We start from the raw sequence: 60,948 nt of genomic DNA, 5'->3' as shown, positions 1-60,948 counted from the left end.
AGAGTCTGCTAATTCAATCCTTTTGTTTCATACTTGGGAGTCTTAAGCATTCTACCCTGAATACTGAAATGAGAACTTTGAGTGTTATTAGGGCTGACAGTACCAACTTTCTATCAAGATTCTGAAGTTTCCGAGATTGACAAAGCAAAAAGCTCAAATTGTTGCTCTGGTATACTTAACCTCCTTGACGATGGGGACAATGTTCTACCTTTCCTTTCTCCCATTATCTTGTACCTAGTAGTACTGAACATACACTTGGTGCTCAAGCATACTGTATAAATCCAACAGACCCTCCCTCTCATTATGTACATTAGCTGAGCAAGCAGGTAACATTGTAAAAAAAAAGTTACATCTGTGTCTAAATGTGACTATTTTTTTAAAGATTTTATTTATTTGAGAGAGAGAATGAGAGACAGAAAGCACCAGAGGGAAGAAGGTCAGAGGGAGAAGCAGACCCCCCGCTGAGCAGGGAGCCCGATGTGGGACTCGATCCCGGGACTCCAGTTTCATGACCTGAGCCGAAGGCAGTCGCTTAACCAACTGAGCCACCCAGGCGCCCGTGACTGGAGTATTTTAATACTGTATAAAGGAAGAGTAAGGAATGATAGTTAATAATAAAACAGTAATATATACGAAAAAGGAGGAATAAGGAAGAATGAATAAGAAGGCAAAGATTAAAGGACCCTTCCTTTATGATTTGAGGTTTTCCATGAACACACTAAATTTTGTAGGAAAAAAAACAAAGGGGATATACAGATACAAAGTACATGCTAGACACCTACCCTAAGAGCCTGATTTTTCTTGGGACTTTAAAACGCCATTATTCTTACTGCTGTACATGTACAGGTTCTCCAAATAGCAGCTGGACCCTCCTAAAACTTAAGTTGTATCACATTACTCACCTGCTAAAAACACTCACGTGGCTCCCCATCTTGCTTGCTAAAAGCCAAGTCCTTGCAATGGCCTACAACCCCCTACATGATCAGTGCACTTACCTGCCTCCCAGCCCCAATCCGTCTCACGCTTATGTCTCTGACTTTATTTCTTACCATTCTCCTTACTCATTTTACTCCAGCCCTACTGACCTTTTGACTGTTCTACCTTAGTGTCACGGCATGCTGCTCTGACCTTGGGGCCTTTGGACCTGCTGTCATCTCTGCCTGCAATGTTCTTCACAGATACCAACATGGCTTGGTCATTTAATTCTGTTATCTCAAATAACAACAGCCCCACAAACAGTCCCTAATACCCCAGACTGCTTTTTCTCCATGGCACTCATTAAACGGACATATTTATGGGTTTGTTGCCTGTCTCCCCTCTCCTAGAACATAAGCTCCACATGGGCAGGGACTTCGTTTTTTGTGCACTCTTGAAGCCCTGGCACCAAAAACAGTGTCTGGCACAGAAAAATCACTTAAACTTTTGTAAATTTTTTCACCAGGATTTAAAAAAAAAAAAATCCTTGTGGTACCTATATGGTGGAAAGCTAAAAGGACTTGAGGCTTCTAGAAATGTGTATCTCCCCAACCTTCAGGGATCAGAACTAGAGGCTCCCAACACCTAGTTCCCTGTTAGGTCTACACTCCAGTCTACTAGCATCTGAAGTTGGGAGGGGAATCCAGTCATTATAACCTCGTCCACTCCACTCAGGGAGCTGACTGTCAGCACTGAATCCCTTCCCTCCCCAACTCATCTCAAGGTTCTCCTTTCTCACAAAAAGGTCAGACAAGACATCCCTGGAATACTGTGCTGTTACCTGCACAGATCAAGTACCCAGACAGGCTACACTTCAGTCTTGGAACCAGCCTACACCAAATCTCTCCAGGGTGCAGGTGATAACCAGAATAGAAAGCCTTCTGAATCAGAGTTTAATTTTGTAGAAGCTTTTATTTCAGTGATCAAAAGAATGCAATAAATGGAGTCTACACTGATTAACATTAGGCATGCACCTCTACCTGAAACTGCTGTTAGTTTTTGACTGGCCTAAATCTTTATAACCTATTTAGGCACATCTTTGAATTTTTCGGACCCTGATATACAGGGTAAGTAAGCTTCTTCCTTATGGCAGTTTAGTAATGAGAATTATGCTCACTGACTAGATTCCTTTTTAACTAAAGGCCTCTAGACATTCAGGCTACCTGTACTACCTCAAGACCATACCTTATACATTTAAGAAAATCACAGCATAAGGGAGGGAGAGAATCTAGAAAGCTGAGTGTATTGTATGAACATACCATAGATTTTTTTCCAGCACTGATAGTCAAAACACTAGTTAAGGAGGCCTATAGTTAAGTACCAAATTACTCTTCTCCCACTGCTTCCCTTTCTGAGACACAACGATGTATATCCAATCTCCCCAGAAATCTGAAATGAATCCACACAAATGACAGACTTCTGTGGTCCCACAATCAAATTATAGAAAGCAGTTCCACTATCAAAATTATAGGGAGCAGTTAATGGGACTTTGAGAAAGCACAGTCCCACATACAGTAATATGCATCTAGTAGAGTTTTCCATTCATCTGTCAATTGTTTTCACATGATTAGCATTAAAAAACACAATCAAGTACACATATGACCCTCAAACCCCCCCACACACACACACACAAAATTGGTCTTTGTTCATTCTCAGATGACAGGATGTCCCAAGAGTGACAAAGGTGGGAGCCAATTCCCCCATAGCCTTTTCTTCAACTATCCCATCAACCGCTCTTCATTTCTTGAACTACCTTCCTTTTCCAAAGAGGTAATGCTGAGATCAGTCAGAAAGACTTTCTGAGAAAACTGGCTTGGATTTCTGGGTCTGTTCCAGTCGATTCAAGATGAATTGGCTTGTATCAATGAAGCGCTCAACACAGTTCACAAAACAGGCCTCAGCCCGACTGTCCAACTTTGGCCCAGGCTTGTCCATGCACTTCTCCTGCTCAGGAAAGGTACAGAAACACAAAGAGAACTTGAGAAAAAATTCGGGACCGGGGGGGAGGGAGGGAAAGCTAACTTGTTATTTATAGGAAAAACTTCACCTAAAAACAGTATCTGATATGTTACTATTTCACATTTGGCATGTGGCAAGCAGTTACATTAAATTCTCACAACAACCCTACAAAATAGATACTATCATTAATCCTCATTTTACAAAGAAGGAAATCGTGGCAGAGATATTTTGCCCAAAGTTATTGGAACAGAAAATGGTGGAGCTATTATAGAGCCAAAAAAAGGGGGGGGGGAGCAAAATACAAGTGGAGTAACCTTTCACTGAATCTGGTTTTAACTCCACAATGTTGCCAACATTAAATGCCTTTAGAGTAACTGCAGGGAAAAAAGGGTGAAAGAATAAATCGCGTGACACCCTAAAACCTACCGAAGAAAAAAAAAGGAATTTATTACCCAAGATTCTATAACCTTGTCTACTTAAGCCAGAAGTTCTTGAATACTCTCAAGATGAATGGAAAATTCTATGAATTTTCCTAAAGGACCCACAGCTTACAGATTCTTAAAGGAGTCCTTAACCACACCCGCTTCTGGCCAAAGAATCAGTTTTTTTTTAAGAATCAAAGCACCAAGGAGTACATAAAGTAAGCATCTGTTAGGGGTCAGAGTCCAGCAATACCATAGGTTTATGTGAAAGGGACTACGGAACTGATGACTGTATATAGTTCAAGTAAGTGGTTCAAATGAATTTTGTTCGTTATTCTCTGCTGTGTACACAAACCTCAGACTCTCCACTTCCAAGGAAAATTATCCTTAGCCTCTAAATCCTGAGATTTTTTCTTTCACAAGGCATGGCGGTTATGCTGTCCTTGGCAGCCAGAGAACACTTTGATCCCCAGCTGCAAATGCTTCCGTCCTTTCGACAAAGTCCCCTCACAGAGCATACTCAATTCCTCAACCTTCAGACCTGAAAGAGCTTGGTATTACACAACAACCCAACAAGAAAGCGAGTGTGTGTGTGTGTGTGTGTGTGTGTGTGTGTGTGTGTGTGTGTGTGTGGCGGGGGGGGGGATTACGCCACTTCTACAGTTAGTGGGCTAGAGCCACTCATTTCTCACGGGCAACAGCAACTGGGTAATCCAGGTAAACCCTGAGAAGTCCAGGAACAGGAGACTCACTCCCTGGGAATCGGGGCTCAAAAAAAAAAAACTCAGTATTGGTGGCTCTCATCAGTCTTGGTGACCAGCAATGGGCAGCTTCAACCTCAGGTGCCCAAAGTGCTGCTTGGGACAGGGGCAAAAGTCGGCTGTGATCCCCAGTCCTCGGCACCAACAAAGCCAAGGTCTGGGGTGAGAGTCCTCCGAGAAGCGGAGTCACCTTTTCTACCTTCCGGCTTGATCTGAGAAACCTGAAGAAACCAAGGCGATGCTAACCGGTCCTCCCCCTCCCCGAATCCCGGACGTTCTGGGGGGTCCCGCCGGGCAAGGGCAGGGGGAAAGTAGGTACAGTGGCCAGGTCCCAGCCCCAGGCTCCTTACCCAACAAAGTTCCGTCATCTGATGCACCAGTTGCTGGAAGCGTTGCTTCTGAGTCTCCACCTCGATGAAATGTTGCAGCTGTGGGTCCACCGAGCCCAAACCCGCCGCGGACGATGACGAGGAGGAATCCATCCCAGCGCCGCCACGCGTGCCGAGACGAACTCCGCACCAACTCACCGACCTTCACGTGTCTCCGCGACGGAACCGGAACCACAACCTGCCGTCTCTGGGCCCGCCCCCGTGAGCGCACCGCGCCGGCGCGCGGCCCCGGGCGCGGCCCTGCACCCCCCACTCCCCACCCCCACCCCACCCCCGCCCCCGCCGGCCGCTCCTCCCAGCCGTCGGTGCGCCCGGTTCCCGCCTGCGACCCCGCAGCAGCAACCCACGTGAGCCCTGAGGTCTCGGGGCATGCAGCCCAGTGCTGCGGTGCTGACAAGACGTTATTCCCAAAAAGAAAGGGGAAAAAAGTAAAAAAGGAAGTTACTTAACACCACGTGGCCGGTTTCCGGCCGGCCCAACAGCCCCGCCCCTGCCCGCTTCCAAATTGGCCCGCGCTTTTCCCGCTGCAGTGCTGGTGCTTTCTTGGCCCAGATAGCTTGGCCCGTCTCTTAGCCATCCAGTTTTCTTTGAGGGTGTTTTGCCTCCTGATGGAGGAGAAAGAGGCTCCGATAGAATTTGTCCCCAACTTTCAGATTCATTCCGGTAATATTACATGCCCGCTCTGTGCCAGGCACTGGTGCTTTGCTTGTGAGTTTGTCTCTGACTCAGAGCCAGAATTTTCCATGAGCCAGAGGGGTTAAATTGCTGAGGATCTTGAGTTCTCAAAGTAGGAATATGCCAAACCAATGCCACACAACAGTTTTCTGGAACACTGAGATAGGGCGCTCCAGGGAGGTTGCATGATTAATCGAGATAGCAAGAAAACTTAATGCTTTCCAGTAATTTTATTTTATCAAAACACCCTCCCCTCCCATTTTTATGACACCATTTTATTCTTGCCAAATTCTGCCTCCCTCCCCCAAGCTCTAATGCCTACCCAAAGAGCTGTTGGACCCCTTGTCAGGCTATTTACACCCCTCCCTCCCCCAAACTTTCCATCCCAAATTCAGTCTGTCTTAATACTCCTGGAAAATTTTCTCTCTGAGGACAATACCAGGCACAATAATTCCTTGGTTTTTGCTCAGAAGGTACTATCTCAGAGAATTAAAGAAGAGAGTCATTCCTAGATGTAGAGAGGGGCCTTTGTGTATTCATTGAGAGCACAAGGCTCCAGGGCCTGTAAGCCTGGGATTTCCTCCAAAGAAGTGAAATTGGGGCTTGTGGAGAAGAGGAATGGAACCAAGAAGCTTATTGGTGAGCTCAGGATTCTTCATCCATGACATCTAGGATGTTGCTCAGAAGAATTTTGAAAGTGGGACGTTCCTCTGCTTTCTAAAACCAAAGAAAAAGCAGGCTGTTACAGTGGGCTAGAATCCAGAATTCAAGGGAAATGCAGTGAGTAAGCAGAAATGTTTATTAAGTATATACTATATGCCCTGTAGCATACCCTGTCAATTACACACACACACACACACAAGAAAGAAAAAGGAAAAGAAACTGAAGTGCTCCATGAAGTCCTTGTTCACTTTTCATCTTTAGTAACCCAGGTTATTAATGTGATGAGGACAATTTGCAAATTAAACTGGCAAACACTGATTAAAAACTGAGGGCAAATTCATTACAGACTTGTACACCAGTACATCATTATTTTGGATCCTCAAATGAAAAATGGCTAACTAAACAAGTTTAAATGTTTGCCAGAACTGAAATCTTGTAAACTTTCAAACACTGTTTTATCATACCATAGCCAAAGTTTTACAGAGGAATTAACATCTCAAGACCATGGGCTACATCACTGAATAGGGATCCCGAGCACCTGGGACATTTTATTACCATTGTCTGGCCTCTAGACTAAGGCCCTTTGTGACAGCCATGATCCACAAACCCCTAGGGTTTTACTAAACATACTGTGAAAACTGGACCAAGACTATCCCTAAGGCCCCTGCCCATGAGTCTATGAATGAACATTAGGGATAACGGATACAAGGAAGTCAAGCAAGAACTTTGTATTTATTTATGGTAACAGATCTCTAGACGGAGTTTAGATTTAAAAATATAACAAGTCAGAGGACACCTGGGTGGTTCAGTTGGTTAAGCATCTACCTTCAGCTCAGGTCATGATCCCAGGGTCCTGGGCTTGAGCCCCATATCAGTCTTCGGGCTTAGTGGGAAGTCTGCTTCTCTCTCTCTCTCTCTCTCTTTCTCTCTGCCCCTCCCCACTGCTTGTTCTCTCTTTCTCTCAAATAAATAAATAAAATCTTTCAATTTCTTGTTCCTTTGAATCAGTGGTTCTTAAACTGCACTGAGTATCAGAATTTCCTGGGAAGTTTAAAAGGACATTTCTGGGTTCTGCTTCAGACATACCTAATTGGAATCTCTGAGGATAAGGCCCAGCCATTTGCAGTTTTAAGAGTTCCCCAGGGATTCTGATATGCACCCAGTTTCAAGAGTATTACTTTAAACAGGCTGTGGAGAAAGGGCCTGTCTGAAATAGTTAAACTAGCAGAGTGAGGATGTCCTAGTTGGGAGGGAGCACAGTCAGTCCCCCTTAATCCTGCATGGCACAGGTGAGAGAAGAGAAATGGTTGTCCCTTTCTCCACACTTCCCCTGTGACCTCAGTTACTTGTTGAAGGGAAAGGAGCCACGCTCTGATCCAAGTCCCCACTTTTCAGCCCCCCAAGAGGGCTCCAGCTTCACGTATGTGCTTGTTGGACACCGTCCTGCCCTGTTTCTAGCACTGCAGCATTCATTTCCTACTAGAGATTTCGGTTGCCGAATTAAGGTTGCCAAGGACCTACCAAAAAGTGGAGAAAGCACCTCTGAAAGAACCCAAGGTGAGAGCAATAAAACATTTTAGTAATAGTGGGACAGGCTCCCTGTTTTCAAAATACCACATCTACCCACATACCCCGCGATGCACCCCATTTAAAAATAAAAAAATGACCACGACCTATTTTAGTTCCCTTTCAGGAGGGTTTTTTTTTTTTTTTTTAATTCCAGTTAGGATCACAGCCAAAAAAGATTGGCAGTTAGTTAGTCTAATAGAAGAAAAGGCTAATGACTTCCAAAGGAATGAACATACATTTTAATGGCTTTTCTTTTGAAGTGTCCATATGTTTGGCCGAATGCCTTTAGCTGCCTGCTTATGCTAGGTGACACAGCCCCACAGCATCCCCTCCCCCTGAAGCTGAGTTGGTAATGGGGTCTGCTGAGGATACTCTAGTGGGAACTAGATGAGCCTGGGAAAGTCTTTGGCCATGAAAGGACTGGGGTACAGGTGGAGTCCCAGGATGTGTGTGGCTATCAGTGTGTGCCCAGCTGCCACAGAGCCGGGGAGAGTGGGGCCTGGGGGCCTGGCTGGCTAAATGGGAAGGGAGGCTCAAGGAAATAATTTGAGAGGTCCCCCCAAAACACTTACCTCATGCCAGCAGCTGTACATGATGGTATATACCCTCTCTGAAGCTAGATGAGGCCTATAGAGACGTAGGCCTTGGGCAATGTGCTCTGCGGTTTCACTGTTAGTAAATCTTTCATATGGCATCTTCCCCAGAGAGTAAATCTCCCACATCAAAACCCCTAGGAAATGAAGAAAATGCAGTAAGTCGATTTGCAGTCTCTTTGGGTAGTTGGGCTCCTCGTCTTCCTAGATCAACCTCAAATACTAGATTTCAGCTGATTCCCCACTCTGTGAATTTTACATTTTGTCCAAACTTCTGCTCTCATACTGACCACGCTGGAGGGTAGTCAGGGTTGGACTGGACAATTAGCTCCTCTGGAGTGAGACAGCCTCTTATTTGTCTTTGTAATTAGAGGGTCTGGCAGCGTCCCTTGGTACATAATCAGTATTCAGAAGCTGTGGAATACTGAACAAATTGTTTGTTCCTCTCAGTATATTCTAAGTCCTAAGAAGGCAGGGATCATGTCTAGGTTACTCTTTTTATCCTCAGGAACCCCTGTGGTGCCTGACAATAGCAAGCACTTCCTAAGGGTTAGGGGAAGGAAAACAACACATAATAATCTCTCTGTGCAGGTTGCAGTGTCAGTTTCCCCAATGCATTCCTCTTCCTTTGAGCTGTATAATCTGTATAATTCCCTCCACTTACCAAAAGCCCAGATGTCAGATTTGCTGCTGAACTTGCTATACATAAGGACTTCTGGTGGAGACCACCGGACTGGAAACTTGGAGCCTACTGAGCTTGTATATTCATCATCCAGGACATACCTGCGGGGGTCAGGACTTGTCACTGTTACGATTTTGGAGAGCTTGACATTTACTTACATTTTCTTGGCACAGTTCCAGGTGCCAAGGAAATACATGCTTGCAGGCCCCCCAGTGTCTTTTACAAATGTAACTTTTAGTGTATTCCTGTTTTTGTATCTGATTTAGCTTTCCTCATTGACGATATGGTTACGGCAAAGATGACGTAATAAGATCTATTAGGTACTCCCCTCCTCTTCTCTGTCCCCCTCTCTGTTTTATCCTTCCTTCTATGCTGCCCTTGCCAGTGGGAATTAGACTGATTAGGAAAGAAGGAGATACTGGGGGGGGGCAAAGACAACAGGATTAACAGATCAAGATAGGGTATCGGGGAATCTTAGCTTTAAAAAGACGGAGGGAGAAAGGCGAGGAGAGGGATATTACAATAAAACAAAAGGAGGAAGAATTCAGAGGAAAAAAAGGGATAGAAAGAGGGTGGAAAAGACTAGAATGAGGGGGAAAACAGAAAGGGAGAGGATTCAAAACAAAAATGCTGCCTCATGTTTGTACTGTGCTATTTTTACTTTTAGAGGGAAAGATGAAAAAGGCACACCCACCTGGAGAGGCCGAAGTCAGATACTTTAACAACTCCTTGATCATTTACCAAACAGTTTCGAGCCGCCTGTAATACAACAGTTACCAGTGACACTGTCACCAGCACACAGGTTAAAGGCACCAAGCTTCTGCCCACCAGGGGAATGAAGCCAGGGAAGCCTCATCTCTTTCAACTCAAGAGACACTTTCCCACCCAGCAGGAGTCAGGTGATGCCACTGAGAAACTCGGATGCATTTCTACTACATCTAAAGCGACCTGATGTATAGACAGAAGTAAAGCATCGGAGGGCATGCAGAATGATTTCATTCATACCGACGATTCCCTGACACCCTGTCCTCTGCTGAATTGCTGAGAGAATGAGGGAGAACCCAAGGCAAGTGTGTTTTGTTTTGTTGTGTTTGCTTTCCTGCCAGTGGGGCTAAGACAAATTGAACCTTGGCCTGGCTGCCATAGACAGGGGCACAAAACTCCGAGGCCTCTAGAGGCCAGGCAACCGAACTGATAGAGGGAAGGGGGGTGGGTGGATCGCAGGAAAATGCAGAGCACGCCCTTTGGTCCAAAGGAGGTGAGCTGCCCCTCGGCTCCAGGCGACTGTTAGCGTGGCCTGTGAGAATGAGCCTGATGTTTCAGGGTGGCCAAGATTGTCACGAGAGGCTGGAAATACAGTTTTTTCAGATGTGTTTTTCAGTGTTTGCTAGCTAATCTATAACATTGGAAAAAAACAACAATGAATGTTACCCACAGGCCCCCAGGATATGACTCTGTAACCAAATGATGACTCTGTGCCAGGAGCAGCCCCATTGGGAAGTGGGGTTGCCCTTCTGTTCTGGGTGGGGGACCCCACCATTTCCTTGTTGCCGTAGGGGGCTGGGCATGAGTCACGGCTCCAGCTCCCATCATGGCACGACTTGTAGTGTTGAGGCTGGAGATCCTCGACTGGCTGATCACTGGGGCACGGGCTCACCTAACTCTTAATGTTTTCTGGATAAAACTGAAATGATGGTTCCGGCCACCCTCCTCATCCAGGTATGATCTATCTTTCTTCCACTGCTGCTTCTACCCCCTCAGTCCTTGGTCCCAGGCCAATCCTTCTGAGGTCCTACCAGGTCCCGGTGAAGGAATTGCTTTGACTCCAGGTATTCCATGGCTTCGCAGACATCCTTGCACATCTCCAGCAGCTGCTGAGTCTGGAAGCGGTTGCGCATTTCCCTCAGGTAGTTCAGGAGGCAGCCATTGGCCATGTACTCGGTGATGATGAAGATGGGGCGCTGTTTGGTGCAGACGCCATACAGCTGTACCAGCTTCTCATGGGAAAGATTCCTACAGAGAGGCAACAAACCAGTCCTCCCTTTCTGGCTCTCCATACTAATGAGAAAGGGGCTGGAGAGGAAAGGGGTTGGTCTGGAAGTAGAGCATCAGATAAGGGCCCATGATAACAAGTTGAGCTTCCTCCTTCCCACCCTGAACCCCAAAAGTGCCTAATATGTGAGGGCAGGCAGGGATATGGAGCCCAAACAGAACAGAAAATAAGCCCAGGGCTGACTGAACACTAAGGCTAGTCAGAACCCATCTTCCCTTTGAAAGTCTCATTTTCCATGTTTATCCCCAAATACTACTGAGGTAGTACACACCCAAGACCAACACTGTTATCCACCAATATCTAAGGCAGAGAAATGGTTACCTTAGCAGTTAGTACTCCCGCCAATCAAAGATTGACCTCAGGCCCTGGTCCCAAATCTCTCTCACTCTAAGTCACCTTAAGCCACAATGGAAACTGTCCTGGTAATTCCTAGACTCAGCAACTGGGTTGAGGGTTGAGTTTGGGCTGTAACTCACATCATGACTTTGGCTTCTTCAATGAACTCATCCTCGGACATGGAGCCTTCTTTGATCATCTTGATGGCCACATCGTACTGGCCTCTCCATTTCCCATACTTCACTACCCCAAACTGTCCAGTCCCCAGCTCCTTCAAGAAGGTCAGGTCCTTTGGATCGATTTCCCATGATCCTATAACAACAAAGCCTTGATATGATTTTTTGGGGAATCATGTATGTGTAATTCCTACAATAGATAAGAATCCCTAGTGGGGGTAGAAATAGGCAAGCGGTAAAAGGGAAATGCTCCGGAGTGCTAATCTATCTTTGCTCAGGTAAATCTCAGGGACAGGATGGTTACTGGTTGGAGGAATTGGCATTTTAGGTGCCAGGCAGCCATAAAGAAAGGAGAAACTAGACAACCTCTTAAAATCCCTTTATGATTTTTTTTTTTTTTAATCACACAGTTAAAAAATAATTCCTTTCAGAATCTGTGTGTTTGCAATCCCAGTAGGAGCCACCAGAGGGAGAAAAAATATTAAATAACTTGTTTGGCCCTGACTTAATCTTCCTCAAGGCAGCTGGTGCGGGACAGTGTGCTGCAAGGTCTAGTTGGGTCTGCCAAAGGTGGTCCTTGTCACTGGCCCATCCACCCTACCCTAGAGAAATAAGTAGTTACCGTAGCCCAGGCCCGCAGTGGAAGGTGCATTCTTGTTTTGTTGAGACACTGGATATTTGAGCCTAGATATGAGCCCTGAAACATACAGAGAAGAGGGTCATGCTGCTGGTGCAGTGTGGGAAGTGGGACGCTGCACACAGCCTCACATAAAGCCTCACACTTCTGACAGTCATCTTTCTGACACATTTTGAATCCCAGGGGATCTCCACGAACACCAATGTTTCTGGAAGCTTCTCCTCTCACAAAAGAATTTTCAGAAGAAAAAAAGAGAGAGAAAATACACATTGAAATACACTCCCCAACTAAATATATCCCCACCTCCCAACCCAGGCTTAGCTCACATCCAACTTCTGCTTTTGACACTGCAAAGTGTTACTGGGACCCCCTAAAATGACGGCCTTGAGACTGCCTTGCGTGGAGGTAGCAGATAGTAGCAAGTCTTCTGAGTGAAGCTTATCCCATGTCTTCATGCCCTCACCAATCTCCAGGTTTTCAAATGTCCACCCTGCTTAGAAACTGTCTTCGGGTATTGTCCAACCTGTATGTTCTTTGAGGGCAAGGACCTTGACTGATAATTTCACTGTGTTCTCCTCCAGTACCAAGAAAATTGCTGCGTTTACAGTAGGACCTCAATGAGTACTTGCTCATTTGTTAATTACCAGACTCTTCTATGTCTTTCCTTAGCACTGAGCATCAGTCACCCGATAAGAAGTCACTCCCTGCTGGCTGTAAAGTGGGCCTTTGACCGCCTCTTTACTTGATCTCGCCCTGACATCATTGGGGTTTTCTTTCACCAAATTTGCCCTGCCCTATGAGGCTTTTTCTTCCCCTCACCACCTTGTCCCAAATTGCCTCTCCTGGCTCTTGTCACATCATTTTTCTCTGGTGCCCCTGATTCTCACCGGCAGAGTTATGCTGATGGTAGTTGATGAGCTCGGGGATGGTGCTGAAAAGGTGCTTCTCTGCCAGGTAATACTGGCTCTGAGGTGTGGAACACACAACGTAATGGCGGATCACCCCTTGAGGATCCCTGAAGAAGTGGAGGCTGAGTCAGTGACTTGGGAACAAGGGTCAGCAGGACCCAAGAAGTAAAGTGAGATGAATTTTGAGTGTTAAGGGGCAGAGACAGTAGGAGGGGCCCACCATGAAAATACCTCTGTCCGTTGTCCCCAGGGCCTTGAAACAGTAACACTCACCCTGTTGATTTAGCAAACACAGACACAGTGTATTTTCCAGCTTTGCTGGAGTCTCTGACAATGAAACCTCCTTCTTTCCCCTGAAATGACGAAAAAGAAGCCGACTTTAAGGAGGAAGTGGCACTCACACCTGCATTCCGCCTGCCCAAACTTGAGAGAAAAATTGAAGCCCTAATTTTACTGCCCTTCCATAAAATGGCAGTCTTGACACCTCCTTGCCTTGAGGTGACAGAGAGCAGCAAGCCCTCGCTTGTGCAAGGAGAATGCTGTTTGCCTGTGGTCACACCCTTACCTCTTGCTTTAGCAGTTGCTCAGCTTGACTCCGGGTCATGTGTTTGGAATACCACCTGTAAAGGGAGAATGCTTCAGTGGCTCTTAGGCCATGGTGTTAGCAGCTTAGAGGTTAGAGTGCCTTCCACAGTTCATCTATGCCAGTGGTTCAGTCAGTTCACTCAACTCCTTATTGAGTACCTATAGTGTGCATAGCACTCTGCATCCCTTTCCCAGAGCCTGGTTGGAAATGAAGAGTAGAGGACAAAAGGCAGGTGGCAGAGGGGTGCTGGGACAGGATCAGGGACAGGGCAGCCAAGGACAATCCATTTCCACAATTAAGGAGAAAGGACAGTGACAGAAGTGTGACATTTTCACCCTTGCAAATGTTTCCTATCCAGTTGTCAAATCCTTTTCTTGGAGTGGCTCTTCTGGATTTGGGGGGAGGGCATGGTGACCTCTCCAGCTCTCATAAGCAAAGGGTGTTTGGTGTGAGGGTAAGACATAGCTACTGACTTAGGGTGGTGGCATCATTTGACCCCATTGGCACTGACTTTAGTAAATATCTTGAAATAAATGTATTGAAAGTATAAACATGTATACCCTATCTTCGGTTCCTCTGGGAAGACTGTGTGCTGGGCACATAAGCATACTCACTCATACATTTCTATGGAGTCTTCTGCTTCGGTGACATAGTTACTAGGGATGTAGCCTTCCTGTCTGTAGAGGAGATAATTTGTTAGATCATCCAGCACTTCTCATCCTTGGGGGTGGAGACAGATTCATATGCCCATATCTCTGAGCTCAGAACCAGTCTCAAATGGAGATATAAAAGCCACGCCCCTCCCTCAAAGAGGACCATGTCACTGATGCATGGCTAGGCCAGTGAAGTGTGTAGCTTCTGCACATGTGGCACTGATTATATGTGCATGACAACATATGGGCCAGACCCTACAGGCTCAGAGATGTGGCCACGAGTAGAGCACTCTGGGAAGTATTTGGCGGGACAGCATATTCCCTTTGGGGTGGGAAAAACAATTGCTGATTGGGATACTGAGTAGGGGAATTATGCTGCATGTTTCTGCACACGTGTGGAGAGGGTGGGCAGAAAGTTCCAGAAGAGCTGGAGTGGACTCACCCATTTTTATCCCGCGCTCTCCACCAGGGTAAGTTGCTCTCCTCCAGGATAAAATACTCGTCACCCTTTCGTAGCTGCAGATCATTTGCATTCATTGGCATGTAATCATAAAGGGCTACAACCTTTTTCAGCTCACTCACAGAGACAGGTGCTGCTGTTGGCTCAGGGGGCAGTGGCTTTTTTAAGATCTGTGTTGTTGGGGGAAAAAGTAGGGGTGTTTGACTAGATATCAAGCACCCTCCTCTTCTCCCCCAACTCTCTGGCTTACTAGAGACACCAGTCTAACCTAAATCAGGCATAAAAAAAAAAAAGGTTTATTCAGCATTCATTCAACAATTCTCAAGTATTTATGCTGGGCTCTCAGCCTGGAGTGCACATCAGAATCATCTAGAGAGCAGTTAACAATCCCAGGCAGTTTCCTATACCAATTATGTCAAAATCTCTGGGGGTGGGGCCCAGGCATCAATATTTTTAAAGCTTTCTGGACAAAAACCATGAACAGCCATGATCAAGAAACCTTGGCACTAAACTAGTACATGGATCTACTAAGTGGCTCTGAATCTTGGTTTCCTTGTTTTAAAATGAGCATAATAACGCCTGCTTTCTTACAAAATATGAGAAAGTGCTCTTTAGACTTCAAAAAGTAACCAAAAAAATCAACTTTTAAAATAATATATTAGTGGTAGAATCCAGTATTGGGTATATGGGTGTTTACTGTGAAATTCTTACAACTTTATGTTTGAAAATATTTTTCATTTAAAAAAAACCCAGTCTTTGTTTCATTTTAAACAGGTGATTGGATTAAATTGTTGCCAAGAACTTCCTAATAGCCCTCTGTCTTATCGCTGAAGAGTGGTAAGATTTGTCCTCTTTAGGACAAATCCCATTTCTCCACAAGAACACCAATGAACACTGCCAAGTCCCATGGGAGTTCTAAGACTGGTGTGTTTTCAGGGTGTGACTGGAAGTTTCTTTCTTTTTTTTTTTTTAAATTTAAATTTTTTTTTAAGATTTTATTTATTTGATAGAGAGAGACACAGCAAGAGAGGGGAGCATAAGCAGGGGGAGTGTGAGAGGGAGAAGCAGGCTTCCCGCAGAGCAGGGAGCCCGATGCAGGGCTCAATCCCAGGACCCTGGGATCATGACCTGAGCCGAAGGCAGACTCTTAACAACTGAGCCACCCAGGCACCCCTCTTTTTTTTAAATTTAAATTTTATTTTTAAAGTAATCTCTATGCCCAACATGGGGCTCTAACTCACAACCCCAAGATCAAGAGTCACACGCTCTACTAACTGAGCCAGCCAGGCACCCGTGTAAGTTTCTATTTAAGTAGTATCTGCGCCAATTTTCCTGTATACCTGGTCCTCCTCAGGCGTGGGAGGAAGGGGCTTTTTTGTCTTTCTGTGCGAACTCCCAGGTTTTAAGCCTGCAAAGTAAGAAACCAGTGTTGATATAGAATGCATCTTAGGAAAGGGCCCAGGGACAGGTTTGATCAGGGACTTAGCTTTTGTATACAGTGCCTTTAGGAAAGTTAGGAAAAGTCTGAGTGGATACAGGCCTGTGCCAAGTCACATGGTTTGGAGAGCAGAGCGCCAGTGGGATGTCAGCCCCAACCTATCCCCTCCCCCAGGCCCCTTTGTGCATTGGCCGACCCTCTAAAGAGTGACAGATAGAATCAACAGAGGGAGGAATTATATTGATCAGATCTCTTACTTCCATTCCTGTTCTCCAAAATTTGGCAGCCCATCGCATTTTTGGCTGTCTGAGAACAGCAGAGATACTGCCCATCGATCCAGAAGCAAGGGTGGTATTTCTGTACCAGATCACTGTTGTACCGGATTACTATAGCAGGGAGAAAAGAGAGAAAGAGATCACATCTGACATTCTGAAGAATCCACCATTTGCATGTTTTCCTCTTTGACTAAGGTTAGTGGTGAGCTTCGAACAACTGCCCCTTCCTCTCCCACCCTGAAGAAAGCAGGCAACAGAACCAGTTAGCTCACATCCCTGGCCCTGGGAAGTTCTTGTGCAGTTCTCTGCAGTGGGCTGTCATGATGACTATCTCCTGACTACCAAGATAAGCATATCTGATGTCTCCAGAGCCCAAGAGGAAAAAAAAAAAATACACACACACACACACACACACACACACACACACATACATATATAGTCTGTTTTCCCAGTAACCATTTCAATCTTGTAAGGCAAAGTGTTGATTATGGTGTTCTTTCCCAGTTACAGGAAACATTGTGCCCAAGCCAAACTCTCACTCCAGTTCTCAGCACACCAATGTCCCATCTATCTGAGTGATCTTTTAGAGAGATTTGCTTTCGTGAGAAAGCAATGAGACTATTTCGTGAGACTATTCTCTCAGGCTTTCAGTGTTGAGAGAATAGTCAACAGAATGGTGCTCAGGAGCAAATGAAGTGATTCTGCTTCTAGCATAAACATGGTTCCATTCTTCCTAGGGCCTCTGAGGTGGGTTGAGCTCATTGTGAGGGAGATGAACACAGCACCTCCATTTCCTTCACAGAGTCGTGAGGCTCAAACGGTCTCCCAGAAGCCAAAGTACTTTGTAAAGAATAGAGTGGTTTGCAGATAGGAGGGATTGGTATCACTTGTTTTAATACTGTGGCATCTCAAGAATCTTAGCATGAACTCAATTAGACAAGTCATCCTGGGATCGTGTTGTCAGAAACAGAGAAGCAAAGACAACTGAAATAACTGACAACAGCTAGCATTGGGGCAAAAAGACCTCAACTAGTCTAAGAATATGTACATTTGAGTGGTGGCTGGGTGGCTCGATCCGTTACGCATCTGCCTTTCGGCTCAGATCATGATCCCAGGGTCCTGAGGTCAGGCTCCTTGCTCAGTGGGAAGTCTGCTTCACCCTCTCTCTCTGCCCCTCCCCCTGCTCATGCTTTCTCTCTCTCTCATAAATAAATAAAAAATCTTTTAAAAAAAGAAATGTACCTACACATTTCAGTGTTTACTGCTAAGAGGAAACCCACATAACTTTTTTGAAAGATAAAAACAAGGCACAGCTTTCCTCTATAGAAACCAACTCAAGTTCTTAAGAGCTTGCTAGTCACACTCCATTCACTTAAGACTTTGGGGGAAGCCTAGAAGCTTCTGGTGGCCAGGTGCATTTTACAGGCAAATGAACAAAAGTGCTGTTTTTTTTTAAGTGCTATTTTGATGCTTTTCTAAACATGGATTTGAAGACTTCTAGCCACTAGTCCCCTGCCCACCCTCACCCCTTACTTTCTCAGCACTCCCCTTCACCATCATACCAAGCACAGGGTGGTGGGAGCTCTTCAGATGGAGGTACAAGCTATAAGGGGCTGTACTGTCTGTAGAGAATTTTATTTTATTTTATTATTTTATTTTATTTTATTTTAAAGACTTTAAAGATTTTTATTTATTTGAGAGAGAGAGAGAGAGAAAAAGAGCATGGGGGGAGGGGCAGGGGGAGAGGGAGAAGCAGACTCTCTCCTGAGCACGGAGCCCAATGACAAGGGGCTCCACATGGGGCTCGATCCGAGATCCCAGGACCCTGAGATCATGACCTGAGCTGAAGGCAGACACTTAACCGACTGAGCCACCTATAGAGGCGCCCATCTATAGAGGATTTTAAAACAATAATAAAACCAACCAAAAGTCTGTCTTTTATTTTTTTTTAAAGATTTTACCCATTTATTTGAGAGAGAGTGAGAGAGAGAGAGAGCGTGCACGTGAGAGGGGGGAGGGTCAGAGGGAGAAGCAGACTCCCCGCCGAGCAGGGAGCCCGATGCGGGACTGGATCCCGGGACTCCAGGATCATGACCTGAGCCGAAGGCAGTCGCTTAACCGACTGAGCCACCCAGGCACCCAAGTCTGTCTTTTATTATTACCAGGCACTGGCAATTCTGAACAATGTTCCAGATACCAGCCAGGACTAATTGCTCTCCCTACCTCCACTCTCTGCCCCTCCCTCCCCTCACCATTATTCTTCACCCAGGGAATTTGAAGACCCTCTGGTGCAGGCCTAGACCCTGGTAGACCTGCCAAGAATCTTTAATCAACATCTGACTGCTCTGCTAAACTAAGCTATGCTAATATGCTAATGGGGGTGCAGAATGTTTTCTGCCCTCTCTACCTCCAGTGGATCCTAAGGAGCTCACCCTATGTTCCCAAATACTGCCTGCCTCTTAAAAGACCCCGTGAAGATGACCCCCTTTCTTTTGTTGGCCAACTTGGTATTTCCAGAGCTGGTATTTCCAGCTACTTAGGAGAGAATCGCAGAGGTAGTGTCTGTTATGGATTAGATGTTTGTGTGTCCCCCCCCCCGCCCCAAAATGCATATGATAATGCCCTCAAAGTAATGGTATTAGGAGATGGAGACTTAGGGAGGTGCTTAGGTCACAAGAGCAGAGTCCTCATGATGGGAGTAGTGCCCTTATAAGAAGAGACTTGAGAGAGATTCTCTCTCTCTCTCTGCCATATGAGAAAGGAGCCATTCTGCAAGCCAGGCGGATAGTTCTCACCAGATACCAAATCCACTGGCACATTCATCTTGAACGCCTCAGCTTCCAGAACTGTGATAAATCAATAGTTGCTGTTTAAGCCACCTACTCTATGGTATTTTTTTTATTATTATTACAGCCCGAGCTGACCCACACAGTGTCCAAGGGAGAGGACCAGGAAAGACTACTGCACCAATGCATAGGGCCGGTCCTGTCTGGGAGGCACTAATGGTTGGTGCACATTCTCCAAGTCCTGGATGGGCTGCTCTCTCATATTCATATTTATCAGGATAATATCTAAAACTCTGTTTCAGGCACGCATGAACTATTCCTCCCTATATTGGTTGTTGGAGTTTTGCCAATGCCCCCTCTTTCTTTCATCGTTGGTGAGCTCAGGCCTTTTGCTTATTTTTGACATTGCAATTAGGAGATGATCTATTGAGCTCAACCAAACAAAGATTCTAAAGCGAATGCAGACACGTATCTGTGGTGCTATACCATTAAAGTGTGCACTGCCGTGTTCAGGGAAATGGAAGAAGAGAGCCCACGGCTAAGTCCTCAGGGGTGCAACCTTTGCATAGAAAGTGCCACTGAAAAAAGATGGTGGCTGGATATGAGGTGCCTGAGGCCCTACTTTTATTTATTTTTATTTTAAAAAAAATTTAAAGATTTTATTTATTTAATTGGACAGAGACAGAGAGAGCACAAGCAGGGGGAGCGGCAGGCAGAGGGAAAGGGAGAAGCAGACTCCCCGTGGAGCAGGGAGCCCAATGCCGGACTCGATCCCAGGACGCTGGGATCATGACCTGAGCTGAAAGCAGCTGCTTCACCGACTGAGCCACCCAGGTGTCCTGGGGCCTTGCTTTTAAATTGAGTTATCACTTACATATAATAAAGTGCGCAATCTGAGGCATATTTGAGGCAAACTGGCCACATTGTCTACAACCGTTTAACCACCACTCAGATCCAGCACCAGAGAAGGCTCCCTGATGTACTTTCATAGCCAGTACCCCCGCAGAGATAGCCAGGACCCTGATGAAGTCCCCTTCTCATGCATTTCATCCTACAGCAGGATAACTTATCGCTGAAGTAGGATTCTGTGCCTGTTAGATTATTTCACAATTCGCATTGCCAGCACCTGGGGCTGTTCTGGGATTGTTAGGACTTGCCCCTAAATCTCCTAGCAACTGTGGGTATTTGTTGCAAGGTGCTTCCTTTCTGGGTCATGTGTGAGCCCAAGCAGGTTCAACAAGACATACACCCAGGTCTAGAACAACTGGAAATGAAATGCCTTCAGTAAAATGCAAGAGAAGAGAAGGCAAAATTGCACCTTAACCCACACTATCCATCTGCACTAATAACCCACTTGAAGTGGTGGTGTTTTCTATTTGTTTTGGCTTTATTTTTACTGTTGTAATTTTACTTGCCCAGTGAACTTTAATACTAGTGCATAACCAGCATTATAAGTTTGCCATTTGAGTCAGTAAACCAAATTTACAAGCTGGATATTCTTATCCTCTGTCATTGCTCATCCCTTGAATGTAGTGGGCACTCTAGAAGTATTTGCTAGGCTAATCTATGACTGGTTTTGAAATCAGTCGTTTAAGTGTAAAGGAGTTACTAACTTGCACATGTCACATTTTTTTTTCCTTTTCTGGTTCTCCCTCAGTATGTCCCACCTTCCCCTATTTCCAAACTAAATCCTAGCTGTCCATCAACATGGAGCCCAACCACCCTTGGTGGTTGTTTACCCTTACAGAAAAATCTGTTAACACAACTATTGGTCTCTTTCTGTGTGCAAGGCACTGCATGAGGCACTGTGGAGAGAACCAAGGAAGTGCAAATATACATGCCCTCTGTGTGCTCATTTTGTCCCCCTAGGGCTAAAGCAGGCCTCTTACCTCAAAACATGCCAAGAACTGGACTTTGTGGTACAAGATATCACCAATTTGCAATCTCAACATGGCCTTACTCTAGAATAGCTTGCAGCCAACTACAGGTGTAATTTCTGGACTTGAGAACAAAGTAGCATGACACTATGCAATAAGCTTAGGCTCTGGAGTCCTACAGACATAGGGATCTGGCAAAGATCCAGGCTTCACCTCTCAGCGTGCCCATGAGTGTGACCATGAGCAGGTTACTGAAGTTACTGAACCTCTTTGAACCTCAGTTCCCTCATCTCTAAACAGGGGAATGATACATACTTCAAAGCTTATCATGAAGATTAAAAGCTGGTACATTCAAAACACTTGGCACAGAGCCTGGAAGATACCAAGCGCTCATTAAGTGTTAGCTATTACTATTGTTTTTACCCCAAGGTTGCTGTGAGAATTAAATGAGATAATAAACATAAGGTATCTAGCTCATTGTCTGGCACATAGCAAGAATTCAATAAATGACCCCTTTCTTCCTCTCTCCTCTCCTCTTTCAGCTTGAAAGATTTGGTGATTTTTATTTTGGCCCATCAGACTTGCACTCAAGGGAGTGAATAAGGGTGGTACAGTGAGCCACCAAATATCAGAATCTAAGACAAAGGGCTGTCATGCAATAACCCAACCATGCTGTTATCAGTCTGCCATCCTTCCTGTTTCTCTAGGCAGCCTTTCCTGATGTCAACTCAACCAGTTAATCTCTCAGTCACTTGACATGTGGCTATATATACACACAAATATGTCTGCATGCATCCTGTGCTGCAAGCCTTTAGAGTCAAGTTTATCTCAGCACATTGTATGGTCTATGTCAAATGCTGAAACTGTGTTCAAGTTTAAGTCCTCACAAAACAAGGAACATGAACTAGTTCCTTAGAAAATATTTACCCATAATGAAAAGATGTACAGTGCTTTCCTGTACGGTGTTTCACAGTTTTCTACGTGCTTTCACATACATTACCTCATTGGATCGTTAGGACAACCCTGGAGGTAGGTGTGGCAGGCATCATTGTTATTTCTATTTCAGAAGAAAGTGCTAAACCTCAGAAGAAGCTTGTTAGCCTACTTGCCAGAGGTTACCCAGCTTATGTGTGGTAGAAGAGGGCTTGGAAGAAGCTTCTCTACACTGACCTCAAGCACTCTCATGATCATCTAATTTTTGGAACTAGGTATTTTATACTTAGGATTTGAAATATTGCAATGACCATTGAATAACACAACACACCACCCTTGTAATTGGTGTAAAGAGTGGGACTATTTTATAGATAGGGAAATAGAGGTGCCTACAACTGCAGAATTGCACCAGAGAGATCGTGGTGGAACTGGGTTGAAACTCAGTCTAGCACGTTATCTCTTATTCATATAATGGAATATGAAACTCGATCATATCACTAACATTAGAGAAAAAGCCATCTATCATCCTTCCTCCTTGTCAACCTCCAAATTATTTTCCAAATAATTCTCACCATTTTTGAGCTGGTGAATCCAACGCTTTCTCAGTTCTTCAGTTGGGGAGAAGACATAAAGAGGTCCTTCATCATACACAACCTGAAGCAATGGACACACAGACTTCAGCAGTTAGGATTTGGAAAAAAGAAGAAAGTCTTCGAAGGAACTAATCTTCAGCTACAACTTTGTATATTCATAGTGGAAAACAAAGAAAGGTAGGGTCTTCCGTTGGCGGTGGAGCTGGGGTCATGTGAACTATCTGAAAAATTCCTGAACAATTAACATCCAGGGTTGTAGGACTTAGAAGTGCTTAGCTTTTTAAAGAGTCCTAGATCCTCTTGACTTGTGTTTCAGTTTGTGTGTAAACTTAGTTCATAATATTTCCCCCAGCCTTGGTGGAGACAGGATTTGTGTTTATTCAACAAAGAATATTTTATGATCTTATTAAACCTTGAGTTTGTATAGAAGAGAAACTGAAGTAATGATTTGTATAACTTAAGTCTTGTTTAGTACATATGGATTATTCACTTGGATAATATGAAGCAAAATTTTAACTCATGGCTAATTTTTCTCCTACTGCCTAGTGGCCTCCCCTCACCAAAATTAACCAAGTTTGGAACCACAAAAGAGTAAAGTATATATTTACTTCAAAAAAAGTAAAGTCTATTTTAAGCATTGTCATCAGATCATACAGGCAGTATTTTTTGAACACTTTACATGTACAAGGCATTGTGTTAGGTGTTCTGGAGATGCATGAGACATGTGGTTCCAATCCTCACAGACTTAACAGACATTACATAGTGGATTCTGAAATCAAATGTAAATTAATTTGAATTATCTGTTATTTAGCATTACCCACTAGTCCAGCCAAACAGCATCATCTTGTTGAAAGACAATAGTAAAAACTATGTCTAAAACACTCCTCCTTCACAGGTTTTATGAATTTTGATACAGTCAGGGACATGAGCAAGATCCTTGCACATTTTTCTTTTTTCTTGTTAGTTTTGCTGTGCTCATAAATCCATGACAGAAAGCCCCCTCCCCTGAGACTTTCCACTTCCTTTTCTGGCTTTCACTGTTTGCAGAGGCTGCTATATTCACAACATGTGACCTACAGAGTTTTCAGGACACAAGCAAACCACGTTGAAGACTGAATCTGAAGCTCTTGCTCTCCTTCATGGATTACAATGCATCTTTGAAACAGATGTCTATGTGGTTCTTCAGTTATTTCAGACTAGAATAGAATTTAGGTTTATGTGTAAGTCTAATAAGCCTTCCCCATACCGAACTTCCTAATAACTACTCCTTCCCTCCCCTTTTCTGTCTTTTCAACCCACATGACCACCATTAGACAGATAGGCAGAACCAGAAGGAAGTGAAATGGTCACTCAACAGAGCATCTTTCTCAATGCAGTTACTATAGACAAGACACACCATAATAGAGTTACTGCCATTATGGATTTGCTTTGAGGTGTAGGGACTAAAAGGTACTATGCTAAATTGGGAAAACAGAAAAGCTAACACTCTTAGCCCATGTCAGTCTCATTTCTCACTTCAGCTTCATTGTCCACCTCATATTCTGTTCACTGGGACCAAGTATTCTTCACTGTGCCCTGCACCCCAACGCTAATTACATTACAGGGACCTTTGAGAGCTGGTGAGAGAAAATACCTTACCTGGAAGGGGTAAGGGAACCTTTCAATGATTGAAATCTGCTCCATTTCACTGGACTCTTCACCCCTTCTCTGCAATGAAAGATGAAAGCATATGCCGCTGTAGAAAACAGTGTGGAGGTTCCTCAAAAGGTTACAAATAGAGCTACCTTACGACCCAGCAATCTCACTACTGGGTATTTACCCCAAAGAATACAAAAACACTAATTTGAAGGAATATGTGCACTCCAATGTTTACAGGAACATTACTTACAATAGCCAAGATATGGAAGCAGCCCAAGTGTCCATCAATTAATGAATGGATAAAGAAGATGTGGTATATGTATACAATGGAATGTTATTCAGCCATTAAAAAGAATGAAATCTTGCCATTTGCGACGACATGGATGGAGCTAGAGAGTATCATGCTAAGCGAAATAAGTCAGACAAGAAAGACAAATACCATATGATTTCACTCACATGTGGAATTTAAGAAACAAAACAAACAAGCAAAGGAAAAAAATGAGAGAGTCAAAGCAAGAATCAGATTTTTGAGTATAGAGAACAAGCTGATGGTTACCAGAGGGGAGGTGGGTGGGGGGTTGGGTGATGGGAATTAAGGAGGGCACTTGTGATGAGCACTGGGTGATGTATGGAAGTGTTGAATTACTATATTGTACACCTGAAACTAATATAACACTGCATGTTAACAAACTAGAATTAAAATAAAAACTTAAAAAAAGAAAGCATAGTTATTGGTTGATGCATTGTTCTTTTTTTGGATTTCCTTAAGTACTGGGAGTCTTTTGCACTCGCTCCAGAAGAATTTCCCACATAGACAATGCTACTGATTACAGATTGCTTCCTTTAACCCAGCAGGGACACATATCCATAGGATCCAGCACATACATGTTCAAAAACACCTCAGGCATTTCAAACCATCGAGGAAAGGGAGGTTACTCAATCAGTGGTGGGACAAATATTTAACCACTAATTTGGGTGTGTGGGGGGGGGGCAGTTAGGTGGCTATTTCACGCCATACATCAAGGTAAATTCTGGATGGATTCAAAAGCTTAAAAAAATGGAACTATGAGTTGACAAAGAAAAAACAAGTGACTATATATATAATCTTATGGGAGACAAGACTTCCCACTCATAACGCTAAAAGTTACACTCATTAAGAAAAAGATGAACTAATTTGATGACATAGATTTTAAAACCCAGAATGGTAAAAATAAGCAAGTAAAAAAACACCATAAACAAAGTTCAAAGATAAACAAAAAACTGGGGAAAATATTTTCAACATGTATTACAGCTAAGGATTGATACTCGTAATATATCAAGATCTCTTAAAAAGTACTAGCAATAAAGTAAACATTTCAATGGAAAAATGGGCAAAAAAATGAACAGGCAATTCAAAAACAGAAAAATGTAAATGAACCGTAAGACATATAAACGTTCAACCTTATGAGTAACAAAAAATTGAAAAATAAGTCAGCAATGAAATACCACTTTTCTTGACTGTCAAATTAATAAACATTTAAAGTATCTGGTATTGGAAAGAATGTAGAGAAATAGAGATACTCTCATACATAGCTTGTAGGAGTGTATGAAATTTAAATTACACTGCTAGAAAATAAAATAGAATAAAAAGATAAACATAATAAAATTGTGCAGATTTAATAAAGAGAAGAACAACATTTTACTTCTAGGAAGTTAATATAAGGAAAAGAATAGCAAAAGTTCATAAAGATGTATGCAAGGACGTTCTCAACAGTTATAATATCAAGTTGGAAACAAATGTGTAGTAATAGGAGATTGGTTAAACAAATTGGAATATATTCATAATAGAGAATACCACACAGCCATTAAAATCACGTTATTAAAGAGTATCTGTTGTCATGGGAAAAGTTTCCATATATTGTTAAATTGAAAAATTAGATTACAAAGCAAGATGTGTAGTATGATTCTATGTTTTATTTTTTATTTTTTAAAGATTTTATTTATTTATCTGACAGAGAGATAGAGAGCACAAGCAGGCAGAGTGGCAGGCAGAGGGAGAGGGAGAAGCAGACTCCCTGCCAAGCAGGGAGCCTGATGTGGGGCTCGATCCCAGGACCCTGGGACCATGACCTGAGCCGAAGGCAGCTGCTTAACTGACTGAGCCACCCAGGCACCCCTGATTCTATGTTTTAAATATATAACATAGGGGTGCCTGACACAGTCAGAAGAGTACGTGACTCTTGATCTCAGGGTCCTGAGTTTGAGTCCTACACTGGGTGTAGATATACTTAAATAAATAACATTTTTAAAGATTTATTTCTTTATTTTAGAGAGAGAGAGGAAGAGAGTGTGAGTGGGGGGAGGGGCAGAGGGAGAGAATCTTCAAGCAGACTCCCCGCTGGGCACACAGGGCTGGATCCCAGGACCCATGAGATCATGACCAGAGCTGAAACCAAGAGTTGGATACTTAACCAACTGAGCCACCTAGGTGCCCCTTAAATAAATAAACTTTACAAAAATAAATATATAATATACATATTAGTGTGAATATATGTGTTACTAGTGGAGAAAAATATCTGTAAGTCTGTGTACCAACATATAATAGTTATTTTAGCTGAATAATGGAATTCTGCATGATTTTATCTTCTTTATTGTGCTTTTTTGTATTTTCTAGAGTTTCTATAATAAGTACACACTACTTTTGTAATAGGAAAAAAATAATAAATGATATTAAAAAAAACCTCAACTCAGAAATCCATAGGCGTTACACCTTGGAGAGGCTCTGAGAAATGAGAGGAGAGAATAAAGAGTGAGTTGTTAAAGAATCTCATGACTCAGAGCCCTAAGATTCTGGCTTTCAGACTAACTCAAGCCTATAAATCTGATCCTGGTATCTGAGAGAGTAAAACCAATTATCTCTGATCAGTTTGAAAAGTTCATATATTGGGGCTCCTGGCTGGCTAAGGCAGGGGAGCATGCGACTCTTGAGCTCAGGGTTGTGAGGTTGAGCTCCACGTTGGTTGTAGAGATTCCTTTAAAAAAATAATAAAATCCTTAAAAAAAAAAAAAGAAAATTTGATACGTCATCGTAAAACTCGTGGTAGACGTTTTCAAGGTGAGGTGAGTTGTTCTGCATCTGGGGGAAGCATGCTGAGACTCAGTATAACCAATAACAGAGTGAAAAATTTTGTAAGGGAGCTCTAACACATTGCACAGCATTACCGATTTACAGAGAGTTGAAGTGTTCCAAGTTTCTTAACCGCCCCATCCCTGCTCTGACAATGGTCTCTACTTACTGGAATCTGTCTTTCAGGGGGAGGATTTTTTTCAGGAACCACTGTTTCAACACAGGTGATCTTCTCAACATCTATCGAACCCTTCTTACTGCCCCTTCTCTGAGAAAGAGAATGAGGAAGAAAATGGAGAAAGATTAGGAGTGATTAAGCAACCAGATGATTAGATTTTGTTATCTAATCATTCAACATAGTGAGGTGACACCCACACTCTATCCATCAGGACCTGTCATTTTGAAAAACAAACAAAACAAACAACAACTTCCAGATCTATTAATTTAAACTTTTTTGGCTACCAGATAGAGGGCAAATACTATAGAAGAGTGGATGACTGTGTGTGCCTGTACCATAAAAAATAAAGAATAATTTTGAAGACTTGGATTTCCTTCTCAACAACATCTAATGAATGATCACCAACTGCAAGATTCCATGGTAAGACTACCCCCATGGTTTCTTAGCACCTTTGAATTTTTGCACCAGCATGGTTGCAGTTAGTTCTAGGCTAGGAAACATCTTCCTGAATTTGCAACATACCTAGGTCCCTACCACCTCCCTCCTCTGACCAAAAAAGTATCTACCTCCTCAAGGAAGATCTAAGGACAAGTCCTTGATAGTCAGGTTTCACAGCAGAGAAACTTACCCCACGTTCAAAGTCATACTCATAGTAGGAAAGTTTGTGCGCAGTCAAGAGAAAGAGGCGCTTCTTGAAGTTTAAAGGTGATGTCTTCTTTTTCTGTTGGGATCGCTTCAGAAAGATGCTCTCCAGTATCACTGTAGCCATGGCTTCTTCTTTCCGGAGCTCACTTGTGTGCTGTTGATAACGAGAGTTCTTGAGGACCCAGCACATTAATCCTCAACCCTCCTGGTTTCCCCTCAGCCTGGCCACCTAGTTTCAAATGGAACAGAATCGTGCAAAGCTAATGAAGAGCCTTCTTCCTACCTTGACATCCTCCTTCCACAGCCTCCATCTTCTGCCAGTTTTCAGGTGTAATGGATGCGCATTGAATAGGGAGGACGGGTTCAGCGTGAGTTCACATACACTGGCTTTTTGTATAAGGCCATGGAATGCTCTTGATGTCAAGTGACATGTACCTGTGTGCTTGGTAATGTCTGGAGGCCGCTTTATACTAACCACCCTTTTATGATACGTGCAGGATCTGTGAACAGCAAAAGTCTCTGTGCAGCTGTTGACTCTGATATCCCCTGAAGGGATAATGCAGGTGTCAGAACTCCACTGAGGCAGATACTGGACTTTCAGTTCCCAGTTTCCTAGACAGTGAGTGCAATTTTTTCAAACATTGTCCCTCTGGGGTCTGCTAACCAAGGGGTCTAATAAGGATATGGAGGCTGCACCTGCATATGGGGTGCACTATAGACGTGTACTAACTGCCGCCCAACTGATTTGGCCCATCAACCGCTGGCTGAGCTACAAAGGATAGATGCTTTGTTCTAAAATTGCAAAAATAATTTTGGGGGAGGGAGTTGTTGTTGTTGTTGTTGTTTTTGGTTTTTCCCCTCCTTTTTTTCTTACGTTGGTTCTTTTAGACATTGTCATACAAAAGTGATACAACTGTCTTATTCATGGATGCCATCTCTGATTATTTACGAAAAGTCACTTGTTTACCCTCTCCAAATTTACAATACTCTAGAAAGATTCAGTTTAGGTGACTGAAGTACAGAAATGCAAAGAGAGTTTCAAAAAATCACCGTTGGTTTTTTTTATTCACACAAAACACACTTCATATTAGTTATTCACTGAAAGTTTATGCACAATTACATATTACTAATTCCAAACCTTCCTTAGAAAGATAAAGTGAAAATATAAATACTGTCACAAAATGGGGAGCTAAATAAGTACTGAAACAAAATCACCAGCTCCCCTCAAATTTTGTTACAGGTGGCTTTTTCTTAAGGGGGGATTGATGACATTTTGTAAAACTAAACTCCTTATGCTTTTGGTGGCACTGTTGGATACAGAATAAATAAAGCCAGCATCATTTATCTACCTGCCAAGCACAGATTATTGCTCACACCAGGGAAGCAAGGGAGCAGATTTTATCACAGTCTGAGGCTATCCGCACCGTTATTTTGCTCTTTCCTGTGGTGTAGAAAATTCTATTATCATACCGGGGAGACATTAAAAATAGGTTAAAGGAACACCAGGGATGTTCAGAATGATCACTTTGCCACTTATTCACCATGTCAATGCTACTGTCTTCTGGTGGTGGATTCATTCAATGGTTTATAAACGATCTTTTGAGAAAAATTAGGCCAAGGAGCAAACATTTTCCCACACCTTGCCACACAGTTCCCTGGCTCCCTGGTTTAAATGGTCTCTCACGGGAATGACAAACTGATAAGACTTTACAACCAGGGTACTTTCTAATGCTCAAACCCCACTGAGATTTCTGTCAACATTGAAATTATTCGATTATTCCGAAGTAGTGGCAACCAAGTAATAATACTATAGTCTCAAGAACTGTCAACTCATCAAGATCCTAGTAATAATATCACATTTTTTCCACAGTGAATTCCAATTAAGTACCTCTTCACAATCAAAAAGACTCAAATTACAGAGGATAAAGTAAAGCCCTAATGAAAGTGAGTAGCATGAGCAGTAAATTGGATCAGAAGCCTCCCAACAAACTACATCCAGTTTTGCTTCTGTTAGCTGAATAAAGCATACCCATCATTTTACCTTTAGTTTTGTTGTAAGCTCTTGATGGACACATTCCCTGCTCTGATCCAGCATCCGCTTCAGTCTTGGCCTCTGCTCTTACTTCCTATAAGATAGGTCCTTCTGGAAGCTGCCTCTGCTCTTTTTCTCTTTTAGAACAAATCCAGTTTGTACAAGAGGAAGCCTTCCTCCCTTTCAAGTGTCTGTTGGGTTAGGGTTCAGTGCTGGTCTAAGTATGAGGAAGTAAGCAAGCCTCTCACTAGCCATCACCCCTCTGAGGAAAGGGTGAAATGGCCTCTATTGCTAGATCATTGAGTTGGAGGATTACCAGGATTTCCAAGGTCTGGTTGCCCCTTCTTTGACTGCTTTCCCCTTAATTCCTCGTGATCCAGTCCAGACACACACAGCCTGAAAATGTGGTAGTTCTTCCTTAATCATCACTGATCCATCCACCAATAATGTGAAAGGAGGTGCATCTGTCTTTATGTCTTCCTGAAGGTTGGCATGTGATGGACAGTCTGCGTTAGAGGGCAGTTGCAACTTCTTTGTGAAAGGTTCTAAATTTTTTTCTAACCATATCAGCAACTGACAGTCAATTTGACCACAAAAGATGCACTGTGAGGGCTGACCCTCCACTTCACTCAGAGAGTGGGGGTGGGGGTGGAAACCGGAAGTGACATGAATGTTACACACACACACACACACACACACACACACACACACACACACACACTGTTGTTCATATAAAGAAAGAGGAGGAAAAATAATGGAAAAACACAGAGGTCTTCATTTAAAATACAGAATTCCAGCACTATAATGTGCTCTTTATTAAACTACAAATGCAAGGATTTTCATGTGGCCACCTTGTGCAGCCTCCCAGCTCCCTGTGGAGCAGCAGAATTCATAAAGAGGATGCTTGTGAGTAAGAGTTCAGCCATCTTACAAACTGCACTATGCCAACGAATTGATACGAAAAGCACTTGCAGGATCAGTAAACTAAACCACCTTTGACCCTATCATTGCTCAAGCTAAGAGAAACACCATTAGGGACAACACCAGAGCAAAACTCAGAAGACTACACAGCCTGCCTATGATTGGGAAGAGTCCCGGAGATGCTAGTTAGAAATAACCAGTCAGTCATAGTTCAAATAGCTACTTAGCCAGACTATCCAAGAAACATCATTCTCTCTTTATTTCTCCTTTAAAGCATTACTTAATTGCCCAGAAAGAGTCTGTCTATTCCCTTTTCTCCCCAGGGGAATGGAAGGAAACTCTTGTTTCTCTCAGTACAGTCTACCCATCAGGCATTTTACACTCATTATTTCATTTATTTCTCTCAACACAGCTGAGGAAAGTGAGACTCATGGAAGTTGTGTGACTTGCCCAACCTCATCCATCTGTGACTCCATAGCCCTTGCTTTTTCTGTGATACCTACCTCATTGCCTCCCAGATATATATATATGTATGTGTGTGTGTATATATATATATATATATATATATATATATATATATATATACCCATCATTTTACCTTTAGTCATCCCCAATGGCTATCATCAAAGAGCAGTTGGGACAGACCCCTCTGCATCTTCTAGGAACATTTGGCGAAAGAGGAAATGGTGGTAAGTTCAGGGGATAAGAGAGAGTACAGGATCCTGGAGCATTTTCCTCTGCAATCACCCTCCAAGCAAAAAAGGATGATTTAGCTCTGTTAATTGTCAACTGTACTTTTTCCCACATGTGGACTCTTCCTAGTCCTGCCAGATTTTCTTACATTTTCCTTGAAGTTTCCACAAGGAGATCCTAACTGGTGTTACTTGCTGTTTTCTTTTCAGGATTTGTTTCATTGTTGATGGGATAAAAGCACAAGATTAGATGGAATACCCACCCACTCTTATCCCTAGGGTTGTTATTGCATACTGTGAATACAATGTTTTGATCGAAGGTACTTTCTTTTACATTATGAAATGTTGAAAATAGTACAGAGAATAACACTACACTCAAAAACTCACCGAGCTCTGTAAAATCCTAGCATTGTGCCATAATTGCTTCCGGTGTTTTTCAGAAATAAAATACTACCCATAGAGTCAAAACCTCCTTGTATACTCCTCTATAACTAATCCCCTCCTTCCTCAGAGGTTAACAATATCTTGAATTTGGAGTTTATCATTCCTAGACATGTTTTTATATTATTCCTGGATACGTAAATATCCATAAAAGGTATTTAGTATTGGTTTGCATGTTTTACATTTTTATATAAGTGGTACATATTCCTCAGCAACTTGCTTTTCTTCTCAGTATAATTTTTTTAAAAGATTTATTTATTTATTTGAGAGAGAGAGAGAGAACTCGCCCCAGCACGAATGGGGGGAGGGGCAGAGGGAGAGAGAGAATCCCAAGCCGACTCCCTGCTGAGCTCAGAGCCCCACATGGGGCTTGATCTCACCACCCATGAGATCATGACCTAAGCCGAAATCACAAGATGGACGCTTACCCGACTGAGCCATCCAGGTGCCCCTCCCAGTATAATGGTTCATGATTTATTTATCTTGGTAGCTCTAGTTCATACATTTTGATCTATTTCTATATGCATAAACTATTCTGTATGATGAATTCATCACACTTTATTTGTCCACTCTCCTATTGATGGATATTTAGATAACTTGTTTTCAATTATAAACAATGCTGCCATGCACATCCTTGTACACGTGATCATATATTTTCACTCTCAGAATGAATTCTCAGTTACTCAGACAAAGTGGCAAACCCAGGTCTGGCTTATCTGTTGGCCTATGTGCTTTGTGTTATCCCTTGTTCCTGTTTTAGTCCTGTCTTCCTGAAGTTTTACTATGGAATCTGGTAGAATTATCAACTGTCTGAAATTAGAGTACAGTATGATGGGCTAAATTTATATTCCCAAAAATCTCTTTTCAGTTCCAAGAAGCATCTCTCAGGTTCTGATTGAGATTTTCACTGAGAATTCCCTGGCCTTGGAACCAGAAGAGAAGTCTTCTTTAGAATATAACCATAACAACACAGAAACCTAATTACTCTTGCTAAGTTCCCAAAAAGCTCTATTCAGGCACCAGGGAAACCTAATTACTTGATAAACTTCATGGTCAACGTGACAGGTGACCAAATTTGTGGTGAAGCCCTCCAGCCAAAATCGGTTTTCTGGCTGCATGTTAACCAGGGAAATTCTCATCTCCTGCAGTCCTCTCCAAGAGGTCTCGGGTCTCTGGTTCTTCTTCAGCCTTTCATCATGCTAACATTGGACCTGAGAGCCAGAAGTTTGCACTCAGCATCAGATTGGTGGTAATACATTCAGCACTGTCCCTCTTCTCCGAGGGTGACTCCTGGGGTGTCCGTCTTTCACTCTGGACTTGAGTGGCCCTTTGGCTTTCTTTTTCAGTTTAGTTTTTGTTTTCCCTGGTTTAAATATTTGCTGTATTTTCTCTTTCGATATTAAAATAACACATGTTCATTATAAAACATGTTTCAAGTACAGGAATATTAAAAAGAAAACATCAATTACAAGCTCATCATCCAAGGGCATTAATATTGGGGCATATTACCTTTCATTTTTTTTCTGTGCATTTCTCTTAGGTTTGAGATCACATTGCACATAGTATTTGCAGTTTACTTGTATTTCTTAACATTATCTATCCATCCATCCACCCAACACACCTTTTCCCCAAAATATCTAAAGGTCTTGTTTAACGGTATTCCTGATTATTTTTCCATGATATTAGGATCTCTATATAAGCATCATTTACCAAGTCAGAAAGTGTGTGCATTTTGCATTTTGAAATATATTGACAAAGTAGTCTCCAGAAGCACTTTACCAATTTCCACTCCAGATAGCAGTTTTTGAGAGCCTGCTTTTCCCATTCCTTTATCTTCTGCTCCATTTCTAGTCAGTTTTTTTACTCTGCTTTTATTGCCGACTAGTCTGTTTTTTTTCATTGAGCCAGTGAATTTCAGAAGAATTTCATTCTTCTAGGGATGAGCTAATTGACTAGAGTTTATTTTTTTTAGGGAAGCAAGGCAGTGAGATGAGCTTCTCCTTGAGGTTCAGATAAGCAACATTAACTCTCAGGGCATCTGGTGATGCTTCTCAGAGTAAGAAGGAAAGCCCGGGATTAAGGCTTTTGTGTTTCAAACACCCTCTGTCAGTGCACATGAACCTCTATAGAAACTGAAAGTCACACGTGGCTCATTTGTTTCAGGGTCCTCAGAGAAGTTCTCTCTCCCCCTCCCCTGATGGCTTCATTTGCATAACCAAGCAGCTTTGGAGTGAATTAGGTCAGTGTCTTGTCTCTAGCTTCTTGTTGAGCACTGACTCACTGAAAATTCTAGCTCTCCCTTCTTCCCAGGAGTTAGCAATCAGATCTCAGTATAGCATCTTTGGGCAAAAAGCAGCAGGTATCTGCTTTGGATGACTCTTTGGAGAACATCCGAACTGGTTTTCAAAAGGCATATCTTCCCCTTATACCTAAGTCACTTCCTGGTATGGGTCTAGTCCACTGAAAGGAAAGTCTCTGTAGGAAATTTGCTCAAATGGAAATAGTAAATCATAGTGATGATAACTTAAAATTGCACCAAGACCCTCGAAGTGGATGGAAAATTGCACTGGTTCTCACCATACAGGGTTTACAAAGGGCTCCAGACGAACACATCACTAGCCATAAGCAACGGAATTTGGACTTTAACATAAACAGCTTAAACAGTTTGACTATAAAGGGGGGGTCAGAATAGAACAAACAGGGCTAGCCTTAAGGGATCCTGTTTTGGTTGAATGCTTTAGGTTCCACGAGTATTTGCATTTTGTGGCTTATCAGGAGGATGACATTGTTTTATCAAATAACTGAGGCTCCCGAGAGGCTATAGCACCCTTGTTTCAGGGGCTTGGCATGCAAAACAAAGGCAGACGCAGAACAAACACACAGCTAAGGGCACAGAGGACAGTCCCTCAGCTTTATAGACCCCTGCCTCTGGGCTCTGCGGCTGTCCTGCCTCTGGAAACACACAACATGCCATAGAGATTTTGAGTGTGGAGAACTGGATGATCAGGACTGGGCCAGGCCTGGGGACGCCTGGGTGGCTCAGTCAGTTAAGCGTCTGCCTTTGGCTCAGGTCGTGATCTCAGGGTCCTGGGATCCAGGCCTGCATCGAGCCACACATAGAGCCCCACATCGAGCCCTGAGCCCCACATCGAGCCCTGCATAGGGCTCCCTGCTCAGCTGGGAGCCTGCTTCTCCCTCTCCTGCTCCCCCTGCTTGTGCTCTCTCTCTCTCTGTCAAACAAAAAATAAAATCTTAAAAAAAAAAAAAAAAAAGGAAACTGGACCAGGATTCCATTTGGAGGTCTAATAGCTCATCCAAGGATGTTTTGAGCAGGGCCACCAATCCCTTTTATTCTAAATGCCACACCATTTGCTCTAGGCAGACCCACTCAGGCAGAATAAAAATAATAGCAAACATGGAGATATTAGCACTTACTATTGCCAGGCTTTAAGTGTTTTATATATATTAACACAGTTACTACTCACAACATTCCTATGGGGAAGGTACTAGAAAAGTAGGGGGGAAGGAAAAAGGGAAAAGAACAGGGGAAGGAAAGGGCAAGAATAATCCAGTGCAATTCAACAATTGTTTATTAAGCTCTGACTCTGTTCCAGGGGATGCGGTAATGAACAAGATAAAGGGGGGGGGGCGTATAAGAAGAGGGAATACAGGAAAAGGAGGAAGGGGATGGAGAGGAGGAGGGAACGGAGAGGAGGAGAGGAGAAAAAAGGAGATGAGAAATGATGAAGACAAAAGAAAGCCGTGCACATGGTAGGCAACGGTAATAGGAAAAACCTTCCCCATGACCTCAAGGGTTGGCCACACTGTCTGGGCTGAGGCTGAGGCTATTTTCTTCTGGCCCAGTCTTTTACCCACATTACCACGAGGTTGGCGCACACACAATCTTTCCAATAAGCCAGCTCCGCTCCTGGCAACATCAGCCCGATGCAGCCCCAGGCAGGTAGCTTACACCCAGGGTTACTTAGCCTGGGCTCTTCCCCAGTTTACAAAGGCTGAGGGCCTCTGGTGGCATGTGAGCTTTTACTGTCTTCTCCATCTGCCCCTTAGATTTTCTTCTTCTAAGGGCCTCTGGACACAAGTCAACCTTTTGGGTCTTCAGGCAGTATTCGACCAAATGGCCTATTTGTATCTTACTGCCATCAACGAGATTCCTGTGCTGCCAAGTTTTGCAGGGGTGCCCCCTTCCAACATTTGCTACCTGTTCAGATGGTCACCTCATGTCCCACTTTGCTCTTCTTGTCTCCTCCCCTCCACAACCCGACTCGGAAGGAACCCTTACAGCCCCTTCTGATCATTGCGAAGGACTGCCAGGGCCTTGCACTGAATGACACTCCCACCCTCTGTCAGTCTCCTTAGCCAGCAGACTACTACATGGCACGAGCCATGCTTTCTCTCCGGCCTTCAGTGGGGGTGGGGAGGTGTCCCATGAAAAGTATTTGTGGCGGCTGCCCAGCCCCCGCCATGCCCCAGACCCACCTCAGTCCTGACTTAATGCAGGTAGCTTCCCAGATGCATTGAGATGCCAGGACTTTGAAGGTGTGACTCGATCTCAGAAGACACTGGCCCTGGAGACATATTCTTACAGTCCAGAGAGGAAGGACAGTCTGAGCAAACCCCACCCTTTCACAGCCACTCAGTTCCCTTTTTTTGTTTCCTGACTTAAACCAATGCCTTTTTTTTTCTTCTTCTCAGCAGCATGGTATCTGGTTCCCTGCTGCTGCCCCTATTCCCCCCCAACCCCCAGCTGTCCCCGCCCTTCATTTGCTTGGGACCTCTGACACTGCTATCTTGAATGTGCTCTGAGAGAGCCCTGCTCAACATTACTGGGGCCACTGAGACTCTGGATGGGGCTGGGTTGAGCAGACAGGTCATCATGCCGACCTCCCCGAGGTAAAGGGACCACGTACCTAAAGAACTGTGGGGATAAACAGCAGAGAGTGGAGACTTACAGGAAGGATGGGAATTGCAGACCTGCAAAGACAAAACAAAGGGTCTAATGAGGAAGAGTGCCTTTAGAGCCTCCTGTCCTTGAAGGCACAGGAGATTGGGGGGGGGGGTTGTCACACTATTTAAGCTTGATAACAAAAGATGGAGAGTGCTCATAAAAGGGACCCCAAAGTGCAGAGCCTGTGAGAGGTAGAGTCAAGACTTCCCCCTGCTGAGTCATTTTCTAAGAAAGCATTTTTTTCCTACAGATAAAAATGTCTGAATGTAAGCCCACACAAAGACTTGTGCCCTTCCCCATTTTCTGTGGATGTTGATTTTCTCCCTTTCAGATTCTGCCTGAGGGAGTAACTCTTTGTGTATACCTTTCTCTTTAATTCTGTAAATCTGTGAACCCGACTAAACGTGTCACTCAAAGCCTGAATGTGTCCTCAACTACTTCCTCGCCTATGTTCTAAGCCCCAGTCGTCTCTTGGAGGCTTCCCCTGGGACATGCAGCCAATAGTGTCCGCAGACCAGGATTGCCGTGGAGTGCCGGCTGACTGGGCTGCATGCCCACCTTGACACATCAGGCACGGCCATATTTGCCCCCCCCCCCCCCCCCCCCCGCCTCCGTGCTGGATCGAAATGTAGGAGCAGAGCACGGACCTCACTAGAAGTCTGTCAGAGTTTTTAAGGCAACAAGATTTTGTTAAAAAGCATTTTGTAGGAATGTCAGAGTGGGTAATCCTCACATCTGCACAAGAGAGACGGGCAGTAAGTGTTGCACGATCTCCCTATTTCACTGACAACATATATCGTTTTACTAGTCACCTCTGAACAGCTGCTCTAGTCGCCTGTCTGAGAGTCGGTCACAGACATTCTCCTTCCCTCTCCTTTTCTTCAGTCAGACACTACCTGTTGTCACATGGCCTGTCCCTTCTCAAGATCCATCGGGGGGTGGAGACTGGAAATTAACAGGCGTACATTGGGGTTCTGGACAAGGGAGAGTGGGACAGGGGATAGGGTAAAATAAACCTAGGCACATTTTTTTTTTAACCATCTGCCCATGAGCACTTCCCTAACACACTTGTCTAGATGATTGAAGGGCTGCACTCAAATAGTGCAAATAAATGGCCTGGTGTCACCTCAAAAGACTCCCAGGGTAATATAAGGTTCTGTTTTCGGTGGTATCCTGTTCAACATTTTTACTAATGAACTTTGAGGAAGATACAGAAAGTAGCCTAGCTAATCTGCGAATGGTGCAAGGCCGTTGGGTGAGCTAGATTGGATGACGGAACCGGAGCAATCGGTTTGCAAAAAGATCTTGATCACCTGGTGTGATAAGCCAACTTCACCCAAGGGTATTTTACCAGAGCTAAGGGTCACGTCCCATAATGGGGCACCGAGTTGAACCTCAAAAGACTCCAGGTGAAAGTGGGATAGCCGGAGCATTTGTGAAAATGGTTCAGAGGTTTTTGCTGATAGTAATAAAGAGAAATGTCATATCAGTAACATAGCTGCCAGAAAATCCAAGGTGATATGAGGCTTGCTTGTAGAAGGCCACCTACTCTGCAAGGTCAGGCCAGATCTAGACTCCTGTGCTCAGTTCTGAGTGCCTCATGTTAGGGAAAAACAATGAGCTGGAGCATGTCCAAAACAGAGACCAGGATTAGTGAAGGGAATCAAAACCAAAGGCACATCACACAAGGTGTAATAGAAAGAACTGAGATTGATTACACTAAGAGGGGCCATGTTCACCGTCTTCATATTCGCATGCTACTAACATTAAAAACCTCTAGAAACTCCTCAAAGGCCAGTAAGACTGCCTAAGAGCCCAAAGAGAAGAAGAAAATGCTGAAACTATGGGCTGGCTGTTTGGCAAAGAAACTTTAGGAAATGTAGCAGCAGGTAGGGGTACTGTTTTCATTAACTCCTTCCCAGAGACTATCCAACAAAAAGGAGATGATCAGAGAGTCAGCTCTGGACCCATGGGTATTTCTGGAGAGTTATGCAAGCAGGAGACCCCAGGCTCTCACAGTTCCATAGCCCCTAATCACTGGTACCCCCTCCTGAGTCCCTGCTCAGTTGTCTCTCTTCATTAGCCTCTACCGTGCAGATACCCCTGCTTGCCCTGTGTGATGTCACGGTTAGGTGCAAGGCTGTGGTGCTAGACCTGGGATGAAATTCCAGCTCCACAAAATAACCACCTGTGTTGTGCTGCAGTTTCCTCACCCGTTAAATATTAATAATGGTACACACTGCTTTGGGTTGTTCGGATTACAAGAGGTAGTAGATGAGGTGTTTAGGAAAATGCCTGGTATATATTAAGTGCTCTGTAATTGTTAGCTATTATAATTTCCAGGCCACAACAGGCATATTGTATAATGGTAAAGAAACCCAGGCTCTGGAGTCAGATCACCTGTGTTTGTATCCTGGCTCCACTAAATACCATGAACATTGGGCAAAATGTTGACTAGCCTAAGGCCTCAATTTTCTCATCTGTAAAATGGGAATAATAGTACCACCTACCTCCTAGAATTACTGTGAGAATTTTATGAGACAATCCATTTTATTTATTTATTTATATTTTTTTAAAGATTTTATTTATTTATTTGAGAGAGAGAGAATGAGACAGAGAGAGAGAGCATGAGAGGGGGTAGGGTCAGAGGGAGAAGCAGACTCCCTGCTGAGCAGGGAGCCCCATGCGGAACTCGATCCCGGGACTCCAGGATCATGACCTGAGGGGAAGGCAGTCGCTTAACCAACTGAGCCACCCAGGCGCCCTGAGACAACCCATTTTAAATACTCAGTACCCGGCAGTCTTTCTCTGCTAGACTCTTGAAACCTAGCACATGACTTTTGCCAGGTATGCAGGGAAGGGAAGAGCTGCTGGATACTGTCTATCTCTTGGCCTGTTGATTGCTATTGTACGAACTGGACAGTTTGTCACTTTTCAGAACCCAGGGCAGCCAACTTGCTCCTTCAATGAAAGGGGGCTGCTTGAATGCCGACCGTTGGTACTATTTTACAGAGTACTTTGTAATTATACATTTATGAGATTATTTGATCATCGTGTCCCTCCCCTAGAACAGTGCCCAACACAGAATGGGAATTCAATTAACATTTGTTGAATGGACCAGCCAGCCATGTGATAAACGAATTAGAGCACTGGCTCCCTCCAAGCCTTCAGTTAACCAGCAGTTCACGGTCTAAGATATTCCCAGTGTCCTTGATGGGAAACAGTAACGGAACCTGGGTGTGTAGGGCCCCTCCCTTTGATCCTAGTCCTCCCTTCTCTCGGAGATAGGGACAGGGACGCCCGAGGGTCTAGAACGAGCACGGCTTCCCTCCTTTAACGCTGCTACCTAGCGGCGTCCGCCAGAAGTGAAGTGAGGAAAAGCTGCAAAGCTGGAGGATCGGAGCAAGCCGAAGATAGGATCCACCTCAGGCCGAGCCCTTCCTTAAGCTCCCACCCACGGCTCCGAAGCGAGTCCCCTCAGCCGCCAGAGGGCGGTGCTCACAGAGTCTTAGACTCTATGATCCTCCTCGCCGACTCCCATGAGCAAGAGCGACCAGAAACCGCCTATATACTTCCGTTTCCGGCCCAGCCTCTTTCTTTCCGTGCCGATAGCGCTCTCGCAAACATGGTAGGACCCGGGGCGGTGGGCCCGGTAACATCCAGTTTAATCTTTTCGCCCACTTTGATCGAGGCCATCCCAGGCTGGCTCTAGGCCCATGTGTGGACTCGTACCAAAGAAACCCATTGTTGCCGGGATCGACCCCGAAGGCACTGGGCTTCGGGGCCAGGAAATGAAGTGATGGGATCAAAGAGGTAGACTTAGCCGGGGGTGGAGGGAACGTGCACGCTCTCCACTTCTGGGCCCAGCGGAGGCCGCTGGACCTGAAGCACGTGCGGCCGTACCACCTTGTGGTCGAGTGTTGTGTGCTAGCGAGGGGTCTGAGAGTCAAGCCCTCGTGGGATGTCAGCTGGGTCGGTTAGGGCGTTGTGCAATTGGTATCTGATAATGCCGCTCGTTCTGAACTCTCTCTCCTAGGTGAACGTTCCTAAAACCCGCCGGACTTTCTGCAAGAAGTGTGGCAAGCACCAGCCCCACAAAGTGACACAGTACAAGAAGGGCAAAGATTCTCTTTATGCCCAGGGTAAGACGGTCTATACGTAATGCGGTTTTAATCATTCGGGAACTCTCATAATACATGAGCAGCCCCGTGCCCCCCCCCCCCACCTGGGTATTGTTATTTCTGCTGGAAAACCCAAGATAAACCATGTAAGAAGACTTTTCCGTGTGGCGGGTGTGATTATACCTAACAAAGAACTTGGTTCTCCCAGGAAAGCGGCGTTATGACAGGAAGCAGAGTGGCTATGGCGGGCAGACTAAGCCGATTTTCCGGAAAAAGGTTAGTTGTAATTACTATTTGACATGCTTCCCACTTACTGTGGTAAGACCTTGCATTTTTCTCCAGCCCACACTTGCACAGTACAGGTGTGTGGTTTCAGTGAAGTGCTCTACCGTGACCTGTCTACTCTAGTAGGCAGTGGAGCTGGAGTGCAACCCGGATCTGACTCTAGTCTACAGTCCTGCACTGTCTCAGTGTTCCCTTTTTTTGGTCCTTCCCTTTTTGAAGAGGCAAACATCAAGTAAAGGAAATGTGCCCTGACTTCCTAAGGACTGAAGTTTGAGTACAGCAGTGAATCCTTTCTTTGCCCTGTTCCCTGTCATACCCTAGTGAATCCTCAGCCCTTACTTGCAGTGAGAATTGCTCTTACTTTGCTTCTCAGTTCAGAAGCCTGCAGTCTGCTACCTATCTCATGAAGTTTTAAAGCTCTTTAACATCCTTATCTAGGCCTTCCGCTGCCCTCCTGAATTCTCTCGTCATTCAATCATCCAGGCCAAATGAGTTCCTGTTCTGCCCTAGGTGATTGGCTACCCCTTAAAGTACACAGTGCCTGGAATAGCATTCCTATGAACACAGCATTTCTTGTTTGGCGCTTTGCTCATTCAGCCTTGTTCCAGAAAGTACTAAGGAATAATGTTAGTGTTCGTTTAGGTGCCAGAAATGGTTTGATCTCAAGGTGGTACAAGGAATGCCAGATCACCTTTTCACATTCAGCTAACTTGTTGAGAAGGTGGGAAGATTCTGCCTAGGCTTTGGCTTTTCTGAGAACTGTGAACGGGCAGAAGTAGAATTCTGATTATAGGAGTAGACTTAAAAAGTTCATTAGTGTATGCTGAGTTAAATAAATACAGTTGAATGCACATAAATTGTAGACATAATTTTAGGTAGTCTCCAGAGAACTGATAGATTTAAGTAACAATTATTAACCCTAGTGAGAAAGTTATGTTTAGTTCACAGTGTCGTACACTTGGTTGACCCATTTTTGGTTGTGGGGAGTACCAACTATGAGCTGGTGAAAGGCCACAAGCTCAAGGTGGTGTGATGAATCCTATTTGATAAGCTCTTTGGGATGTTTGATGGGAATGGAGAATTTGATGGCAATTAGATAACCACCTACTTGCTATTAAATTTCCTCTTAAATGCACTGATTTTTATATTTCTATTTTCTCCCTATAGCTAAAGACAAATTGCCACAACTCGGTCATTTGTAGAGCTTCTCTTTAAGTAGTACTTAACCCAACAGTCCTATTTCGAAGAAAGATTTTCTGCAGTGATTTATGAAGGGGTTGACTTCATTTTTTTCCAGGCTAAAACTACAAAGAAGATTGTGCTGAGGCTTGAATGTGTTGAGCCCAATTGCAGATCTAAGAGAATGCTGGCTATTAAGAGATGCAAGCATTTTGAACTGGGAGGAGATAAGAAGAGAAAGGTATATAATTATGGGTGGAAAGTGCAATCTTTTCTATTGGGAGAGGTGAACATTTCTGCCCACTTAATGATGGTGGAATCAGGAATGGGGCAATCCTCTTAAAATAACTAGACCCATAGCTGAAGGTATGAAGTTTTTGGTGGGTTTTGGCATGAGTAGTAGAGGGATAAGGAGGAGACTTGACTTAATTAAAAGGTGGTGATCCCTTTAGGGGGATAGACCGTGTACTTGAGAGAATAGAAGTTCTTTGCAAAATAAAAAAACTCACTTTTTTTTTTTTCTGTTCTATTACAGGGCCAAGTGATCCAGTTCTAAGCTTCATATTTTGTTAATATTACGAAGACAATAAAATCATGAGGTTATGTTCACTTCATTTGGTTGCAGTTGGTCTTTTAAGAGGGAAATAAACTAGTGCCATCAATAAAACTCCCCTTGTGGGGCAGTTTATGTTTGAGGATTCTTCTGGGTACTTTGCTAATTTTGGATTTATTTGATCTGGTTGAACTCATATCAAACATGGTGATTTTCCAATTTGGCACTTTCAGTTAACATGGGGGTTTCATGGGATTCCTTTCGCTGTTACACAAGGGTTATTAGTTATCATGGGACATAGAGTCCCATGAAAACTAACAGTTATATCCACAGTGAATGTAAAGTTTACCAAGAGTGAAATACTTACTCTCCTATACCCTTGCTACTTCAGTCATCTAATGAGGAATTTAGGCCCAGTTTTCTATGCAGAGCATTCTATATGTATTCTAAGTGCTCAGACCTAACTCTCCTCTAACATTTCTCAGACCTTTTGCTGTACCCCCTCAGACTTCAAAGTAGACATAAATTCTCAGGTTGAAATAACTGCAGAGGATATAATGTCTAGGGAATTAAGCTGCCCAGCAGAATTTAACGGATATCTGTCGATCTTTAAAGATGTCTAATCGTTGCAAATTTTACATCCTTTTCCTCTTTGTATACTTGATTCTTACTGATGTTCAGCTTTTCATACTTGTACAGCAAAACGGGAGGCGAAATATATAAGCGATACATTTTGGTAACGAAGTACATCTCTGAGATGGAGCAGTTTTCTTCCAGATTGCCTTGTTTCCGTGGGTGATAAGTCTGGGTTTGCCAGTTGTAGCAACTGATGATTACTCCTCCAATTTTATTGAAAATAATTGATAATCACCTAACAGGCAAAGGAATTGTTAAACATGCACTTTGTATTTTGAGGGTCTTTGTCCCTTGCTAATTTTGTGCTGTTGTGCATTCAGCCTGGGTGAGCTGCTGCCGTTGGTCATGTGGGAGAAGGGTGATTGTGAAAGGGGAGAGGTGATGAGCAGGCTTGAAGCTTTGACTACAGATTGGTCCTCAGGCAAATCAATGGTAGGAAAATGGAATTCTAATGTCTGGAAATGCCTTTGAAATGATCCATTCCCTGGGGCGCCTGGGTGGCTCAGTCACTTAAGTGTCTGACTCTAGATTATGGCTCAGGTCATGATCTCAGGGTTGTGAGATGGAACCCTGCATCAGGCTCTGCGCTGGGCGTGGAGCCTGCTTGGCATTCTCCACCACCTCCTTAAAAAAAAAAATGATCCATTCCCACATACCGCAGTCTGAAGATCATTGCCTCATCAAATCCTAGAGAGGAGGCAACTTAAAAGGGGAGAGGGAGTTCTGGCCAGAGATCATAACGTATCAACTCTTGCTGGTGAAAGTAAGCCATGTGCTTTTTTTGGATCTAGACTGCAAACCACCTTAGGATTTGGAAACCTGTGTGGTGGAGTGTGTCTTGATGAGATGGTTCCATAAAAATTCAGTAACGTGGTCTCTTGGGTTGCTTCTGTAGGTTATTCCTGCTGGGCTATTTTTTGCCCTTCAAGTAGCTTTGTTTTTCCCCTCCCTTTGGGCTAAGATTGTATTTAAGCAGTGCCATCCAAGCACCTCAGTAGGTGGTAGTTGAAGGGTTAAAAGTCTGGGCTGAAGTCTTGGCTGCAGTTTGTAGTGGATAAGTACCTGCCTCTGCTGTTGGTGAGGATTCAGATGGCTCAATATACTTAACACATCTAGAACAGTGCCGGGCACATTCTTTCAGTTTGTTTCAAAAGCTTTTCCCCAAAATGTTGTCTAAAGATACCTTTAGAAGTTTTTACAAAACTCCACTGAGGAAAATTTTATTGACGGAAAGGAGGACAGCTAAAGTGGGAATGGAAGAAAAGGGAGACACCAGTGGGGGAATCACTTGGCAACAAAATACACATTTTTTTTTCCTTTTGAAGTAGGGGCTTAAACTCAGGACCCTGAGATAAAGACCTGAGCTGAGATCAAGAGTCAGAGGCTTAACAGATGAGCCACAGGGGCCGCAACAAAGAAGGCTTTTTAAAAAGTGTAGGCTAGGTTGCTGCCAGCCGAAGTAAAACGGTGCCTGTGGGATTTATCTTAGTTTTTAAATCTGAAGTCCACTGATAAAACCCAAGCTTTCTCTTCTCAGGCAGGAGCTGTGTGATCATGCAGTCAGGAATACAGGCCAACCCCTGACCCAGGGAAGCAATAGAGATGGTATGAAAACGAGGTCCACCCATCTCCTGCAGGTTTACCATAGCCACAGCCCAGGCTAAGTCCGACAGTGGGCGTTCCCACACCTCAATGTTGTCTTCCTGAAAAGTAAGCCAAGAAAATAGGTGTGATAGCTTGGTAACTAGCAGGAAGCTGCCTTACTGGTACTGGCATTCAGTTGTTATTGTCAGAACTGAGCGCTTCTAGGAAAAATTAAAATCCTACAGCGTGCTTTGGAAATAAGGTAATGGTTAGCAAAAAAGGAGCCTCATTACTGATTATAATATGAAGATTAAAAGTAAATATTCTTGGCTCAGTTGGTTAAGCGACTGCCTTCAGCTCAGGTCATGATCCTGGAATCCTGGGATCGAGTCCTGGCATGGGCTCGCTGCTCAGCGGGGAGTCTGCTTCTCCCTCTGACCCTCCCCCCTCTCACACGCTCTCTTTCTCATTCTCTCTCTTGCAAATAAAATCTTTAAGGAAAAAAAGTAGTCTCAAAAGACGAGTGCACATCCTTTTAATTTAACAGATTTAGGACCAGGACAACGGTGGTACTTGGGCATAAAGCCATTCCATCTTAAACACAAACATTTGGATGAACTGTAAACTAGAAGGCAAAAGCATATGTTCCTGGCCAATTCCTATTTTCTCCCACAGAACATTATTTACTGTACCTTTCTAAGCCGGTACCCCTGCTTGCCCAAGGGGTCTTGGTTGATGGCAATTACATCCTTATCCTGAAGGAGGGCTTTGGCTTGAGGGCTGATGTGTCGGAGGTCATTGGACATGAGTAACGGAGCGGCCATGATAGCCCACAGGGCCATCTGAGTTACCTGCTGGTCCCAACTGAGGCCAAAGTTACCAATCACTAACTGGGACAAAGAAGAGCAAGAATTTAAATTAAAAAATGAAACATTTGGGGCACCTGGGTGGCTCAGTTAAGCATCTGCCTTCAGCTCAGGTCATGATCCCAGGGTCCAGGGATCGAGCCCCACATCGGGCTCCCTGCTCCGCGGGAAGCCTGCTTCTCCCTCTCCCACTTCCCCTGCTTGTGTTCCCTCTCTCGCTGTGTCTCTCTCTGTCGAATAGATAAACAAAAACAAACATTTTTAAAGTTGCCTAGCTACAGAAGCCACTTTCTGTGGCACCCTGCTCTGAGTACTCTCATGTAAGGCCTTATTCTAGGAATTTTCCCTTCTGATTTGCCTTGAAAAATCAAATAGGAAACAGGTCCACTGCAGGGGCTTGAATAAGGAGGGCTCAGGTTCTTACCATATCTGGGTCATTCCAACCCCCTGGTCCTGCGACATCAACAATTCTCTTCTGGTTAGAAGATGTCCAGGCCAAGATACTCTTTACACTTTGCCAAGAATCATAAACATCCTCAAAATTTCTCCAGTGATTGCAGTACTGTCGGATTTCTGTGTAATTCGGCTGTGAAAACAGACATAACTCTTCTGTTTACTTTCTACTGACATTCTTGCAAGATGAAAACAGTCAAGTTTAAAGGAGGTACCAGTAGCCTCTTATCCCTATTATAATGGAATTTCATTGTAAGAAGTCTGCTTCAGAAGTAGGCCTTATAACTTAAAATCTGTCCTTAAAATGGCTTCAACACTGTTTATGTTGGAAATTTTCCAAATGGTAACTAAGTATCGGGATTATGGGAGATTTTAATTTTTTTCACAACTTACTGTATTTCACACTTTCCTAAAATGGACATGTATCACTAAAATGATCTCTGTAAGTAAAAATAAAAGCTGCAAAATTACATAGGATACACAAGCATAGGATAAGGCAATCTGCATCCTAGGCACATGATTTGTTAATGGAACGAATACAAGTTTGTAGATAGGGAGGGAGAGTATCAGAGGTTTACGATGTTGAGAAAGAAGAGTATTTTGCAGATATCAGAGGGGAAGAACGGATTCATTGTATAAGTAATTATTCAACACTTACCTAAGCTAGGGATACAGTGATAAAGTCAGACAAGGTCCCTGCCCTCCTGGAGCTTACATTCTAGTGGGGAGACAGACAATAAGGCAATCAACAAATAATTCCATACAGTGCTAAGCTCTTAAGGAAATTTAGCAGATCAATGTGATAAAGAATAAACAGAGGGCTGTTTTAAAGTAGAGAAGAGCTGTCTGAATATGTAGCATTTGGTTTGGGACTTCAGTGTTAAGGAGCCAACCATTTAAAAATCTCGAAGGAACAATGTACCAGGCAAAAACAAAACACAAGTGTAAAGTCCCTGAGGCAGCAGCAGGCTTGCGTGTTTGAGGGACAGAAAGAAAACCCAGTGCAGTCATGGAAAGAGTGAGGGGAGGTTGCAGGCAGGCCAGGACCAGATCAGTGGAGTGTGATTTTACTCCAAATGCAATGGGAAGCCAGTTAAGCAGGGGAGTGATAGGATTTACATTTTAATGAGATCACTGTGGTGCTGCTTAGAAAATGGAGGGCAGGACCGTGGAAGCGGACCAGGCTGATGGTGCAGTCTGGGCAGAGATGATGGCGGGCAAGACCAGGGTGGATGCAACCAAGATGGAAAGAAGTGGGCTGATTGAGGATGTGTTGTGTAGATAGTACTGATAGCATTGCTGGTGGATAGCCTGTGAACTGCGGGACAAAGGGAAGAATCAAAGATGACCGATTTCCCAGATTAGACTCCAATTACAGCAGTGGAGAGGGTGAGAAGTGGTTGGATCCTGAGAGAGAGGGTAGGATGAGACTGTTAAGTAAGGCTGGACTTTGAAGGAGACCCTTTGTCTCCTTTGTTCTCAAGTTCTGAAAATCTATCAGCGAGGCTCTGTTGGATTCTGTGCTCACTAGCTCACCTTACGAAAAGGCCACATATAAAGGGGCCACTCACAGGAATACACAATGCTTCTGCCAGTCCTGTTCAGGGCCAAGGACATACGCTTATAACCTGTATGAGAAAACAATGGGTGAAATAAGGGAAAGAAGGGAATTTCCAGCTGGCGCTGTGTATTTTAAAAAGAGGCTGCCTGGAAAGGCCGTGGTTATATCTTAAACCAGCAGCAGAGACAGGTGGCTGCTCTGTAATTAAATTGTGTTTAGTACCTCCCAGACTGCTGGGATTGTTCTCAGGAGGTAGTGTGGGATGGTGCATAGACTGAGGAAAGGCAGGAATGAAGATGCTCTTTTTTCTGGGACTGACGTTCCAGATGCTTTCCCAAGTGCTGTTATGGAAAGTTACAATTACTATTTGTAATGAACTTGGAGCCCTCTTGAATGAAACGTGCACATTATTAGCCATGATTAGGCATGCGTGGATTTTACATGCATGGACAAACTGAAAAGAAAAGAAGAGATAGGAGCTCTGGCACATTGAGAATAATTATTTCCAGTATCGTGACTGAGCATTTAAAATGTGAAGATGAGCTCTTTGGAATGCTCCAGTTACCCTGGCCTCCAAGTTCCTCCCTTTGCTCATGGCTAAATCATACCTTTTTCCAAATGTTCCACGCTGTCACAGTAACAACCATCAAATTTTAGCAGATCTACTCCCCAGTCAGCAAAGGTCTTGGCATCAATGTCATAGTGTCCAAAACTCCCAGGGAAGCCTGCACAGGTTTTATTTCCAACATCTGCATAAATTCCTAGCTTCAGTCCTTTGCTATGGACCTGAAATGAGAGAAAAGGATCACCACAGTAGAAGGGCAATCATGAAGTAGAGAGAACCACTGTAGGCTGGGGGCACAGATAAGTATATTTCACTAGGTATCAGGGGCTTCTTTTTTCACAAACCCCCGAAATTATCCAGGTGAGTTAGCTGGGAGACAAAGTCTCCAATGCTGCTGAGTTCAAACTATATATGTAAGCTATGATACAGAACTAAAGGGAAAGCTATCACTCTCATCTTTTTCTGATGGGATCCTAAAAGTTGCCTTTCCATGGCAATGATACAATTATTTGGACAAAGACTCTCACCATGACCGTACCTTAGGCTCCTCTGTGCCCTTTTCTCAAGTAGGCCTCATGTTGTTTCAGCAAGAATCCTGCTAAGTCATCTCCCTACCCTTGGTATTTGATCAAGTTCCTCATCCCCTGCCCTTCGTGTCTAACTCCTTGGCCTGCCTGCCTTTAGCAAGAATCCTCTAGACCTTGATGTCTCCTCTTGGTAATTTTCCATCCACTGACCCCCTCAAGTCTGCTCATTGACTATAAAACCCCACTTGTCTTTGTTGTATTTGAAATTGATCTTGGCTCCTTCCCCTATTGCAGTAGTACTGAATACATCTGTCTTCATTGCCTTTAACTAGTGTCCAGCTCTATTACTCCTTAATTTCCAAAATATATTCCTTCTATCTTCTACTTTATACTACAATTGTAATAGCTGCTCAAAGCATATGGAAATACATGCACACATGTCAAGAACCAAGTTCCCTTTTCCTCCTAGAGAATTCAGTGGTTTCAGCAAAAGGAGAACTTCTCCAAGACGGGCCTCAAGAGCTACTGCAAAACAAGGATCTGCTGATGGAATGAAAATTCCACGTGATAAGCCTTACAATTTGATATTCAGATAATAGCAGCTATTTTATTTTCTCAGTTTTTCTGAATAAGCTTCAGTACAAAAGTACTTACAGTCTCCTGAATGGAAGAGAATCATCTATAAACTCACATAATCAGCAAGGCGTCGGATCCCACGAGGAAAGCGTTTAGGGTCTGCCTGAAGTCTGCCTTCTGAATCTCTTTTGGGAGCCATCCAACAGTCATCAATGCAGAGGTACTCATAACCTACATCCTTCCAGCCATCTGACTCCATGAGTTCTGCCATCTGCATGAAGAGCTTCTCACTGAAAGAGAAATTCCAAAAATTGTTGCAAATCGTTAAACAAATGATAAGGCATCTTGGGGTTTTGCAAGTTCTTTCAACCCAGTTACTACCCAATTCAGTAGTAACCAGTGCAAGGTAAAATGGACTGGGCCCTTTTTTTTTTATTTCCCCCTGCCCGAATACTTCCACCCTAAGAACCTCAATTAGGAATGAGAAATACATGAAATTGAAAAGGTAATTAGAACTAAGAAGAAAGTTCAGTAAAGTAAGAAACTACAAAGTTACTATAATCAACAGCTTCCTTAGATACCAACAATAACCTGTTTGGAAAAAAAAAGATACCATTCACAAGAGCAACCAAAAAAGCAACAGAAAAACCTAAAATACCTAGAGATAAATTTAAGACGTGCAGAATCCATATGAATAAAACTATGATGTTCCCAAATGATTTCAGTAAATGGAGAGGCGTAATTATGCTCTGGGATAAGAAAACTCAATGTTAAAACATACCTTTATACATTTTTAAAGTAGGCTCCATGCCCAGTGTGGAGCCCAACATGGGGCTTGAACTCACGACCCTGAGATCAAGACCTGAGCTGAGATCAAGAGTAGGATGCTTAATCCTACTGAGCCACCCAGGCATCTCTTATACATTTATTAAAACCCTGAACAAACCCCAAAAGGACTTTTTAAGGAACTTGGCAACATGATTCAAAAGTTCACCTGAGAGAACACATGAACATTTTACAAAAGATAAATGAAGCTGGTATAGTACCAGTAGCATTAGAATATACAAATCAATGGAATTAGAAAGTTCTGAAAGAGATCCTTCCAGCCATCTGGTACCATGGAATCTAGTATATACATATTTTTAAAAGATTTTATTTATTTTTTGAGAGAGAGAGCATGTGTGTGCACACGAGTGGGGGGGCGGGGGGCAGACGGAGAGAGAGAAGCAGGCTCTCCACTAAGCAGGGAGCCCGATGTGGGCTCGATCCCAGGACCCCAGGATCATGACCTGAGCCGAAGGCAGACACTTAACCGACTGAGCCACCCAGGTACCCCAGGAATTTAGTATATATTAAATGTGGCATTCCTTATAGGAAAATCAAGTCCAGGTGGATTAAAGATGTAAATATTTTTTAAATATTTTATTTATTTATTCAAGAGATAGAATGAGAAAGAGAGAGAGCATGAGAGGGGGTAGGGTCAGAGGGAGAGCAGAGCAGGGAGCCCAGTGCGAGACTCGATCCATGGACTGCAGGATCGTGACCTGAGCCTAAGGCAGTCGCTTAACCAACTGAGCCACCCAGGCATCCAAAAGATTTAAATATTTTAAAAATCCATAAAAATGCTACTAGAGAATGTAGGTGACTATATTATCTTCAGGTAGGTAAAGACTTTCTCAACATGATGCCAGAGCCAGAAATCATAAAAACCAACATAAGCTGGAACCACCATATTCATAATATATGACAGACCAAACACACATACACACACAACCCCAAAACCAAACCCAGAACATTTCAACTAAAAATTTAAGTGGAAATAAAAACACCAGATTGGTAAAATTTCAAAAGAATGACAAAAATACAGTGTTGGCCAGTGTGTGGGGAAATAGACATTCTCATACACTGTTCTTGGGGATGTGCATTTGTAAAACTTTTGGGGAGGATAGTTTGATATGTAACAAAATAGTTTGATATGTAACATACCTTTAGATCCAATAATTACACTTCTAAGGAAAGAATCTTATGATGTACAAGGATGGTTAACACAGCCTCACAGTAATAAAAAGAACTGAAGAGCTTGAATAGCTATCAACAGGAGATTGCTTAAATAAATGATATACATATAATTTGCATTTGTGAAGCACTTATTCTGTGCCAGGAAAACTGTTTTCATTATACTCTTCTTTACCATCTACGTTTTTTGCAATGATCATGCATTAGTTTTATTATCAGATATAAAAAGAAGCCAGCAACTACTTAGAGGGAAAAAAAGGAAAAGACAAAAAGAAATATGTGATGGGAACTACATTCAGCATCCCAGCATTAAGCCTCCATAGCTTTGAACTGTGTCTGTGAGCATCTGTGATTTATCTCCATTTATTTTGTGCATCAAAGCCAAGAGAAGTTATTTTTTGGGTCCGGGAACGCTCAAAAATTTTTCCATATAAATTAATGGTAATTGCTTCTTCACTTTAAGCCATTTCCGCTTATAGAACACTCAACTTTTGGACAGAAGGGGAAACCTTTATAAAGTTCCTCCAGGTCAACCAGATTCTAGCCAGATGCCACACTCAAGGGCGAGGGGGTGGGGATATCTCAGAGACTCCCTGGTTCCTCTAAACTCCCTCCAGTTACAGCCAAGGAACCCCTGACCCCAAAAGCAGAAGAAAGAGCACGTGTCTTAGTCCTCTGTCTCTCCTACTCACCCCGGCTGTGGTCACTACCAGTGCCTGGCAGACAGAGGCAGAACAAGCAGTTCCCAAGAAGGGTCTGAACAGAAGTGGATGGTGAATGGATCAAGTCCCTAGTTGGCTGATCCGGCACAAAGAGACGGAGAAGTAAGGGGTTGCTGACCCGACTCCTACCGCAGGAGGGGGTCACGCCAAAGTTTAGGGCTAGTTCCCCACCAGGGTAGTTTGCTAGAGATAAAACAGCAGCAGCAGTAGGGGAGCCCTCCCTCAGGCTCAAATGTTCCCTCTGCGACCTTCTACCTCCCCCCAAACAGAGACAGACAAACACACGGGAAGGCGAACCCAAGGGGGTACTCATTATCTCTCATACCTGATACAGGAATCCGGCTCTTCTTGGCAGTCAACATTGCACATGAAGCGCTCCCAGTGCAGCCAGCCCATCGTAGGGGTCATCGCCAAGCCATTGTCCAGGGCCCTGGCTCCAGGGAAGCTCCAGAGAACCAGGGCCAGGAAGCGAAGTGCCAGCAGGAAGCCCGGCAGCCGCACTCGGCCTTCCAGCTTCATTGCCACCTTAATGCAATACAAATTTCCACCGGTGAAGTGGGCTTTTAAGTTTAACTTTAGAGGCGGACCAATCACCGGTGAGCTATTAAATAATGACGTTATTGTTTCTGAGGCAACTGGGACGGTTATCCCCAGAGGCGGACCAATGATCAGTCACGTCAAACGCACCGCAACCAATCACACTCTTCCTTTCTTGATATTGGCCCGCCCTGTTTGCATACCAGAAGGAAGTGCGGCGCTTTAGAGATCCCGAGTCTAAGCCGAGAGCTGCTCACGTGACCGAGATCTCACATGACGTAGGTGATCACGTGATCAGTCGCTTACGTGAGCAGAAGTAGTTCTGGTCGTCGTCTACCGTCTCGCTATAGCCGTTTGAGGGAAGAAGGAGGAAAATTATCCGGTATCGTTAGAGGTTGGTGTGTGGGTGGGAACTGGGGACCCGAGGGTGGTGATGATGAAGACCAAAGCAGGATCCGCGGGCCGCCTCCGCCTTTTTCGTTCCCCGCTTTCCCTTCCCCCGCTCCCCCTCCCCCCCATCTCAGTGCCGGGAAGCCGCCTTTGCTGCGCCTGGTGGGGAAATGGTGGACGTTCGTGACTGTGTATGTGTATTTGTATATCTGTCTGTCTGGGCGGGTCTCAGGGGACCCTTAAGAGAAACTCTAAGGTGAAAACGCTTGAAAACCACGTCCCTGGATTAGGAAAAACAAATATTGAGACCAGTGGCCGGAGTGCTGTTCCATCCATTCAGGCACTTAGTCCCCACTGATTGTCTGTCTGTAGGGGGAGGCACCAAGTGAATTATATCTGTAGAGTCACTTCTAGGCAAATGCGTGCCTGACAGAGGCGCTCAATAAATGTTTTTACTGAATTGGATATTTAAATAACGTTTATTTTTCTACTTATAATAGTCTACATGTTCAGTTTTGAACATTCAAAAAATAGCAGTATACTATAAATTTAAAAAAATACACGTAATTCATCACCGGGAGGTAGCTACTCAGCATTTTGGTGTATAAAAAGTATGTGTATAACACACATATAAATACACAATTTCTTAACCCACAAATGGAATCCTGGTTCCTACTTAAGCAACTTAGTCTTGGTGGCCTTCCCAGGAGATAGAGTAATGAAGCAGAATCTCCCTGCCACTACGGAGGGGATATTAATTTCTAAAGTGCTGCAGTGACATGAAATGGGATTGGTCATCCAAGAGATAAGGCATGCAAAAAACCAGTCGGTAAATCTGTCACTCAAACCTGAAGATGGTTTATGGGGGAGACTGTTATTTGCAGATGCAGTGTGCCAGGCATATAATAGGCAATTAATAAATGTTGAATCCTCAGTGTAGTTTTATGGCAGTTATTACACTTTGTACTTTCTTTCCAAGAGGCCTAGTGTTTCCAGACCATGTCAGATAAGCCGTGCACATTACAGAATTAGAACTTTATAAAAGCAAACGTTTAAGTTTATTTTTTGCTGAAATAAAATTAATCGCACAGAAAATTAAGAATGCACAAGAAATTGAAAAAATAACATTGAAAAAGCCAGAAACCTGCCACTTAGAGCAATCACTATTAACATTTGCCGCATTTCCCATGTATATATATTTTTCTAACATTTTGTTCCAATGACTGATTTTTATTTTTTAAATTTTTAAATTTTTAAAAAATATTTTATTTATTCATGAGAGACAGAGGAAGAGAGAGAGGGAGAGAGAGAGAGAAGCAGAGGGAGAAGCAGGCTCCCAAGGAGCAGGGAGCCCGATGCGGGACTCGATCCCAGGACCCTGGGATCATGACCTGAGCCGAAGGCAGATGCTTAACCATCTGAGTCACCCAGGCGCCCTCCAATGACTGATTTTTAAAAAATTAAAACTAGAAAGAAGTATATTGGGTAAAGAGTGAAAATCTATCTCACCTTACCTTCCAGTTCCTGTTTTCTCAGAACACAAATTTGTATTATGTGCTTTCAGATTGTCGTCTATGCATTTACATACATATATACCTGCATGCTTATATTTTAAAATAAGTAGGATCATACTATGCATATTTTATTTAATACATTTTGGAAATCTTCCTAGGTCAGGGCAGATCTTTTTTCTTAACAGCTGCATAGGATTCCATTTTAAGGATAAAGTATATTGTAATTCATTCAGCCATTCCCCTATTGATGAATAGTTAGGTTTCTAATTTTCAGCCATTACTAACAGTGCAATAACAGTGACCATTTGTGAGTATTTCTGTTGACCAGGTTCCTGGAAGGAATTATAGTAGGGTCAAAGGATATGTGAACATATGTTTTTTTTTTTTTACACAGTTGAGATTATAAAGCAGCCGTGATCTTGGTTCATAAGATTATAGCATATGTAGTTCCTCATGTTATTAAATACTTGTATAATTTTAAAATTAAGTGTGCAGTATTCTTTCTTAAAAAATACCTTTTGAAGAATATATAGCTCCATAAATCTTTGAATTTCAGGTCATCTCTTTAGGGCACATAATCTGAAATGGATTTACTATATCAAAAACTGTGGTACATGTTTCCAAATTGCTTTCCAGAAATATTGTGTCTACTTTCACTCCTCTAGGAGTGTTCAAGAACCCTGAATATTAGCATTGGCTTATCCTCCCTGTTTAATTTTCACTGTCTTGGTGGGTGAAAAATGTTGATTAATTCTGGCTTTAACTTGGATTTCTGATGATTGATGAGGTTTTAACATTTCCCAGACAACTCTCCTGTATCCTCCCTCACATCTGTTTTCCCCTGTATTTAATCTGTTATCAAGTGCTGCAGAATCCACTGCTTTGAATGCGTAGATCACATCTTTCCTTTCTTTTTTCTTTTATATTTTTTAAGATTTTGTTTATTTGAGAGAGCGCGCGCGCACAAGCGGGGGGGAGGGACAGAGGGAGAGGGAGAAGCAGACTCCCTACCAAGCAGAGAGCAGGTTCCATCCCAGGACCCTGAGATCATGACCTAAGCTGAAGGCAGCCACTTAACCCACTGAGCCACCCAGGCGCTCTCCTTTCGTTTTTTAAAAACTACTGTTGCCTTGGGGCGCCTGGGTGGCTCAGTTGGTTAAGCCTCTGCCTTCGGGTCATGGTTCCAGGGTCCTGCTCAGCGGGAAGCCTGCTTCTCCTCCCTCTACCTGCCACTCCCCTTGCTTATGCTCCCGCACGTGCTCTCTCTGTCTCTCTGTCAAATAAGATACTTTAAAAAAACAAACAAAAAAACTGCTGTTGCCTTAGGTGAATCCCTTATGCCTGCCTCAAAGTGACTGGGTTTCTAGCTGATCTTGCTGGTGTCATACCAACCCCCTCTGTTTGAGTCCCACACTGTTGCCAGGGTGATCTATTATTTGAAAGGGCTCTGATTACATCACTTCCCTCCCCTCACTCCCCTGCCCACTTCCCTCTCCTCACTCCTTCACCCACTCCCCTACCCTCACTCCCCTACCCTCACTCCCATGCTTAAAACCCTTAGAAGGCCCTCAGGGTTTGTCTATCAAGTAAGGTCTTTGGGATCTTATGTCTACCTTGCCAGCCTTCTCTCTCGCCAAGCCTCATCCTATTTTATGCTCCATCCGTAATTTTTTTAAAATTTACTTGTGGATCCTTGAACTGGTGAGTCTGTTTTATTTAACAATTCTGTGCCAACTGTTAGAATTGACCAACTAGTCCCTGTTTTATACCACCTTTTCACCCTGGCCAGAATTTTGTCATAGCAGGGATACTGTTTATTTGCCCTTTTGTCTTTAGTAAAGATGTATAATGCCCCTGTAGGACCATAAACACTTTCTGGGCTTACTGATCCTTGTATCCCAAAGCCAAGTCCTGAACTTGGCAGCTGAAAAATATAAAAGGAATGTGTGAATTTTTTCCATTTATGTCTTAGGCCTTAATATCTCCCTGATTTTATTAATTGGCATGAGTTCTTTATATAATAAGGATATTAATGTATTGGTGTAAGTATCTTATCAAGTGTATTGTTTGTCTTTTAATTCTATTTAATCTTACCTTTGATGTAATGAAGTTTTTCATTTTTATGTAATCGGGGATAGCCATCTTATATTTGTTCACATCTTCCAGTGATTTTGTTGCTGTTAATTTTTTATGCCTTTTATGTTCTGTGATGTCAATACATGTTCAGTGTAGAAAACTTAGAACATACAGAAATGTCCAAAGAAAATACTCCTTTAATCAAGAAGTTCCCATAATCCTACTGCCCAGAAATAACCACTGTTAATGGTATCCAACACGTAATAGGTATTGAGTAAAATATTCATTGGGTGAACAAATTAGAAATTTGGTGTAGTCTTTTATATGAGTGTTTTAGAAAAAAGTTATCCATGTGAGTTTTATATTATTAGTTTGCTTTTTTCCTCTTACTGTATTGTGAACTTTTTTCCATGACAATAGTCTTCTAATTTTTTTCAGCTACACCGGGATTGCATCGAGCCAAGCTTGCCACCAAGAGCCCAACAGTCACCATGATGCTGAGCACAGAAGGCAGGGAGGGGTTCGTGGTGAAGGTCAGGGGCCTACCCTGGTCCTGCTCAGCTGATGAAGTGATGCGCTTCTTTTCTGATTGTAAAATCCAAAATGGCACATCAGGTATCCGTTTCATCTACACCAGAGAAGGCAGACCAAGTGGTGAAGCATTTGTCGAACTTGAATCCGAAGATGAAGTGAAATTGGCTTTGAAGAAGGACAGAGAAACCATGGGACACAGATACGTTGAAGTTTTCAAGTCCAACAGTGTTGAAATGGACTGGGTGTTGAAGCATACAGGTCCGAATAGTCCTGACACCGCCAATGATGGCTTCGTCCGGCTTCGAGGACTCCCGTTTGGCTGTAGCAAGGAAGAGATTGTTCAGTTCTTTTCTGGGTTGGAAATTGTGCCAAATGGGATGACACTGCCGGTGGACTTTCAGGGGCGGAGCACAGGGGAGGCGTTTGTGCAGTTTGCTTCCCAGGAGATAGCTGAGAAGGCCTTAAAGAAACACAAGGAAAGAATAGGGCACAGGTACATTGAAATCTTCAAGAGTAGCCGAGCTGAAGTCCGAACCCACTACGACCCCCCTCGAAAGCTCATGGCCATGCAGCGGCCAGGTCCCTATGATAGGCCGGGGGCTGGCAGAGGGTATAATAGCATTGGCAGAGGGGCAGGGTTTGAAAGGATGAGGCGTGGTGCCTACGGTGGAGGGTACGGAGGCTATGACGACTATGGTGGCTATAATGATGGGTATGGCTTTGGGTCGGATAGATTCGGAAGAGACCTCAATTACTGTTTTTCAGGAATGTCTGATCATAGATATGGAGATGGTGGGTCCAGTTTCCAGAGCACCACAGGGCACTGTGTACACATGAGGGGATTACCTTACAGAGCCACTGAGAATGATATTTACAATTTTTTCTCACCTCTTAACCCCATGAGAGTGCACATTGAAATCGGACCTGATGGCCGAGTTACTGGTGAGGCAGATGTTGAATTTGCTACCCATGAAGATGCCGTGGCAGCAATGGCAAAAGACAAAGCTAATATGCAACACAGATATGTGGAGCTCTTCTTGAATTCTACTGCAGGAACAAGTGGGGGCGCATATGATCACAGCTATGTAGAACTCTTTTTGAATTCTACAGCAGGGGCAAGTGGCGGTGCTTATGGTAGTCAAATGATGGGAGGGATGGGCTTGTCCAACCAGTCTAGTTATGGGGGTCCTGCTAGTCAGCAGCTGAGTGGTGGCTATGGAGGTGGTTATGGTGGTCAGAGCAGTATGAGTGGATACGACCAAGTTCTGCAGGAAAACTCCAGTGACTATCAGTCAAACCTTGCTTAGGTGAAGGAACACTAAACACCTATTACAGAAATAAAAGCCCTGCATTTATGGGAGTTGTAGAATGAGAGTGATGTTTAGTATATCCAGTATGATTGGTAAATGGGAAATATCATTGATTCTGATCACTCTTGGTCAGCTTTCTCTTTCTTTTTCTTTCTTTCTTTCTTTCTTTCTTTCTTTCTTTCTTTCTTTCTTTCTTTTTTTTAAGAAAACAAAAATTAAGTTTAACAGTTTTGCATTACAGGCTTGTGATTCATGCTTACTGTAAAGTGGAAGTCAAGGTTTTACAACTTCAAGCTCAGTAATTTCGAACACTGAAACATTCATCTAGGGTATAATAACAACGTTCAGTATTGACCATAACTGTTAAAACAATTTTAAGCTTTCTTCAAGTTAGTTACGTTGTAGGAGTGTACCTAAGCAGTAAGCGTATTTAGGTTAAAGCAGTTTCACTTATGTTAAATGTTGCTCTTATACCACAATACATTGAAAACTTTGGATGCATGTTGAGAAACATGCTTTTCTGTAAAACTCAAATATAGGAGCTGTGTCTACGATTCAAAGTGAAAACATTTGGCATGTTTGTTAATTCTAGCTTTTTGGTTTAATATCCTGTAAGGCACGTGAGTGTACACTTTTACTTTTTTTTTTTTTTTAAAGATCTGGGACAATTTTGAGATGTAATACCAATACCTTAGGAGTTTGGTCATGTCGTTTGTATGAGATTCTGAGGCTTTGATTTAAATCTTTCCTTGTATTGTGATTTCCATTAGATGTATTGTACTAAGTGAAACTTGTTAAATAAATCTTCCTTTTAAAAACTGGAAAAATCTTGTACAGCGTGATTATTTTAATGTTCTATCATATGGACCATTTCTTTTTTTTTGTCATGTTCAATTAGCCAACATACAGTACCTCATTAGTTTTTGATGTAGTGTTCAATGATTCATTAGTTGCATATAACACCCAGTGCTCATCACAGCACATGCCCTCCTTAATACCCATCACCCGGATACCGCGTCCTCCCACCCCCTTCCCTTCTGTAACCCTCAGTTTGTTTCTGGGAGTCCAGAGTCTCTCATGGTTTGTCTCCCTTTCTGATTTCCTCCCATTCATATGAACCATTTTTTTGAAAGATTTTATTTATTTATTTGTGAGAGAGCACGTGTGAGCGCACAAGCGGGGGGAGCAGCAGGCAGAGGAAGAAGCAGACTCCCAGCTGAGCATGGACACTGACGTAGGACTCGATCCCAGGACCCGGGATCACAACCGAGCTGAAGGCAGACGCTTAACCGACAGCCACCCAGGCATACCGAACCATTTCTTTGATACAAGTCCTCTGCCCTTGAAATTTAAATCGTTTTTTAAAAAATTTTTATAAGCACATAAAGTATCTTTATACATACATTTTTGCATATATCAATTATTTCTAAACTATATGCCTAGGAGTGGAATTGCTGAGTCAAAGGTACCCACATTTTTAAGGCTTTTGATTTGCATTATCAGAAAGATTATGGTACTTTGTGTTTGCACCAGGAGTATATGCGCCCCCCCCAGCCTCCTCAGTGGTGCATATTATTCTTGATCGTAGCTAATTTGTTAGTTGAAAAATGGTATCCTATTGCTATTTTAATTTCTGTTTAATTCAAACTGAGGTGGAGTATTTTTCTGTTTCTAAACTCATCTCCATGTCCACAGGGCTAATGAGCTACTCAGGAGACTAGACTTTTATCAAGACAGCATTCTCCAAAAGCCCAGAAGTAAAAGCAAATAAATCCCCTTCCTTTGATTTAATCATAAATGGAAGATCTAAGGGACCTTTATATGTTTTTAAAAAGAAGGAAGCCCATGTTATTATACAAATAATTCAGTCTCCGTGCATTTATTAATAGAGTCAACACGCTTTAAGGTTTTTCAGGGTAGTTAAA

At 43.4% G+C, this 60,948-nt stretch overlaps 5 protein-coding genes across 7 annotated transcripts; 2 read left to right on the top strand and 3 right to left on the bottom strand.

Moving 5' to 3' along the window:
• Positions 1–1,853: 1,853 nt before the first annotated feature.
• Positions 1,854–4,708, bottom strand: TIMM8A (translocase of inner mitochondrial membrane 8A). Its single transcript, XM_027609607.2, has 2 exons — positions 4,468–4,708; positions 1,854–2,919 (listed from the first exon to the last, which is right to left on the bottom strand). The coding sequence occupies exons 1-2, from the start codon at positions 4,597–4,599 to the stop codon at positions 2,758–2,760; spliced, it is 294 nt and encodes a 97-aa protein (XP_027465408.1). The 5' UTR covers positions 4,600–4,708; the 3' UTR covers positions 1,854–2,757.
• Positions 4,709–5,396: 688 nt separating this feature from the next.
• BTK (Bruton tyrosine kinase) lies at positions 5,397–36,700 on the bottom strand. 2 transcript variants are annotated; one of them, XM_027608079.1, is made up of 19 exons: positions 36,550–36,700; positions 27,950–28,120; positions 27,313–27,411; positions 24,038–24,106; positions 22,379–22,460; positions 16,193–16,321; positions 15,838–15,905; positions 14,480–14,667; positions 13,999–14,061; positions 13,364–13,418; positions 13,072–13,151; positions 12,778–12,905; positions 11,876–11,950; positions 11,218–11,389; positions 10,485–10,701; positions 9,383–9,447; positions 8,671–8,789; positions 7,986–8,143; positions 5,403–5,898 (listed from the first exon to the last, which is right to left on the bottom strand). In XM_027608079.1, exons 2-19 carry the CDS (start codon positions 28,088–28,090, stop codon positions 5,827–5,829), a joined length of 1,980 nt encoding a protein of 659 aa, XP_027463880.1. In that variant the 5' UTR covers positions 28,091–28,120; positions 36,550–36,700; the 3' UTR covers positions 5,403–5,826. The 2 variants fall into 2 exon arrangements, with proteins under 2 accessions (XP_027463879.1, XP_027463880.1); XM_027608078.1 differs by lacking the exon at positions 36,550–36,700 and having other exon boundaries at positions 5,397–5,898; positions 27,950–28,135.
• Positions 36,701–40,535: 3,835 nt separating this feature from the next.
• Positions 40,536–43,217, top strand: LOC113930657 (60S ribosomal protein L36a). The gene is made up of 5 exons (XM_027607978.1): positions 40,536–40,646; positions 41,055–41,160; positions 41,348–41,415; positions 42,722–42,844; positions 43,139–43,217. The coding sequence occupies exons 1-5, from the start codon at positions 40,536–40,538 to the stop codon at positions 43,157–43,159; spliced, it is 429 nt and encodes a 142-aa protein (XP_027463779.1). The 3' UTR covers positions 43,160–43,217.
• Positions 43,218–44,984: 1,767 nt separating this feature from the next.
• On the bottom strand, positions 44,985–53,236 carry GLA (galactosidase alpha). The gene is made up of 7 exons (XM_027607977.1): positions 52,988–53,236; positions 50,040–50,214; positions 48,865–49,042; positions 48,232–48,323; positions 46,667–46,828; positions 46,069–46,266; positions 44,985–45,495 (listed from the first exon to the last, which is right to left on the bottom strand). Exons 1-7 carry the CDS (start codon positions 53,179–53,181, stop codon positions 45,232–45,234), a joined length of 1,263 nt encoding a protein of 420 aa, XP_027463778.1. The 5' UTR covers positions 53,182–53,236; the 3' UTR covers positions 44,985–45,231.
• A 224-nt stretch (positions 53,237–53,460) lies between these two features.
• HNRNPH2 (heterogeneous nuclear ribonucleoprotein H2) lies at positions 53,461–59,850 on the top strand. 2 transcript variants are annotated; one of them, XM_027607976.2, is made up of 2 exons: positions 53,461–53,581; positions 57,618–59,221. In XM_027607976.2, the coding sequence occupies exon 2, from the start codon at positions 57,671–57,673 to the stop codon at positions 59,018–59,020; it is 1,350 nt and encodes a 449-aa protein (XP_027463777.1). In that variant the 5' UTR covers positions 53,461–53,581; positions 57,618–57,670; the 3' UTR covers positions 59,021–59,221. The 2 variants fall into 2 exon arrangements, with proteins under 2 accessions (XP_027463777.1, XP_027463776.1); XM_027607975.2 differs by having other exon boundaries at positions 53,468–53,593; positions 57,618–59,850.
• The last annotated feature ends 1,098 nt before the right edge of the window (positions 59,851–60,948 follow it).

Source organism: Zalophus californianus, chromosome X, assembly GCF_009762305.2.
Source record: "Zalophus californianus isolate mZalCal1 chromosome X, mZalCal1.pri.v2, whole genome shotgun sequence".
In the NCBI taxonomy this organism is placed as follows: Eukaryota; Metazoa; Chordata; class Mammalia; order Carnivora; family Otariidae; genus Zalophus; species Zalophus californianus.
The sequence above is the reverse complement of the archived record's forward strand: the minus strand, read 5'-3'. Positions and strand labels throughout refer to the sequence as shown.

Coding starts and splice junctions, on each gene's coding strand:
- TIMM8A (XM_027609607.2), bottom strand. CDS start 4,599: ATGGATTCCTCCTCGTCATCGTCCGCGGCGGGTTTGGGCTCGGTGGAC. Junction 2,920..4,467: donor AGATGACGGAACTTTGTTGG/GTAAGGAGCCTG, acceptor TTTCCTGAGCAG/GAGAAGTGCATGGACAAGCC.
- HNRNPH2 (XM_027607975.2), top strand. CDS start 57,671: ATGATGCTGAGCACAGAAGGCAGGGAGGGGTTCGTGGTGAAGGTCAGG.
- BTK (XM_027608079.1), bottom strand. CDS start 28,090: ATGGCTACAGTGATACTGGAGAGCATCTTTCTGAAGCGATCCCAACAG. Junction 11,951..12,777: donor CCATCAGCATAACTCTGCCG/GTGAGAATCAGG, acceptor TGTATGTTTCAG/GGCTCATATCTAGGCTCAAA. Junction 9,448..10,484: donor AATTCCTTCACCGGGACCTG/GTAGGACCTCAG, acceptor GTTGTATTACAG/GCGGCTCGAAACTGTTTGGT.
- GLA (XM_027607977.1), bottom strand. CDS start 53,181: ATGAAGCTGGAAGGCCGAGTGCGGCTGCCGGGCTTCCTGCTGGCACTT. Junction 46,267..46,666: donor GTTGGAATGACCCAGATATG/GTAAGAACCTGA, acceptor TCTTTGTCCCAG/TTAGTGATTGGTAACTTTGG. Junction 45,496..46,068: donor AGGGGTACCGGCTTAGAAAG/GTACAGTAAATA, acceptor CTTACTTTTCAG/GAAGACAACATTGAGGTGTG.
- LOC113930657 (XM_027607978.1), top strand. CDS start 40,536: ATGATCCTCCTCGCCGACTCCCATGAGCAAGAGCGACCAGAAACCGCC. Junction 41,161..41,347: donor AGATTCTCTTTATGCCCAGG/GTAAGACGGTCT, acceptor TGGTTCTCCCAG/GAAAGCGGCGTTATGACAGG. Junction 42,845..43,138: donor GAGGAGATAAGAAGAGAAAG/GTATATAATTAT, acceptor GTTCTATTACAG/GGCCAAGTGATCCAGTTCTA.